At 34.9% G+C, this 59,037-nt stretch overlaps 2 protein-coding genes across 2 annotated transcripts; one reads left to right on the plus strand and one right to left on the minus strand.

Moving 5' to 3' along the window:
- The first annotated feature begins 18,623 nt into the window (after positions 1-18,623).
- LOC109814294 (LRR receptor-like serine/threonine-protein kinase ERECTA) lies at positions 18,624-27,502 on the plus strand. Its single transcript, XM_020378684.3, has 27 exons — positions 18,624-19,408; positions 20,105-20,243; positions 20,351-20,422; positions 20,518-20,589; positions 20,680-20,751; positions 20,854-20,925; positions 21,026-21,097; positions 21,220-21,291; positions 21,385-21,456; positions 21,542-21,610; positions 21,718-21,789; positions 21,906-21,977; positions 22,104-22,175; positions 22,460-22,531; positions 22,610-22,681; positions 22,765-22,836; positions 23,045-23,116; positions 23,193-23,264; positions 23,339-23,410; positions 23,514-23,585; positions 24,008-24,076; positions 24,177-24,248; positions 24,333-24,406; positions 24,973-25,101; positions 25,454-25,801; positions 26,002-26,372; positions 26,629-27,502. Exons 1-27 carry the CDS (start codon positions 19,333-19,335, stop codon positions 26,995-26,997), a joined length of 2,940 nt encoding a protein of 979 aa, XP_020234273.1. The 5' UTR covers positions 18,624-19,332; the 3' UTR covers positions 26,998-27,502.
- On the minus strand, positions 26,875-32,361 carry LOC109809130 (FT-interacting protein 7). Its single transcript, XM_083064357.1, has 2 exons — positions 31,309-32,361; positions 26,875-31,262 (listed from the first exon to the last, which is right to left on the minus strand). Exons 1-2 carry the CDS (start codon positions 31,996-31,998, stop codon positions 29,721-29,723), a joined length of 2,232 nt encoding a protein of 743 aa, XP_082920483.1. The 5' UTR covers positions 31,999-32,361; the 3' UTR covers positions 26,875-29,720.
- Positions 32,362-59,037: the final 26,676 nt, after the last annotated feature.

Raw genomic sequence — 59,037 nt, forward strand, 5'->3', positions numbered from 1 at the left:
AAAAATGGTACTACCTCTAATCTTAATTATAAGTAATACAAAATAAAATATCAATACCAAACAACGTAATTAATATGATTATTTTTAATTAGTTTTATCATAAATTTAAATTTTATTTCAAACATATCCTTTACTAGTTGTTATATTTATCATTAATTATATAAACATATAAGAAATAGAACTAATAATAAATAATAAATGGAGGAGTTACAAATTTTTTAATCCTAATTAACTTTAAAGACTACTAATCAATTTTTATAATTAGAATTAAAGAAAAAAAAAGTAATTTATTTATTACAATCATAACCGGAGGTTGTAATAATACATTTCTGAATTAAATTTGATAATGTAGTTTTGAAAGTTTTTAATGGACATGCAAACATATATTATATGGTTAAGAATCTAAAAACAAATTTCATTATTTTTTTTATGCAAGTGGTTTAATTAGAGTAGGGAGGGTATGAAGGTAAGGGTTAGTGTGGGGTCTACTTTGATACAAATCTTTTGTGGGTGGCTCACAATTGAAAGTGAGAAGTGAGAAGTGAGAAGTGAGAAGTGAGAAGTGAGAAGTGAGAGTGAGAAGCATGTCCTTAATTTCTCTCTCCAAATTGGAACCACAATTAGGAATCAACAAGATGAGGAAGGTCAATATCAATATTAGTGTTCTGTTATTTAATAGTTGAATGTCACTGTTCAGATAATTGCTTGATGGGGACTTGTAGTGGTAATTTTTCTTACCATTACCTTGCCAATGTCGACCAACACAGACTCCTTTTTAGGAAGAAGAAAATGCCCTAGTCAGATTAATTATTTTGTTGGGAAAATAAAAATCAATTAGTCTTCTATCAAATGGTACTTATTTTTTAAAATTTATTTTGCTAAATATAGTACTATTTCTATTTTGCTTCTTATAAAAAATATTTTGTAAAATGGTTTTTGTATTTTTATTTTATTTTAATTCTTATAATGTATCTATTTTTTCATTTTTAGCTCTTATAATTTTAAGTACATACTTTTTTATCATGGGGACTTAAACATGGTTTCACTTTTTTTTTTATTAAATTTAGTTTTAGTTTTTTGCAATTGTTAAATATAATTTTATCATTATTTAATAAAAACGAAATATATTTAGAGGTATTACATTTGTATATATCTCAACAATTAGGTTAATGTTATACGTCTATATGCGTGTTATATCATTAATAAATAGTGATAAGAATTAATTTTTTAGAAATTCTAACTTTATAAAAAAATTTAAATAATATTTTGGTTAAATAATATTTTTAGTCTCTTTATTTTTGTATTTACTCTATTTTTAAATAAAGATATTCAATCTCTTATTTTTTAAAAATATGAAATTTTGATCCTACCATCAATTTGATGTTCATTTATCGTTAAATTTTGACAATGTTTGATCTATCATCACTTATGTAATATGATATATAATATATAAGATAAAAATTAAAATATAAAATAAAAAAATATTTGTTTGTATTTATTTTAACGATCAATTGATATTTAGTTTGTTAATAAATCTTATTTATATATATATTTTTTAATTTTTAAATATCATGTTACTAAATGTCACATTACTTAAGTATGAATATATACTAAGACTTATTAATTATTAATAGATGTCAATTTGATGAGTTAACTAAAATTTCGTATTTTTAAAATTAGAAGGACTAAAAGTTTTTGTTTTTAAATAGAATGATCAAATTTAAAAATATAAAAACTAAAAGTACATTTTAATATAATATTTTTAAAATTAAAATTAATTTATTATATGCATTAAAATTAAATATATATTTTTTATATATAAAAAGCCAAAGTAGGTGTAGATAAAATTAGGCATAAAATTTATTAAATCGAATCTTTTAAGTAAGAATATAATGTCATCGAACCTCAATCTATTTGAACAAACTATAATAAAATTTAACTATTTTTAAAATATATTAAATTAGAAAAAATTATTGTTAAAATTTATATTAAATATATTATTCCTTGTAGTTATTTTTAAATTTCAAACCCAATTAACTAATATACAAGGATTGAAAAAGAAGAAGAAAAAGGTTAATAAGTTATCCTAAACTTTATTTTTTTTTCAAATAATATTTAATATTAATGAGACATATTTTTATTCATTTTTTAATTTATATCATCAATAATCAATAATGTATTTATTGCTTTAATTTTTATTAGATATGAAAATTATCAAAATGTCAAAGAATGGTTTCCAAATTATCCTTAAACAAAGCAAAGTTAGACTTTCAATGAGCTTAAAAAATTAATGAGTTGTACCTACTATTTATTAAACATCATAAATTTGAAGAAAGGAAAAATACTAAAAAAAGATATTTTTTTTTTATTTCGTGAGAAAATTAAACAGAGCGAAAAAAAAAACAAAAAAAAAACAAGGAAAAAAGAAATTACATAGGGGAATAGGTGTCCTCCCCTACTACTTGTAAAACAAAATCTGGATGACTCCTCCATGTTACATTAATCGGCGAGTGTTTTGCTCCCCAACTAGCCAAAGCGTGAGCTACTGAGTTAATCTCCCGAGGGATGTTGACGATCTCAACGCTCCAATCCCTAGCCACCAAGTCCTTAACTGCACCAATGATGTCACGTCACTATGCTTGTGAATATTATCTCTATCGAGGTGGGTCCCTGTACTGCTTTCACCGCCCCTATGCAGTCTGATTCACAGATTATATACCGAAATCCTGCATTCCAACAAAAAGACAGCCCTTCCGCTAATGCAAGGATCTCTACTCTGAGAGAATCACCATCCTCAAAAGAACGAGCAAATCCTCCCTTCCAACGTCCAACCGCATCACGCACTACACCTCCTACTCCCATGATCCTCGATTGACCAAGCCAGCTACCATCCACATTCACTTTAATACAAGGATATTCAGGAGGAGACCACTTTACATTCTCTTTCCATAACTCATGCTTCTCTAGATATATGTTGTTTTGTGCAATAGATAAAGCAATCATTCGTGTCACATACTGCACTGACCAGTTATTTCCATGAAAGACCATGTTGTTTCGTAGTAGCCATATCCACCAAATAACTATTGCTAGTTTCTTAGCAGCCGAATTAGTTATAACTCCCTTAAACCATGTGAAGCAATCCATCAGCGAAAAAATCTGGGAGGGGGTATTACCAACCTGCAGCCATACTTCCCGAGAGTGTGGACAATCTCGAATGGCATGGAGAGTGGTTTCTTGTGGATAGGAACAGCGAGGGAAACTACCCACAGAATCTAAATGACGAAGAGAACGAAAGTGGTTTGTCGGTATGGATGAGTGTAAGCCTTGCCATAAAAGGAACTTAATTTTTTTTGGGACAGGCAGCTTCCAAACACGCTTCCATATAGGGTCCACAAGCCCATGATCGGGTGAAAGAAGAAACCTAAAGCTGGAAGCTGCTGTATAGCATCCGGAAGAGTCACCTGCCCAAGAGAACATGTCAGCGCCTGCCGGGGAGGAAGGGATGGGGACTTGTTGAATACGGTTAGCCAACTCCATAGGGAGACGAGTAAAGAGTGAATCAAAATTCCAAGCACCCTGTTGCCAGCATTGTGCAACTGTTCTATCTGTATCACTGATATGTACATATGGTACTTCCCTGCAAAGAGGCCCTGAGCCTAACCAATCTTCATACCAAAGGGACGAGTTACCTGCACCAAGCTTTGGATAGAAGCCCTGTCGCAAAAAGGGAAGGGCTTTGACAATGCTGTTCCACACTTGAGATGCATCGTTGTTCTTCGCATGCAATACGGATTCCCCATGCAAGTATTTTGCTTGCAGAATCTTAACCCAAGGTTTCTGCGGTGAATGAAGAACGTCCCATATCAACTTACCAATAAGGGAGATGTTGACCTGTCGAGACTCTCTGATACCCAGCCCTCCGAACTCTTTCGGTCGAGTGACAATATTCCAGCCTACTAAAGACCAATATCGTGATGAATAGTGTTTATAAAAAAATTAATATTTTTTTAAAACAGCGAAGTAATTATGTAAGTTCAAAAAAGTGCATACGAAGTAAAGCAAAAAACATAATGCATTTTATGTTGATTTGTTCTAACCATCGAGACTATACCTAATTTTTTATCAACTTAATTTGTAATGATTCACTATAGTCCTTATACATGAGGGAATCACCTACTAACAACAAAAAACAACTACCATTACCTAAGATTAAAACATATTTTGAAATCACAACAAAATTATATATAAATATATGCAGACACTATACAACTATATATGTGTACAATGATCCAAAACTAAAAAGGTAACCTTAGATTATCAATCAAGTAACATTTATAACAAAAAGTACAATAGTAGTCAAGGGCTACACTAACAAAAACATGGCCCACCAAAGCTTCAATTTCCTCTAACTAACCATGTCCTACTCTCATGTAAATATGATCATCACAGTAACCACTAATAAACATGCAAGGCTTAGCTAGATATTCAAAGGAATCAACATAGTGCAAATATAGAAGTATAATCAATATACAACTATCAACCATGTGTAAACCAACAATAAAACACCTTTTGGTTCACACCATATCATCACAACAAAAATACCTCAACATGGCATCAATAAGTAAACAACTCAAGCATATTCAGCTTATACCACAACCATGCCATTTGTGACACCCTTACTACCCCAACACATATATTGTAATAATGAAAACTTACAAACAAATTTTTCAATTTCGGTAAAAGGGTTCACATGAGAATCTTCCAAAATTATTCAATAACCACAATAATAAAAAAATGAAATGCAAGAGTTTACAAATTGTTTTCAAAAATAACATTTACAATTCCAAATTCATATAAAAACATATGTTCTAAAAATCCTCTGCCCCGATGTCACAATATCAAAGCATCCCCACAATTCAACCGTTGGCATTCTAGATGACACTCGTAGCCAGATCTTCCTCACCTAAAACATCCACAATTTGTACGGTGAGAAAAGAAAACATTTATATATAAAGCACACAAGGAAATCCACAACATCATCTCGTCGTAACTTGAAATGTTAATTACAAGCATTTCTATAGATATATCATTATTCTATCAATCATTCATCATCTTCACATCACAATTCATAATCAAACTCATTCATCTCAAATCTTGTAATTAAAATTATCATTTTCACATTCATAATTCACACAATCTTATAATTAACACTATGCCAAGGCCACGCCACAACTGACATAAGTGATACGGGCTAATTGTCTCACTCATCCCACACCATGCCAGGGTCACGCCCTCCCTGTAGCATCACTTACCCAGGGGCCGTGCCATCCCTAGTCATTGATGTGAGGAACCACAATCACATGACAATCCACACAATCTCTTACAATTAACCCTATGTCAGGGCTGCCATATTCGACATAAGTGATACATGTTAATTGTCTTACTCATCCCACACCATGCTAGGGTCACGCCCTCCCTGTAGCATCACTTACCCAGGGGCCGTGCCATCCCTAGTTATTAGTGTGAGGAACCTCAATCATAATCATATTCACATTCATCACATCTCATCTTATAACTCAATATCATACACACAACGGATAAGTCCAACAAAATAAGGGTTTCATACACCTCAAGCAATTCACATCTAAATCATCAATTTTTATCAAGTGATATAACAATAACATTCATAAATTAATAAAATAATCAATAGAATTATCAATTTAATATAATTTTAACATAAACAGTAAAACCCCCAATTATTCCAAAACTTAACTCACAGACACTTTTCTATAGTTTCGTTCTACCTCTCAGATCAACATTTTTACAAATTTAATATATATTTCTAATCCTCAACACATGCAGAATCTAATGGGATCATCAATTTCTCAAACAGAAATAATCTAATTTTTCCCAAAACCTAACTTACAAGAACTTTTCTATGATTTCGTTCTCTCTCCCAGAGCATCATTTTTACAAACAAATCATATATTCGTAGTCCTAGTTATATACAGAATCACACACAAGAGAATTAATTCTCCAAACAAAAATAATTATAAAATTACTCATAACCCTAAGGACTCTTCCTCTACCCAATTCTCTCATGTAACTCTACATATAAATAATCCCCTTTTCCCCTGTACCTGGATATGTAAAAGCTGAATTTATACGAGATCTAGTTGGTCTCCCTCGTTGGGTTCCCCTCGGTCTGAAGCAGAAAGTAGAGGGAAAAGAAGAGAGCAGAAGAGAAGAAATCAGAAAATGAGAGGTGTGCTTTTTCAAAGTGGCAGAGAGCTCAATTTATAGGCCTCAGACTTTGCCAGAACGGCCTGTTCCAAATTCGGAACGGCCCGTTCTGGACCATAAAAACATGGGTAAAAATCACACCCAAAACGGCCCGTTCCCAAACCAGAACGGCCCGTTCTGGTGTGCATTTATTACTCAACTGCCATAGCCCATTCCAAACCTGTTCCCACTTAGAGTTTAACGTAGTTTTTAATAGTCCAGAACGGCTCGTTCCAACTTGAGAATGGCCCGTTCTAGGCTATGAACTAACATACATTTTGGTAGTTTGGAACGGCCCGTTCCAATTCCGGAACAGCCCGTTCCAAGCTACTAAATCACATACATTTTGGTAGTTTGGAACGGCCCGTTCCAATTCCGGAACAGCCCGTTCCAAGCTACTAAATCACCCCTATACCTTTATAAAATTACCAAAATACCCTCCATTAAAGTAAATAAAAAGTGAAATAAAAATTGGGGTGTTACACCATTCAATAGTATAATAAACAAGCATATGAATAACAACAAATCACACCACATCATATGCATATATTTTAACTAATGTGTCGCCATGCATTCACCTACAAAAATCTCCTACAACACTTGAGCAGTCTAAGTGACTTGATCCTACCGAACCAATTAATCATTTTCATATATTAGATGTCTGTTAGATCGACAACTAAATTGAGATATCAATCCCTACCACATGATTTCTTGGGTTTTGTTAGTTAAACTAAGAAAATTTAATATTACCGTCAAGTATAATACACATTGGGTGTAAACCTACCACGCATTGACATGCATTAATCAAGTCACTTGTGAAATTAACTCGTTAACCATCCTCACAATATCACACACCTCTATAGTAATCAATTAAAGGCAGTAGCCATTAATTTCATACCTTATTCCAACATTAGCTAAAAACCTGGAGGAGACTTAACAATTTACTCAAAGAGTTATCATCTACTCAATGATGATTTTTCAACAATTGACCTCTTAGAGTGTCATACCAACATCCATATAATGGGATATTCGACTTTCACAAATACCCTCCTTTAATCCTAAGTCAATCAATATGATTTAATACCCATAACATTCTCAACATCAACACTTCAACAATCATCATCTATGTGCATTACCTCATATCAATGGATATAAAAGATATAACAACATTATTAAATTACAACACACTAGTCTTTCTCAACAATTTCTACCATACAACCATTTATACATATCATCCCAAATCAATATACATAGAACAACATCACCAATTAACATACAACATGTAATATATTTGTCTAACCTATCAATGTTCACTATTTTGTCATACAAATAACACATTTTCACAAGACAATTCACGTTTGATGCTATCCAACTTGTGCTTGGCACCATTGTGACAAGGAGCTTCCTGTCCTGCCCATGTTTGATGTTGTGAGACCCACGACTCCTTCACCTCCTCATTTTCCTTGCATTCTATTCTTTTCTTCCTCATTCACTCTTTCTTTTGAAACTCAAGTATTGTACCCTTTCTCCTCCATTGATTTTCTTGAAAGTTGCTGAAGATAGAAAAGTAAGGAAGCTTAAAGCCCCAACCTTGTCTCCATTCTTCCTCTTCTTTTTCTTCCCTGTATACTCAAAGCTCAGATTCTCTTTTCAATTTGAGGTAAAGGAAGCTAGAAATTTTATATTTTTATGATTTGTGGGATTGTTGATTCTGCAAATCTGAACTAGGAAAAAGGAAATTGAAGTTATTTGCTTGCGAAAGTTGAAACTTTGTTGTTCTTAATGATCTCCTTGAAAACTTGATGCATGCATGTTGTGGCTCTTGAAGTTTTTGTGTTGCATGTGGTTGGTATTGTTGTATTTGCATTGTAGCATAGATTGGGTCTCCTTGGATTGCAAGTTTATGAACGTTTGAGTGAAAAATGATGTGGAATTCCATGAAATTGCAGAAAATTATGAGATCTGCAGCCATGACCGTGGGGTAAAATCAAAGTGACAGGGACTTGTAGCCATGTCCGTGGGGAAAAAATGTGGTGGCAAAAACCTACAGCCATGGCCGTGGAAAGGAAACTAAGCTGGCAAAAATCCAACGCTAAACCGCTGATTTGACTGCTGCATAGGTGAGGGTGGATGACCGAATTTGGTCTTGAAGTCTTCATAAAAGTTGTATCCTTGGATGTTAGCTTTCCAATGGAACCAGAATCAAGCAAAAAGGATGTCTAGAACTCTAGTTATGATCTTTTTAGTAAGCAAAGGTCAAGCTGTCAGGATTTAGGCTAATTGTTGCGGTTTTTACAATTTTTAGCAAGGTAGATGATAGAATTAGGACTCGATGTCTTCATGATAGTTGTAGGAAATCTTCTTATCTTTCATTTGAGCTAAGTATGAGAATGATAGGAGTATTATAATTTCATTTATTCTATTTTAGTTGAAGGTTGCCATTTCACATTAAGTGATTTGGTTAAGTTGAAGGTTGTTTTGGGTGCTTAGGTTGATGTATGTTGTTTATATGTGTAAGTTGGCTTGATAAATGAGTTATAAATATGTAGTATGAGTTGTATTATATGCTGAAAATGTTGTGTGCTAATATATATGATAAAATGTTGAAAATGATGAATGTTGTAGTATGATGAGAAAACGTAGTTGTGAGTTGAGAGTTGCATGTTAAACCCTAGTTGTGTAGTTGCGTAGAGATATTATATGAGTTGAATGATTTATTGTGTTGATAAACTGTGTTGATTGTGTTGTGATGATGAGTTGTTGATCACAAAGACTAGAGGAGATATTTTCGAAGTTGCTCATCTCATTGTGTGGATTGAGATAGTTGTGGTGCTCTAAGAGCCCAATTTGTTGAAAAACCCTCCTTGGGAAGTTTCCCATTTAAGTGGGTGATTTGTTGTTTTCCTCTAAGACTTAGTTGGTCCCGTATGTGGGCAAGGTCGAGACACACGTGTATGAAGCGACCATGGTATAGGGGCCAGGTCGAGCTATACCAATTACAAGCGGCCAATTCGAGTAAAGTACGAAGTCGTGAACTTAGTTCCTAACTGAGTATCGGAGGATTATAGTATTTGAAGGATAGTCAGTAGACTAATTCCATATGTGGCTTAGTTGAGCTAGTTAATGTCGTGGTAGGCCTAGACCCAACTATCCTATCCTTACATAGTACTATACTTCCTTGTTTAAGTGGCAAAGTCTAAGAAACCGTTATCGTGTTGTGGATTTTTATCCAAATTTGTTGTTTACCTACCAGGCCCAAAAAGGTTTTGTGTTGTCAGTTCGGTAGGACCTAGTCACTTAAACTGTTCATCCTGTGTTGTAGGAGATCTCCGAGTTGAAATGCGTGACGACGCATATGTGTTGATGAGTTGATATTTTGATGATATGAGTTGTATGTGTTGATGTGTTGCGAAAGTGATGTTGAGATGTCTGTTGTTTATGTGTTGTGTGTTGTATGTTGATCTAGTTAATGATGATATTGATGTTAAATTACTAGTGTTGTAAGTTGTTTTCCTATATATGTGTTATTTATTTTAACTAGCTTACCCTTGCATGTTTCCATGTGGTTTCGACAACAATGATCATATGATGTATGGGAGCAGAGCAGGGATAGGCTAGGAGATAATTGTTTGAGGCCACTTGGTGGCAAGAGCTAGAGAGTTATATTTTGTTGACTACCCCTAGCAATATAGTTTATTTTGTAGACCCTTGTTTACATTGTGGCATGTTAGGCCACCTTTTGTGCACAATGGTGTATATATATTATATATTCATGTCATACCATTTTAGTATACATTACTAGTTGTTCAGTTGTGTTGTTTTGTAGTGTTACAGTCATGGCGGATCGTTACAGATGTCATACAACCTACCTGGAGTAGATTAGGTAGAGACCCCTAGGATCTCACATTTAACATGGTAAAGTTCCATGCTCAGCCTCAATCTAACTTGAGATGGTTATTTCTCTTCATGTTCGACGCCACTCTTTTGGCGCCCAACATTAATCTAGACAGAGCCAATTCTTTCATCTCATGTTCGGTACCACTCAAACAACACCGACATAACTAAGTCATAGACTTTCCCCTATCTCACACCCGACATAAATGCGGTAAAAAAGCCTTTAACATGAGTCACGTTCAACACCATGAAGACACGTCTGGTGCAACGACAAGTTATGCACATAACAAACTCACAATTTGGTCCAATTTGGACCTCAAACTCAAGAAATCCTACTAGCATTGCAACCATCCATATATACTCATCGTCAACAACTCACTTTCAGCCAAAATTACAACATGCAACAATCAAATAACTCAAATCATGAAAATCTTCATTCACATGCTTACATGCACCAAAACTTAACAAATATCAATCATTTAATCTAAATCCAACCAATATAAATAACATTTCATTCATGCATAGTAACTCAACACTCAACAACAATCTTGGTTATAATTTCTCTTACCTCTAAAAATCTCTAAACCGAAAAGAAGAGAAAGAAGGAAGAAAATGAATTCTGAGCGAACATTGAAGCTCCACACCGACACAACCTCAATTCTTAGCCTCCAATGCTTTTAAGCACTACTCCAAAGATCAACAAGAATCTCCTAAGCCTTAGGGGTATCTAAAAAGAAGAAATGAAGATTAAAGCTCCTAAGTCCATCTTTCTATGTTTCATCTCGTTATGAATCATAAGAATGAATTTACGAAACTCACTTATAAAAAAAGACCTTATATACTCTTCCCTTCAAGGTCAAACTAGATCTCTACCTAGAGAAATTTTCTAGACACCAAAATCTTTTAAAGAGTTCCTCAACTTCCAGAGTCCCTCAACAACTACTCAAAAACACGTACCACATAATCAACACAATTCACCATTATTGATAAAATACAATAATTGACCAAAATGTACATCGTTACATGATCAAGATTCACCATCTCTTACAATGATACAAGTATTATTTCACAAGTTACTTTTGACTCAATCCAAATGTTCTTTGATTTGACTCTTCAAACAAATAATGCAAGTATTATTTGAACAACAAAGTCTTTCCAGACTTCAATAGCCAATATTCTTCAATTAACAAAGTCTCACAAAGATTTAATATCCAGTATTATTTAAACAATAAAATCTCTCTAGGTTTTAACAACAAACATTCTTTAAACAATAAAATCTTTCTCCAAACTTCAAGCTAAAACACATAATTTAAGCTAGGTAGTAACAAAAAGTTTTGTCTTACACATAAGACGTGATAAAACTTTCAAGTACAAAGATTCATATAGAAAGAATAAATTGAATGAATTAAGTCCTTTATTATTTGTGTGATTCAAACCCTTTTAAATAAGTGAACTTCGTAAATGACTATTGCAAGTCCTTGAGAAGTACTTGTCAACTTTCTTCGTCTTACTATGTCTTGTTTCCTAGTAGAGTTACGTATTATTTGGTGTAATAAATACTTACATTAAATGTATTTTATCAAATAATCACTTTTTTATATTATCAATGAAACTACTTATTACTTTTATGATACAAAAGGCAATGAACCGTTGCATGCATCAATTAAAAATGACATTTTTAGATATAACTTCACATTCTTTGAGATATTTGGTTGTTCTTTTTTTTTTTTCTGACAAAAAGCAAAATATTGTTCCTTTATGTATTACCAGTATCAAAGAAACTTTTATTCCTTTCTTTTGTTAATGAATAACGTGAAATTAGATTATAGAAACATCAGACATATTAAATATGATATTTAAGGCATTTGTCATAGACACATGAAGTGTTCTAAGAGGTTATCACGCATTTTATTATTCAAAATCATCTTTAACCACTATTTATGCTATTGTCTTAGGCATATGATTTTTATAAATTTTTATTTTACAAAAACACGTGAGTTTGTTAATATTAAAACATAACTTTTTTAGGGATCTCATATCATCCTAGGAAAATACTCATAATTAAGAGTTGTTTTTTCTTTTTTAAAAAGGTAAGTAATGCATGAGACATCATAGATTAGTAGATTAATTCTTATAAAGGACGTGTTTGATAAAATTAATAGTTGAAATTTTATAAGCCAAGTGAAAAGTTAAAATTTAGAAGTTCATTAATTGAATCGAAAGTGTTTGTTAAGATTAGATGATTATCTAACTGATAAATAAAAAACAACTAAAATGACATACTCAATTATTTGAGATAAAAATATAATTCCAAATAAAGTAACATGATAAAAATAAAAATATAAAAAATCGTAACTTATAATCTAACATTAAAAATTAAGTTAGTTAAAGTAACTTATAAACAATATTAGAAGATAGGTACTATGTGCCTTTATGAATTTTGTTTAAAAATAATATAAAATAATAGAAATCACAACATATAAGTCAAGTGAGATATGCATAGTTAGTTAATAGTAAAATAGTCTTAAACAAAAAAATAAAGAACAAAGGTTGTTATAAAATAAGTGAGTAGTTATTATCACAATACACAATTATTTTTATATACATTTTTTTTTCTATTTTACCCTTAAGAGATATGTTAGTGAATTTTTTACTCAAATAATATTATTTTAGAAAAAATTTAGCCAAATAGCAACTGTGCAAATTTATTTTCCCAACTAGCACCATTTACTGTTCACGTTCAGAACGAGTCATTCTGATTTCAGAACGGACCGTTCCAGTTTAAAAAATAACACATGACAAATGGATCAGAATGGACCGTTCCGGATTCAAAATTAAAATATAATAAAAAAGTATAAATGTCTAAAAAAAATTAGAGACCAAAAGAAATACCCTTTTTATACATTGTTATAGATAAATTAAAAATTACTAAAATAAACTTATGTACCAAATAACCTTATTTTGTCAAACTAGTTTATAAATCTCCAGAATGTTTTGCTAAACATACTCAAAAAGTACTCAACTAAACTTTTAATTTGATTTTTGTAAAAAAAAAAAGAGAGAGTGTAACATTTTTCAAAATAAGAACATAAATATTAAAATAATTACATACTTATTGTGCGATAAAAGGAATGATTTGTATAAATTTTTATTTTGAAATGGATTTGTATAATTGTTTATATATACTAAATACAAATAAATTCAAGTTGAGAGATTATGATTAATATATTTAAGGAAACTTAATAATATAATAAAGTTAATTAAGGAATCAAAAATAAAATTGAAAAACACACTTAAAAAGGTACCTAGCTAAACATCTAATTTGCTCCTTGTATTATAAAAATATACAAGAGGTTATGATCTTTTTTCAAAATAAGAAGATAAGCATTAAAATCATTTCATATTCATCGAGAGATAAAAGGAATGATTTGCACACATTTTTATTTTAAAAAGGATTTGTAAAATTGTTTATATATACAAAATAAATAAAATCTTAGAATTTAAAATTATGATTTAGCTATTTAAGAAAACTAAATAACATAATCAAGTTATCTAAAGAAACTATAAATAAAATTTATTATAACAATCATTTAATACAATTAAACTATGGTCATGTAATTTGCTCAAACTATTAATAAAATCGACTAAATAAGATTATTTGAGAAAATATTACAAATTAATATATCATATTGATTTACTTAACATTTATTTACTTAACATGATTATGCATAATTTGTCTTATTCTATAAAGATGGTACATCTAGATAATACTTATGTTAAGGAGGGGCAAATCTTATTTAAATCACTCACATTTGTCTTTACAATTTGTTCTATATATAATTAATAACCAATTTTATAAACATCTTATTATATACATTGTTGGTATTAACACATACTTTTCATGTATGAATCGTATGGTGACTTCAAGTTCAAAGACTATACAATATTATTATATTAGGAATCACTTATAACACAAACAAAATTTTATATGTAACATTTTTATAATGAGACATTCAAGTTAATAATTACATTAATCATGTACACATTTAATGAATCAATATGTCATAACTATGACAATCATTAATTTACTCTTACTAACCTTAATATATTATTGACATTAACAATAATATTTGGTTATAGATATTTAAGAATAATATTAATTATATTATTAATGTTTTCATATTTGAATTCACTCATACTAAATTAAATACCGTATTTTATTGAATAAACTAAGAAAGATAAAAATATAAATCACATTGAAATGTATTTTTTTCATATTGACCTATAGAACTTAACTAGTGATATATAATAAATAATATTATTTTATATTTTAAATAGATGATTCTACTAGGCCTATTATTATTTTTTTTAAATCCTAAAGCATTTTCATTTTAACTAAAAAAGTTCTCCAAAAAGTTTAAATCACCCATTGTCATATACAAGGTTGCGGGTCCTTGATAGGTCGTGTGAGTTATTTCCACCTTTAATCACATCCAAGTAATTTGTTATTTAGTATATATTATGTCATCATGGTAATCTTGGAACAAACAAATGAATTTTTTTTGCGAGACTATATATATATATATATTTTAATAAAATGACAATCAAGAAACACAATCAAAATCAATAAAATAAAAATCTCAAATGCGGGAGTCAAGAAACATAATCAAATCAATAAAATAAAATCCTGAAATGTGATTAATCTTGTAAAAAAACAACTCTCAATGCTTAATCACATAAGTAGGAGTTGTGACGTAGTAAGTGGGTTTCAGAGTTTAGTGGATACTAAAGAGAAGAGTATATAAAACTTCCTCTGATAATAGAGCCTTATAAGCTCATTCTGAAAGAAATTCTAGAGAGAAGTTTTAGAGAGTAGGGCTCTGGGTCCATGAGTTCCTTTCTTTCCCAAATTTCTTTGTTTGATTCTTCTTCTCTTCTAGATCACTAATGTCTTCTATCTTTTCTTGGAATTCAGGCTAGGAAGCTTGTTTTTGGTGGATTGAAGTCCGCAGGTTGAGCTTCGGAGGAATTTCTTCTCCTTCTCATTTCTTGGTTGTTCTGAGCCAATCTTCAGGTGAGGGAAGTTAGAATGTAGGTTGATTGGTGCATGAATCTTGAGAATCAATGGTTGAATGGGAGGACTTCTCATTTTTCGAGGTTTTGGGGAAAATGGGATTTTTAGTGATTTTGATGCATCAGATGGGTGCATGTTGAATCTGAGTTTGTTTTAGAGTTGTGTGGAGCCTATGTGTTATGGTTCATGGATTGCATGTGACTAGATTTGTTGATCTTCAGGTTTTGATGGAAATTTTCGATGTTTTGGAGGCTACTGTATGAATTTGCGCCAGGCGCATGTTTTTGGCACCGGACGTGCATTCATCAGGGGGCAACCATTTCTTGATTACGACGGGCACGAGATTAGTCGCGCCAGGCGCGATTGTAAATGGGAGCCTTTGGATGAGTTCACGCCAGGCGTAAGGAGAACCACGCTGGGTGCGATATCAGATAGTGGCCTTGTCTAGTAGGTTATTGATATGGCGTCGGGCGCAGGGTAGGTGCGTCGTGCGTGGAGACCTCTAGAGGTCTCTGTCTAGATGGGGTCGAGCACAGGATGGGTGCGTCGAGCGTGTAGACTCTTATGAGTCTTTATCTTAAGAATGTCGGGCGCGAATTGATTGCGTCGGGCGTGAATGAGCCTTAAAGCTCTCAGGTTGGATGTTAGGCTGGGCGCGAGTTGGCTGTGCCGGGCGTGAGTATGTTTAGTAATGTTGATTTCAAAGGATGCTTATGCATGTTTAAAATTGAAGATTTGATCATGTATGTATGATATATGATGTATGGTGGTGTATGATTCATATGTATGCTTTGTAATGATATGTATGAATGTTTAAATATGATATGAAATGAGTATATGTTCATATGAGGATGATTATTGATCATGATGGTGGATTGGCCATGTATGATGTATTGATGCATTATTACATGCGATGCCTTATGGCATGTGTCTAGCCTAGGACTTGAGGAGAGAGAAATATTTTTGAATTGGAAGAGCTCACATAGAGTTTTTTGAGAATGGTGTTTGGGTAGGCTACTGATATAAATGAGAGTGGTGCTTAGATATGCCACTGATTTTGGGTAAAAGTGGTGCTTAGATAGGTCACTGGTTGCTTAGATATGCCACTGATTTTGGGTAAAAGTGGTGCTTAGATAGGTCACTGGTTTGGGTGAGTCTCCTCTAAGTCCTTAGCTAGTGTTGGAGTGGGGTATGAGGTCGAGGGTTATTCCCTTAATCAAGTACCGGGGAAGGTGCTTGGTTCCTTGCGGATAGTCGGTAGGCGAACTCCACAAGTGACTTGATAATGCATGTCAAGGTCGTGGTAAGCCTGTACTCAGCTGTGTTATACCTGGCAGTGGAACCGGACTTCCAAGTGTTTAAGTGACATCATCCGAGTAAACCAGAGTGATGATTTATATCCTGATTAGTTGTGATCGAGCGGGCGTATTGGGGGTGAAAATGGTTGGGGTGGTTTCGATAGGATTTGGATGTCACTTATACTGCTCTAATATTAGGGAGATCTCCTAGGTGTATGTGTGACGACGCATTACATGATTAATATGCATTGATATCTGTCATGAGCTACCATTATTACATGATTTCTAGTATGATGAAGTGTGTGGTGTTGACTTCATGTTTGATGAATTGATGATTGATTGAGATGGGAGTCCCGTTGGGACTTGATTGGATGAATGTGTAGTATAGATTTTTATTTTGTACTTGTATGATTGCTTTTTGGACTCTAACTTAGCCTTCTATTTCCATGTGGATGGACTGCGATGATCATACTGTGTATGGGGAGCAGGTCAGAGTTAGGTTGGAGCTGGTACGATGTCTGCTGCGAGATGGGGAGTTCTGTTCCAGTATTATAATTACCATCTTGGGTAACTGTTTGTTGTGCTTGACCGACACTAGGATAGTATTATTTTGGATGACTGTATATGCATAGTTCTATATTTTGTACATAAATACTTATAACTTCCTTCATATGTATATTCTGTTATCCAGCTTAATATTTTATTTTAGTTCACTAGTTTATTAGTACAATTCTACTAAGTGTAGAGACTATGACAGGTCATTACAAGAACTATTTTCATATTTAACCACTTTGTGAAACTCATTAATAATAATGGTTAGGAAGTTCTATATTGGGTTTCACACAATAAATAGTGAATAAATTATAAAAATAAATTTGACACCATATTATAATTTAAAATCTAAAAATATTAAATAAGTGAATATTTTTAATAAAAAAAATATAAGTAAATATTTTACATTTATATATAATTCAACATAATGAATTCTAATTGATATGATTTCAAAAATAATATCGTTAATAATAAATAAAAAAAAGATAAGTTTAATCAGTAAGGTAAATGAAAAAAAAAAAAACCCTTTTAACTATTTTTCTTTTTTAACATTATCGATGTTTATCAGGATAATAGTAAATAATGTGCACATATACACGAACAAATCTTTAACAATATAGCCATAATAGGTAAATAACTTGATAAATCTATCAAATTAAAGCCACGTGGTATATCCCTTGTATATAGTGAGTAATTTATGCATTTATTTATATACACAAAGCCTAAATTTTTTTTTTTTATAGAAATAAAATAACATGATTGAGTTCTCTAGAAAGCTAAAATAAAATATAAAAAATAAGAAAAACAAGGGAATATAATTAGGAATAATAAGGAAATAGAATCTAAGGGAACATCAACACATTATTCGGCATATTTTAATAATATTAAATTTATTTTTCATCAAAATAAATCTTATACATTAAAACGTTAACTTTAACAGTTATTTTTTTTTTAATTAATTTTGCTATAAAATTTGAACTCAACTTCTTGACATTAGAGAATCAATTGCAATATGAATCAGACTGACTAACATTGCTATTTAAATATTCGTTTGAAGAATAATAGAGACTATATTAATAATTAACACTAGCATGCATAACTACCAAACAAATGCGATAAATAAATGAGACGACGAGAGACAGAGAGAGAGAGAGAGCAACGCGTCAACGAGATAAATAAGAAGAATAATACTAATAATTTTGAAAGAAAAAAAAAAAGGAAAAAAGAAACTCATAATATCACCAACATGAACCGAATGCTCAATACTCAATAGATTGGCAATAAAGAGAAAGAGAAAGAGAAAGACGTCCCTGTCACCTCAATTGGATTGCATTACTCATTGAAAATGACATCATTTGTTTACACTTTTTATATTAATATTAACTAACTCATTAGAAAATGCATATTTTTATTTTATTTTATTAGTACTTAGAACTTAGAAGTAATATAAAGTAATGTAAGTAAGAAATAAAAATGATGAAAAAAATGTATGTGAGTGTCCCCAGTACTTGCATTAGATGACCCATTTCCCTATAAGCTCTTGCAGATAATGCAATAGCAAAACCACACAGAAAGTGACCCCCGGGAATCAAAAGTTAAAACCAATGGCACAGCATAGCACAGTGCACAGTGCACAGTGTTATTTACTACATGGCATAGCACTGGCATAACAGTTTAGGGAGAGAGAGAGAGAAACAAGTGTAAAAAGAGAGAAAGTTAGGGGGAAAGAGATAGAGAGAGGAGAGCGTGTTCAGAGTTTGCAGGTTTGTAGCAGAAATGGTGGCAGATGGTTTTAACTTTATGTGTGAAATAATTTTCTTCTATCTCTCTTCTCTTTTCTGTCTCTATCTCTCTCTCTATCTATCTTCTTTTTTCTTCTTCCTGCATCTTGTTTAGAGAGTGATGTTTGTGATGTGATGGCACAGCCAAAGCTGTGAGCTTGTTCTGTTACATGGAAATCCAACCCTTGTTGTAATCACATGAAAGAGCTAGAGGGTATGAGGAGTACACAGAGGACTAATCTCAAACAAAACTCACTTTACTTAACTTTTATGTGAGGCCATAGTTGAGTGGTGCTCACTGTCACTGATATTGTTAAAGCATAAGACCCTTTTTCTTGTTTAGTTTTGGTTCCTTGTGCATGAGCAAGAGCTTTTGGAAGGAGCTTGGTGGTGGTTGTTGAGTGGTTTCATGGTTAGGTTGATGTGAGGTTGAAGTCCTGCAGTTGCAGCTATGGCATTTCGATTTGGGGTCCTTATTTTGGCTTTGCTGATTTGTTTGAATGTCAATTCTGGGGAATCAGATGATGGTGAGTGTTGTTTGCAGTTTCAAAGTTTTTGTTTGTGTGTTTGGACTTTTTGCAAAGAATTTTGTTAACAAACTTTATGGGGAGGGAGAAGGAGAAGATTAGAATGTTGAAAGTTGAAACATTGGCTTTGTGGTTCTTAACAAAGTGGTATCCGGCTTGTAGCTTGTGGCTGTGGCTATGGCTATGGCTGGCGTTGTTAGAAAGCCAAGTACCCTTCATGTGTTTTTCTTTTGTTTCTTTTTTCTTGGTGAAGGGTGTTTGGAAAAAAAAGTAAAGCTGAATTTTTTTTACTTCTCTCTTTCTTTGCAACCAAACATGGCACTTCCTCTGCTGCTTTTAGTTGGTCCATTTTTGTCTTTGAAAAGTCAGCGCCTTTTTCCCGCTAATGCTGAGTTTGACTTGGTTGTTTTCTGGGATCTTGTGATTTTTCTTTATAATGCAGTTGTCAATTTCCACGTTGTTAGAATGTATTATGTTATTTTTACTACTTATGAATGTTTTATGTATGATTCTCATTATAGAAATGAATTTTTATTAACACGAGGTTTGTATAATATAATATACAAGTCTATATATAATAACATGGTATCAGGACTGTGAATTTTTTTTTATATGATAAGGAAGTACCAGATTTTCTTTGACTTCAAGGTTCTTATTATGTTCTTCATGGTTCATGTTTGAATATTGCCATTGAAGGGGCAACGTTGTTGGAGATAAAGAAGTCATTCAGGGATGTGGATAATGTTCTCTATGATTGGACAGACTCACCATCATCCGATTATTGTGCCTGGAGAGGAATCGCATGTGATAATGTCACCTTTAATATTGTTGCACTGTGAGTTACTGTGTCCTTGGTCATTTTACATAGGCTTCTTGACCTTGTTCCTCGTCAATGAAAAAAAAACAGTTCATATTTTCTCTTACCTTTTTTTTCTTTTGCAGCAATCTTTCAGGGTTGAATCTTGATGGCGAAATTTCACCTGCAATAGGGAACCTTCAGAGTTTGGTCTCTATGTAATTATTACTATCCTTTAGCCAATTTTTGACAGTGATGTAGTTGTGGCATTTGTATTGTCTTGTTTATCCTTTTCTCCACTTGTTTGGTACAGTGACCTCCGAGAAAACAGGTTATCAGGGCAGATACCGGATGAGATTGGTGACTGTTCTTCTTTAAAGAGTTTGTATGTTTCCCCCTAAAAGAACTTAATTCAGTTTATAATTAGAGCACCTTGTGACTTACTTGGAACTTTGATTTTTTGTTGTGTTTTCAGGGACTTGTCATTTAATGAAATTAGAGGGGATATACCATTTTCCATTTCTAAGTTGAAACAACTGGAGAATCTGTGAGTTTTTATTGGCATTTCTCTACAATTGAGAATTTTGATCCTTTCATCAGGTTATAGCCAGGTTCTTTTACTTTGTGTAAGTTTTAATTTGTATCTCAGGATTTTGAAAAATAACCAGTTGATTGGACCAATTCCTTCAACATTGTCTCAGATTCCTAATTTGAAGATTCTGTAAGTCATTCTTGTATTTCTTATTCCCCTTTCCCATCCTCTCAACACTAATTTTAGATTCTACAACTGACATTCTGGACCCGTGGGAACTATTTTCTAGAGACCTGGCTCAAAATAATCTTAGCGGTGAAATACCAAGGCTTATATATTGGAATGAAGTTTTGCAATATCTGTGAGTATAAGCAATATGCAAATGAAATTGTTATTTCTTTGAAGCTTTTAGTTCTGTTTCTATCGGACTAATCATACTTGTGATCTTGTTGAAAATTTCCCCTTTCCCTTTCCATATAATAGGGGCTTGAGAGGGAACAATTTGGTTGGTTCACTATCACCAGACATGTGCCAGTTAACTGGGTTGTGGTATTTGTAAGTTGCATAATCACTCTCTTTTATAATCCAAGACATAAAAATGTACATCTCCTAAGGGAACATGATTGTTTTCCTCCTACTTTTTTGTAGTGATGTGAGAAACAATAGCTTGACAGGAAGTATTCCAGAGAACATAGGCAACTGTACTGCCTTCCAGGTCTTGTATGTAATCCAATTACATGAAAGACTTTGCCATACCTTCGTCTTGTTTCCCTTTTACCTTTCTAATGTCTTCTGTTGATGTCAGGGATTTATCTTACAACCAGCTAACTGGAGAGATACCTTTTAATATTGGATTCTTGCAAGTAGCAACTTTGTATGTGTTGCATGATCCCTTTTTTAAGTTGTTTTAAAATAATGTTATTTGGCCTTTCACTTTCCCTTGTTTAGGAATTTCTTGATTGATTTGCTTGATTTTGGTAGGTCATTGCAAGGCAATAAACTCTCTGGACATATTCCATCGGTGATTGGCCTCATGCAAGCACTTGCTGTCTTGTAAGAATTGTTTGATAGTAATTTCAGAAATGTAATTTGAGAAATTTGGTCATTGACTTTATGTTTTTTCACTGATGTTCTTTTAATGTTGCTTTTGTTCCAAATTTCCAATCCAGAGACTTAAGTTGTAACATGTTGAATGGACCAATCCCTCCTATTTTGGGAAATCTGACCTACACAGAAAAATTGTAAGTATGAGTGGTTTTGCATTTAAATCAATTAGTTTCTTTTCTTGTAAATTCTGCATGTCAACAACTTTTGAGAAAACTTCTAGATTCACTGTGTTTTGAGCATGATTTTTGAAATTTTTGTAGGTACTTGCATGGAAACAAGCTGACTGGCTTCATACCTCCAGAGCTTGGAAATATGACAAAGCTTCACTATTTGTAAGATGCTTGAGCAAGTAGTTTCCTCTAAAATTGTTTATTATTTCATTATGAATTTCACAACCTTCCATGTGGAACCTTTCAATTGTTAGTTGATTTTCTTTGAAGAAAAGCAAATTGCCTTGAGTCATTTCTTAAAGATATAAATTTCCTCCATCTCATGTATACAAGTCATCATCTTGTCTTTAAATCATTTCTAAAGTTAATTAGGGTTCATAAACTTCAGGCTCAACTGGATGGAATTTGGTTCAAAGAATTAACCTTTAATGTTTATCATGCTGCAGGGAACTGAATGATAACCATTTAAGTGGACATATCCCCCCTGAGCTTGGAAAGCTTACTGATCTGTTTGACTTGTAAGAGTGGTTACTTTGAAGTGTCAATTTTTTTTTGGTTTTGTTTTAAGTTTGATGACTCACCCATCATTCTTTCAGAAATGTTGCTAACAACAATCTTGTGGGGCCAATTCCTAGTAATATTAGCTCTTGTAAAAATCTCAACAGCCTGTAAGAAACAAAAATTGTACTATTACTTTTTAACAAGTTATTTTTGGAATACATTATGGTGACACATTTTTCTATCCTTTTAGCAATGTGCATGGGAACAATTTGAATGGAACAATTCCCCCTGCTTTGCAGAGCTTGGAGAGCATGACGTCTTTGTAAGTTTCACCTTGACACATTGGGGACGTTTGTTTGAATATACTTGCAATTCTGTTGTGTTTGGTTCTTTTGCTCTTTCTTTCCCATAAACATGTTGATGCACAAACATATGCCTGCATGCACATCCGGATTTCTGTCATGCTTCAACCAATAACTCTTGTTTAATTGGTTCTTATTGTTTCATGACATTGTGATGGTCCTCCTTAGGAATCTTTCTTCCAACAACCTTCAGGGCGCAATTCCTATTGAACTGTCACGGATTGGAAATTTGGATACATTGTAAGTATGAATTATTTAATTTATCTCCTTGTGTCAACATCTTTAAATTGGTACTAACAGATGATTTCCTACTTAGGGATATTTCAAACAATAATTTAGTTGGTTCCATCCCTTCTTCCCTTGGTGACTTGGAACATCTTCTGAAGTTGTGAGTTATCTGCCTAGCCTTATTTAGAATCTGGATTATTTCTTCTTACTGAGAGCTAATATTCATTTTGTTAGGAATCTGAGCAGAAACAATTTAACAGGAGTTATTCCAGCAGAATTTGGAAATCTTAGAAGTGTTATGGAAATGTAAGTCCATTATTTTTCTTATGTAAACAAATATATATATATATATATATATTATTTATTTATTTAATTTTTCATGATTGTTCTACATGCTTCTGTGTCACAGTGATCTCTCAAATAATCAACTCTCTGGCTTGATTCCTGAAGAGCTTAGTCAGCTTCAGAACATGATATCCTTGTAAGCTTCTTTTGCATCTTTCTTTGTTTTATATTCACTTATGTTTTTGTTAATATTTTATTTATTTTTTATGGTATTTTAATGGCTAGGCAAATCCCATGATGTAATTAGATCTCTTGTATTAAATATTAAGTTCTACACAAAGATGTTTAATGTTGGATGCTGGAATTTACTTCTTTTTTTAATTCACTCTTATCTTTTTGGGTTATAGTGATTAGTTTCTAAAATATGTCCAATAATGAATAGTTATTCATCTTCATCAAACTTCAATATAGACTTCTGTTTTGTTCAATAGGACTTGAATGACTTCAGAAATTAACCATTTTTCTTTCACATGTAAAATATGGTGGATGATTATTGTCTCTGGTAATTATAATATTCCATTGATATTTCTAATTTTCTTGGTTTATAATGATATACAGGAGACTTGAAAGAAACAAACTAACTGGTGATGTGGCATCACTTTCAAATTGCCTTAGTCTCTCTCTGCTGTAAGTTTAGCCTTCAATTTTTTAATGATTTTGTGTGACGTTTCTAATTGACCATGTCACTTTTACCTAATAAGTTGAGTATTTATTGTGATATTTGTAGTAATGTGTCTTATAACAAATTATTTGGTGTTATCCCCACGAGTAACAACTTTACCAGGTTTCCCCCTGACAGGTGAGGGTCATTCCGTTTTGACATTGTCTTTAAGTTCAAAAACAAGTTGTTCTGGATTCATGAGTCCAACCTTTTTCATTGCAGTTTCATTGGAAACCCTGGTCTTTGTGGTAATTGGCTGAATTTGCCGTGTCATGGTTCTCACCCTTCGGAGCGAGGTAAGCTGAATTTTATAGCAGGAATATCCTGTGAGCACCATAAAATCTCTGCCTTCTCAAATGCTATTTATTCCATTGATTCTCTTTGATTACTATACTATGTCGAAGTGGTGAAATGTAACGGGACTGGTTAGTAATTTGGGGTGAGGCTCATGTGATCAATTGTGGCCTTTGTATGTTAATATTGATAGTCCTGTTCCCTTTATATTTATTCATCATTATCCAAGCAGAAGTGTTTCACACCAAATTAATTCCTAGCTCAATATCTATTTGTTCAAACTAATTCCTTTGAATTACATTCTACTCAAGTTATTCTCCACAAGTTACTAAAACATGCTTGTATTATATATTAAAAAAAAAACTAAATACAATATTGGTAAGGATGTCATGTACTCGTGTTCATATTCACATGAATATGGTACTGTTGCTTTTATATTTCAAAATGCTTAATAAGTTGTCTAAAAGAGCTGCTGTGTTCTTCCTATGACATTCTTTTATTCAAAAAAGAAAGGGTGTAGTGTTTCAAGTTCTGCAGAATAAGCTAATATATTTTATTGACTGTGCAGTTACATTATCTAAGGCTGCCATTCTTGGAATTACTCTTGGTGCCCTTGTGATTCTTCTTATGGTATTGCTGGCTGCTTGCCGACCGCACAATCCATCTCCTTTTTCTGATGGATCACTTGACAAACCAGGTACTTATCTTTGTTGCATTCTTACAATTTAAGCTGTAGCTTTCAACTTCCAGAATTGCAAATTAGTAGATAATCAAACCCTAATCATTGCTATTTTTTTTATCTAGCATAGATTCAAAGGGAAAACTGGATTTTTTTGGATTTCAACTGTCTCTAGTGTATGACTTTAAACCAGCAGTGATAGAAAATTAGAAATTGATTGGATTGTGTAACAGTATGCATTAAAGTTTACATGATTGCTTTTGGCTGTATAGGAATTTGTGGAGTTTGATATATTCTTATAATATTTTATTATCATTTTGCTTATTGAAAGTTGACAAGTTACTAACTGCATGAGCTATGGAATTGACAGTTAATTACTCCCCTCCAAAACTTGTGATTCTTAATATGAATATGGCACTTCATGTGTATGAAGATATCATGAGGATGACAGAAAACCTGAGTGAGAAGTATATAATTGGATATGGTGCATCAAGTACAGTTTATAAATGTGTTCTTAAGAATTGCAAGCCAGTGGCTATCAAGAGGATCTATTCTCACTATCCCCAATGCATTAAAGAATTTGAAACTGAACTCAAGACAGTTGGCAGCATTAAGCACCGGAATCTGGTCAGTCTCCAAGGCTACTCGTTGTCTCCATATGGCCACCTTCTGTTTTATGACTACATGGAAAATGGCAGTCTATGGGATCTTCTTCATGGTATGTTCAAGCTATTTTTGACTTTTGTTGATGTGCATGAAACTTGTATGTAGAAGTATGTCGTAATGTCCTCGTCCATAAAAAAATATTTTTAGAAACCGTTAATTCATAAGGTAGCATATAGTACAATCCCACCCCTAACATTTAGAAGCCAACCAATGATTTTATAATGTATGGCTTTCTTGTGCACCTTTTTCCAGGACCTACGAAGAAGAAAAAACTTGACTGGATTCTGCGTCTAAAAATAGCACTTGGAGCAGCACAAGGGCTTGCTTATCTACACCATGATTGCAGTCCTCGAATCATCCACAGGGATGTGAAATCATCTAACATTTTATTAGATGCAGATTTTGAGCCCCATCTCACTGATTTTGGCATTGCCAAAAGTCTCTGCCCCACAAAGTCCCACACTTCTACTTACATAATGGGCACAATTGGCTACATAGACCCTGAGTATGCTAGAACTTCTCGACTCACTGAGAAGTCTGATGTGTACAGTTATGGTATCGTTTTACTTGAGTTGCTAACTGGAAGGAAAGCTGTTGACAATGAATCCAACCTCCACCATCTGGTGAGTTTATTACACATTTCAACACACGCATGCAGACGCAGTAAAAACACAGTTTTCTATGTTTAGCCTTTTTGCTCTATCATTGGTCTAGATATTCTAGGCATGCTAGAATACCTGTTTTGTGAGACTCAAAATTGGATTTGGTTGGCGCTTACGATATAACATTGCAAATCTTATTTGCCAAAACATTACTCAACTTATTGTTAATCCTTAATCTTGTTTATTGTTCACATACTAATGTCTCTTATTTGTGTAGATTTTGTCCAAGGCAGCAACCAATGCTGTAATGGAAACAGTTGATCCAGACATTACTGCTACATGCAAGGACTTAGGAGCTGTGAAAAAGGTTTATCAGCTTGCTCTACTATGCACAAAAAGACAGCCAGCTGATAGGCCTACAATGCATGAAGTGACACGTGTACTCGGAAGCCTCATGCCATCTAGCACCCCACCGAAACAACCAGAAGCACTGCCACCTTCCAATCCATCAGCCAAAGTGCCATGCTACATGGACGAATATGCAAATCTCAAGACTCCACACTTGGTGAACTGCCCCTCAATGAGCACCTCAGATGCACAACTCTTCCTCAAGTTTGGAGAGGTAATCTCTCAAAACAGTGAGTGAGGATTTTGAAAATCAACTCTAGGAATCATGTATATTAAAATCCAAAATGAGCAAAAAAAGAAAAAAAAAATGGATGAGGCAAAACTGGTGGGGGGGTGGGGTTGTAAAAGTTAATGAAAAATGTTGATAAAAGTTTTAGTACTAGTTTTTTAGTGTTGTTTTGAACAGGAAAGATATGTATCACAATTTGAAAGGTGAAGTAAGGCAATTCTTGTACTTGGTTGTTTGGTAGCACACAAGGTTGCAGTAGTAAAAGTTAAGGGTCTGGGGCCAATGTGCAGGGTGGGGTAGCTATGGTCTTAATGGTAGGGGAAAGCAGTTAGCAGTGCATAATGTGTGAGGAGCAATAATGCACTGATTTCTTAGCTGGCCTGGGATCAGAAATCTGTCTGAATGCTGGCATTGTTGTGCAGAGTATCCATTACCTCTTTTACTGCCTCATGCCATTTGCTCAGTAAAGTGCTATGAAATTATGTCATCAAATTTTGGGTCATTTGGACTCACACAGGGAGGTTCTTTCTCATGTTATGTAATTGGTTTCCGCGCCTTGTTGACTCAAAAATGTTTAATGCGTTCAGTGTCATTAATTGAACAATTATGTAACTTCGATATGAAACAACGTAAAAAATAACATTAAATATGTGTAGTTACTGTAAAATGAAATTTGGTTTTTGGGCTTTTTTTTTCTTTTCATAATTCCAATTTCTAAAATTATTGTTTTTGGTCTTAATAAAATGGGTAAGTTTAAATTTTTATGAAAAAAAGTAGAATCTTTGATTTTAATCCATTTTAAATTTGAAATTGCTGATTTTGGTCCTTGAGCATTCTATTTAAGATAAATAAATAATATTAATTTTAGTAAGTGATTATGATATCTTAATAAATAGGTATTTTGGAATAGTTTTTTTAGATCAAAAAAAATGTAAGTAGTTGGTATGTCATCATCGAAGGGATTTGTCTTTTTGGGTTATATAATTACGTGCCTTAAAAGATCTAATATTACAACATCATACCAATCACCTTGTAAATAATACAATGAGACATTTAGAATTAAATATTGACCAAATTAAATCTGCTCTAAAAAAACGAATTACATCTAATGTGGCAAAGTTAAATGCTATTGGTCGTAAAATCAACTATACTAAAATTCTAAAAATACATAGTAATGAAATTTGAACATTTTATTTTTTTCAAGCATCTAAATAATGTTAATTTTTTCTCTTTGCTTTACTCTTATCACATTATATTATCTATTATACTTATATATTTTTTCTTCACTTTTATCTTTCACTATTTTGGATGTTTACAAGTCATTTTTGTTAAATTTATAAGGTTGTTTGGTAGAATTTATGTTAATTTTAAGGATATTCTTTTAATTTTGCACTAGTGTCGTGAAGTTTCATCTTAAACTAATCTGATTCAATTAAGAGATAATTTTCATCAAGATTTGATATTGTCAAAACAATTCGACATTAAGTTTAACACATTAATCACTTGTATCCAATTTCTTGATTTGTTAATTTTAAGGATATAAAAAATATCATACACACCTTGGGTGTAGTATAAACACTTTGACATTATGTTTGGTTGTGAGAAGAGAAATAGCTAAGAAATTAAAGAAAAAGAAATAAGTGAATAGAAATAAGGTAAAAATGAGTTTGTTTGATTTTAAAAAAATAAGTAAGAATAGAATATAAATAATATTATAAAATTATTTTGTTTAAATGGGTAGAGATAAAATAAGTTATAAAAGAAAAATTACAATTTTACCGTTTTAAATTGCCTATCTTTATTTATTTGACTAATTTTTTTATTTAAATAAATCAACCTTATTTATTTGGTTATATTATATCATTTGAATACAACCAAATAAATATTTCACTTGGAATGTTGTTTGTTAGAATAAAGAACATAGCCATTCAAACAAAAATATTAAAGCTCCTCCATATTTGAATACTAGCCCAACAAAAAATGCAAGTTCATTCCAATTGTTATGCGCACCCATTCAATAACTAGCATACCGCATAGACATTCGAATTGTCATGCAAGCCCCTCCAAAAAATTTAAGCCCAATAAATAACTAGCATATCATTTGAATAATAATAAAAAAAATAAAAAATCCACATTCGAATACAAGTATGCGAGGAAATAAAAAACGTGTGGGACTCATTCATTTTTAATTTCTTACCTGACAATCCTATTACAACCAAATCATACATCTTATTTCTCACCTTATTTCTTTATTGTTTTGTTGATACCAAACATGTGAGAGAAATTGAAAAAGAAGAGAGGTAAGTTTTTTATCCATAGAGAGGAGAAATAAGTAATTAATATGATTAGTGATGTGATAAGATAAGAAGAGAGATAGATAAATGTTGGGTGACATGAATAATAAAGCCCTTTTTAGAAGTGCTACATGTAGATATGTGTCAGGTATAAATAGGAGCAAGGCCAAAAATTTGGCTTGAGAAGGCCAAATTTTTTTATTATTAGAGATTTTTTTTTCTCTTAAACTCATTTAAAATAATATTTTTAAACACAAAGCAAATTTTCTATCATCAAAAAAAGAGCTTGTGTACCATCTAGTTCACAGCAGAGAACACATTAAATTTGCTGATACCATACAAATGATTTGAATGAAACAGTAACTTGAAATTTCTTACTATAATCGATTAGCAAAAACGGATATTGAAAAAAGATACAAAATTAACCATGTCATGTGATCATAGTATAGAACCTTGTCCAGAGGGTATTCTCTTGATGAAGTTCACAGAAGCAGAAGGCAAATCACACCCTCGGTATCTAGGATGTCTAAGATAGTATGTGATCCAAATGAAAATGATAACTCTAGCAGGGATAGTAATTGTGACTAGAAAACCAACAACACAGAACATCAAAAATATCATTGTAGCTCTTGGATCCCTCCAAGTGAAAACAGCTAGCACCATCTCTCCAATTGAGGCCAAGTCATTACTCACTCTATGTGCATTAGAGGCAACACTTCTCAATCTATCATACCTCTTTCTTAAACTTACCCCTCCAATTTGAGTAGGAAACCTGTCAAATTCTTCTTCCAAGTCTTCAGGAGTTGCCACATCAGCACCAGACAATGTTGCATCTATGTGACAAGGAAGCCTAGGCCTATTCAAATAACGCTTAAACACAACACACACGAGGCAACAGATCAGCAAGGGCAAAATGCGTTTTGGATAGTAGAAGAGCATAACATAGCACACAAGGATAAAAAGCAATGTAGCATTTGGTCTCTTCCAAGTTCTTATGTCCTGTAACCATTTCCAAGAGGCAACAAAGTCATCAACAAGGCTAACAACCCTGTTAAAATTAGCATCTGTTTTTCTTTTGCTCCACATGTTGGATCTAATATCCAACATGTTGTACACAACCTCTTTCCTTAATGGTGGTTCTGCCTGGCTCAATCTCTCTGCTATAATAAGAACAGGTTGATATCTCAAAATAAGAAGCTGTGAAGAAGACAATGGAAAAACATGGTGGTGTTTGGGAAATAAAGGTGACATATAGGACTCATACTTCTGAAGTTGAGACTTGAATGACCAAGAAAACTTCACTGCCAAGTGAATCTCTCCCATCACCTTCACGCCAGAAGGTTGCAAAACTATAAGTGGATAAGAAAGTGCATACACTTTCCCATCTTCAAGTGTTGACAACCGAATCCTTACCCTTCCCATTGCAGCATCCCTCACTCCTCTAGCTCTACTATTAGCATCTAACTGGTTGTTGTCAAACACACCAATAGTGATCACTGTGGAAGGCTCATACACTTCCCAAGTACATTGCTCATTCCACATTGGTGAGAGGCTACCAATAACTGTCCTTGTACGCACCCATTTAGGCCCATATTTGGCTACACAATAAGCATCAGTTTTAGCTCCACTTTTCATTGCCACAAAATTTGTACCCTTTTGGATCCCTACTTCCAACACCCCAATGCAAGGATTCCAAAGCTTCTTCGCTGAAGGCCTAAAGTCACTGCAACATTCAGCAGGCTCATCCATGACATGATAGCCACCATCTAATGAGATCCTTGCATTGATCTTACCAGCAAACAACAACTCCACTTCCCCTGATGATGAACACATAGCAAGGTTATACCATTTGCTACTCACACGCCCATTATCTAGTCTCTTATCCACATCTTTCAAATTCAGCTCATGCCTTCCCAGGGTCCAGTTTTGATCCAGTGTCCCTTGCTTGACACTGAGAACAAGTGTGTAATCATTAAATGGCTATTGTGCAACAAACACCAAATCCTCATTCCACAACGGATTTTCACTCTTGCAAAGCTTTGTTATCTGGCGTTGGTGCCCCCAAATCAACTTGGACAAAAACATTTGAACTCTCTGGGGGAGCACTGAACAAGTTCAAGTCCTGTGCTTTAACCACATTGACTCTGAGGTACCAAAGTGTTGGTGAGATATACACCTTGGAACGAGTATGACCAACAGCAACAGCATCATTACTTGTGGTTGGTGAACACCAAGCATGAGGAAGACATTCATCTTCCTGAGTTCCAAACCACATAGACAACATGATGTCGCCTTTCACAAGTTGTCTCCCATCCTGACCCTTTAGCCTGTACCATTGGGGTGCCAATGCCAATGAAGATTCCTGTGACATACTCCTTGGAACATCAATGAGACTGAACTGAACACAACCAAAAAATGCATCAAACATTTTCGAAGGTGCCTTCTTGTCCTTCACCGAAACCAACATGTTTGAGACTGAGCCATCGATCGAATCTTTCTCAAAAGCAAACACTTGGTTCCATTCTGGGGGTGTATAGAAACAAGTTGAAGCATGCAAGTCTCCCAGTTTTACTTCCACGTAAGAATCAAGGGTGTATGGTAAGTCTCTGATCTTTGCAACCCTCACAAACAAGAACTCCATTGGATCAACGAGGTCGTGTCTTCTTGGGAGGTTGCCAGCAGTAGCCATGTTAACATATATATGCAGAACCTGCATTAATTTTACGACACAAGTTCAACAAGGTTTAGTTCATTATAGTTCTAGACATGCACGTAAGTTTTATTAATTATTTTTTTAAAACAAAAGTATTTTGTCACATGAAAATGGAAACTATAGGCATGTAAGAGAATATGCAGGGACGTCAAATTTCTTTTTAATGATAAATTTAAATAACTTGTAAATTATAATCGTTAAATGCATCATGTTGTTTATTCAAATTATAAATGTCATTTTTAAAACTATAAAATTCATCAACGTTATAAAATATGTATCAACTTTTAATCAATTTCTCAACATAAAATTAAACTATTAATGAAAATTTTATCTTTTACTTTCTTCTTAAATTTATCTGTTTATCATCTATATAAGTAAAAGTAGTCTATCAATTATAACAATTAAAACAGAAAAAGCCAATTAAATAATAAGTTAAATATTTTCTTAATAGTTACTGTATATATTTAAAATAAGAAGCATAATTTATCATAATACATTTTTCCAAAGATTTTAAGAATGGGAGACAAAAGGGTGGAAGGCACCTCTTTGCACAGCTGGATCCGTCACTAAGAATATGTAATATAGTCACTCCTAAATAAGGCTTTATCAAAATTATTATTCTCTCTGTTTTATAACAAATGTGTCTAAGATTATTTTTTTTACAAAAATAATAATAAATAGATAAAAAATAATAATAATTTTATAAAATTAATCTTCTTTATTAAAAATAATATAATACAATAATTACTTTCCATACAATATTATTAAGAATATAAATAAGAAAGAAGTAATTAATAGTTAACATCACATGTGACATTTTTTTTCTTCTTCTAATATAACACTTAATATGCAGAAAATAATGTATATGACATGAATTATCAAGATTTTAGAATACTAAATTGAATTTTACACTAATTATCATCTAGTCTTAAAAACCTATAGTCCTTTACCATTGAATCAACAATTCAATACTAATTATATATAAAATAGTGCAAGAGAAGATAAAGGGAAAAAAAAAGTTAATGCCATCAAGTAACGTCTATGAACATGAAAGAAGAAAATAAGATTATAAACTTACTTGCACTATGCTTCTCCTGTCTTAATTTTGTAAACAAGTTGTTCTCTTGTAGAGACGTTAATGGCTAAGACTACTGCATGTTCCACTTTCAATATTTTAATTCATTCAAACCTTGAGAAATATCCTATTATAGTGTGTTATTGTGGGTCAATTTATTCACGGTTTGTGATTATATAATATATCAATCATAATTGTGTTACAATGATCAGAATATATAGTCACCTAATTATAAATGATTTTAAGAATCATGCTATTAATTTATATTTTAAGATTTTAATTTAAGATAAATTTGTGCAAAAAAAAAAAAAGTAGAGAGGAGAGAATGTAATGGACAGAAATAAAGAAAAAATAATAAATATGCAAAACTTGTAGAAATTTTTTTCCATAAATACATTATTCTTTTCAAAATATAATTAATTCATTATCACAGAATCATATTTATTAAGATCCTTTAATTGATTTGGATCAAATGTTATGTTTGTCTCAAATTACTACGATTATTTATTTGATTTGAATTTTTTTTATAAAAAAAAAATATTTGTTTTATCCATTAGTTGATTTAGATTAATCAATGTTAATTTTGTCTCAAATTATTACAATTAATTATAAGTTTTTTTTTCTCGCAAATACTCGTTATTAATATGTTTTTATTATTATCAATCATTATTATTTATTTATAGGTTATTGAAACCAATGAATTAAGGATAAAAATAGGTCAAAAATTAAATAATGATTTAAGATTTGGTCTATTCAAACTTTAGTCTATTTATTATATTTAATAAAAAAGTTAAATTTAAATTTTTTTAAAATTATTTATTTAAAAATGTTAAACTCAAACTTATAAAAAAGTTTGTTGAGTTTGAAATATCAATCTATTTATTTATGGTATAATAAAAATTAATATATGACATTTAATTAACAGTATAATTAATAAATAAATAAATTTGTAATACAAAAATTTAAATTATTAATATTTTTTTTTACATTTTTACTGTATTTAAACATTTTACATTCTTTGATTGTGTGAAATCTAAGATATCAAAAATAAAAATTTTATATATCTTCACCTATTTTTTCCTTTCATGTTCATAATTGATTATTTAGGATATTACAAATGTGATATAAAAAATATTTAGAAAGATTTTTTTAATAAGATTATCTTCTTCAATATAACTTATACGTTAATGTATGTTAGTGTACATGGATATGCATGAGTTGTCCCACAATTCGTATTTTATTTTTTATTTAAAAATCTAAAATTTAATAATAATAAAGTAAATTATTTTTTATTATACAAATTAAAAAAGACTTAATATGCAAATTAAACAAAGAATTACACATGTATTTAAAAATATAATTATTAAATTATGTAACATTGTTAATACAAAATAATTTTTTAAATAGACTAATTATAAAATAAGCATCATTCCAAATTTTAATTAAAAAGATTTGTTCAAACTTATAAAAAAATATTGTGATAGACAATAGGTTAAAATTCAGTTTTAATAATTTGATTTATAAATTCGAAATCTAACAACATAACCTATTTTCAACCACATAATAAAAGTCAAATTTACTTACATATTTAACTTTGCACCCAAAATCAATCCCAGAGTAAAACAACAAATTTTGAGTCATGAACTGACAAACCTAGTTGAAAAAAAAAATCAACTCCAGTTCTAGTTATCGAAGCATATAGTAATATGCTCCAAGAACATATTTATAGTAATTAAATAGGCATTATTAGTAACAAATGATCCTTCCTTTGATAATTTGCAGTCACCAACAGTAGATGATATTGACTTGACTTCAGTTTCTGAGGTATATGTCACCTTCATTCTACTTAACGGTGTTATATAGGATGAGTTTGTATTTATTTTGAAACTTGAAAGGAATATATATTTATATATATAGAAGAGGAATATATTTTATTATTTATTTTTATTATCATAATTTTATTTTTAATTATTACTTAAAAGATTTTTTATTAATAAAATATGTATATTTTATAAAAAAAAATTTATTTTTTTTATTTTTATAATATGAAACTTTATTTATATCTCAACAATCATATAATCTATATATTTGCTTGAATAAGAATTAATGATCTATCACATTATAGTTATAATTGAAGTTAATGTCCATAAAATAGCCTAGATTAAGATTGGCGAGTAACTGAGGGTAAAATTAATTAAGTTTAGTAATAACTAATAAGAGAGTTTACTTAAGACTAATTGTTGCATGTGGTGATTATATCGTCCACTTAAATGAAGATGCAATAATAGTAATAATGCCAGTTTAGTTTAGTAAGGTGTCACAGTTGTTATATATTATTTCATTAGTATCCTTATGGCACTATAGCAAAATTAAGAATTATATTATTATATAATTTATATATTAATTTCATAAAGTCATAAAAATCTGATTTGTATTTAATAACAGCACATATAAATAGTATAAAAGTTTTTTAAATAAATGTTAGTATTGTTTTCTGATTAGTAAGTTTCATCCATATAATAAAATATTCTATAAGATGTGAACATGCTCAAAATAAAGTTTCGATTATATTCTAATAAGATAAATTTCATCTTTTTTTGTCATTTTTTTTTCTATCCAAGGACAATTCTTTCAAAATTTCTCTAAATAGACAAGTTTCTAAAAAATTCTTAAAATAGGAAAAGTCGTGTTTGTCATACGGTGTCTATACTTGTTTCGACAACAAGGTCGATCACTTCCTCATTTACTCATTCACGTTGTCCATACTTGTACTAAACATTAGAATGCAAAAATGAAACAAAATAGCATAGTTAATTTTGATGGATAGGCAATTTTGATCTTGAAACTAAATAAAAGTGATGAGTTTCATCTGTTGAAAGGCTAAAAAAAATATTGAATGATGGCCTGAAGAGTGGATATTTGTGTTCCAATATTTATATAAATTGGATTCATGTTTTATTTTAAGCGATTGAAAGTACTTCAACTTTTTTTTTAAGTATATTTTATGCAATATATATATATATATATATATATATGACACACATTTAACAATTAACATGATAATTTAAACACACTAATAAAGATCATTATCGACAAATATTTTCTTTGATTTGATTACATATTTTGTCATCTAAGTTTAATGATTTTATGAATTTTGACACTCAATTTTTGAACTTGCATATTTTTTTAACTGTCAAAATTTTATACATTATGTCATCTTGTTATCCAATGTCGATAATTGATTATAGATGTGATACATTAATCATTGATATAATATTGATCCAACTTTCTTATAAGGTTAATTTTAATGGAAAAATTAGGTGAGCATTGTATGTTAGATTTCAAAAAGTATAATATTAAAATAAGGTTTTATGAAAAATCTGTTAGCAAAAAAACTTTATGTTATTGGACTACGCATTATACAAAAATCTCACAGATTAAGCTTTATTTTTTGTAGTGTGCTTTAAACAATAACCCATGTTTGGATTGGATAACTTTATGAGATTCCACGTTGATCATCATACACCAAAGAGATAATGTTTATAATGTCCCTTATATTCGACATCTCAACTATTGCATGCAATGAAATTTCACTCAGTGGAATTTCACATAACTCTTTATTAGTCATATTCTTCACCAATCAAAATTCTTCATGGATAGTTTTTTCTTTTAAGATGTCTAGTTACTTTTAGGATCAATGACTGCCCCCACAAATGAACAAGAGACTTTTTAGTGTGTGTTTATCATCCTACACACACATTTTGACAAACTTTTAAAAAGGTTTTTATCCTTAAATTGTTCTAAGTCATGCACACTTAATTATGAAATTCTTAAGTAACGAATTATCAAAATATAGATGCATCTTATTAGTATATGTAGTATTAATTGATACATTTAAGTCACACTCAATTGTATAGTCTCACACTTATACAACTTCTAAACTTCTCTCATTTTAGTGTGTCTGGGATGTTATAAGCCCACTAACTTTCACTTGGTTCATCTTTGAACCACATCATATTGAAAGAGATAACCTACTTTGACACCATTTGTAATACTCTTCAAATTCAATGTCGCTATGACTACATTCCATGACACTTCACTTGGTGAAACTTCATTTAATTCCTTGTTTATCAAAATCCTTCAGTAATTAAAACCCTATATGGGTAGCCCTTGTAGCAACAATGGTTTGATGAATTGCAAGATAGATACATATTTAGAAGAAAAGAAAATAGAGCAATAAGGTGGGGGCAATGAGAAGACAAGCCACCAATAGTTGATGTTTCAGTGGTTGGTTGAGTTGTTAATTAAGGCGACCAATTATTCTAACATGCTTGCCATGAGGGTTATCATAGATTATTGTATAGCATCTTGAATATGTTGTTGATTTTCTATTTGTGTATAATGATAAGTGTTGATTAAAAAATCAATGATTGAGAATCTTGATCAAATCAAATACATATATAGTAAAATATAAAATTAATTACAATATTTACCACCAATATTTTAATTAAATAGTTAATATCGCACTTTATTCTCTAATATAATTTTTTTCACTTTAAATAAGTCAAATCCAAAAAGAATATCATTGTTTGTGTTGGGTCGGAGAGTTTTACATCGGGGAGCACTTTATCCATGGGTAGTGACTATACCACACAAGTGAACTTGACACCGCATTATAACCCTAAACCTCAATATATTAGGTAGGTGAGTCTTTCTCACATATACATTACTATGCCTAACTATGTTAGACTCACTTCACACTTGAACTTCAACACTCTCCCCCATGTGTGAGTCTCGTCCATATAGTCACACTCTCCTCCAAGCAAAAGTCTTATGAGTCCATGAGTATTCAATGGTTGTTTACTTACATTGCTATTGCATATCAAGGGGACATGTCATCCATATCTGTAACGACCCGCCACGGTCTCTACACTTAGTGGAATCGCACTACAACTAGTTAACTAAGAGAATATTAAACTGGATAACACATACATACATGCATAAATATAAAGATCAAAATAATTAAGTTTCTGTATATAAAATATAGCACCATATATGTACAGTCATCCCCAAAATATTCCTTAGTGCCGGTCAAGCACTGACAAAAAGAATGTTACCCAAAATGGTAACTCAAAACACGAGACTCAGCTCCTCGTCTCGCAACGATCACCTCTACTCCCAAGCTATCCCTGACCTGCTCCCATACCAAGTATGATCATCGCAGTTCCACCACATGGAAAACAAAAGGGTAAGCTAGAATTCAAAAATCAATAATACAAGTACAGAATAAAAATCTATACTACACATGCATCCCAAATCCTGTTCTTAAGGAACCTTCCATCTCAATCAATCATTCATTCATCAAACATGAAGTCAAACACCCCACTTCATCATGTCAATAATCATGCAGTAAATGCATCTCATGACAGATATCAATGCATATCAATCATCAAATGCGTCGTCACGCATACACCTAGGAGATCTCCATAACAATAGAGCTGTATAAGTGACATTCCATCCTACCGAAACCACCCCAACCGTTTTCACGCCCAAAGCGCCCGCTCGGTCACAGCTAAACAGGATATAATCCTCCCTCGGGTTTACTCGGATGATGTCACTTACACACTTGGAAGTCCAGATCCACCGTCATGTATAGCACAGCTGGGTACGGGCTTACCACGACCTTGGCATGCATTAACCAAGTCAATTGTGGAGTTCGCCCACCGACTATCCGCAAGGATCCACGCACCTTCCCGAGTACTTGGTTAAGGGAATAACCCTCGACCTCATACCCCGCTCCAACACTAGCTAAGGACTTAGAGGAGACTCACCCAACCCAGTGGCCTATCTGAGCACCACTCTCCCAAATCCAGTGGCCTCCCAGAGCACCACTCTCATATATCAGTGGCCTATCCAAGCACCACTCTCAAGAGACTCTATGTGAGCTCTTCCAGTTCGAAAATATTTTTCCTCTCCTCAAGTCCTAGGCTAGACTCATGCCATAGGCATCACATGCAATCATGCATCATACATCATAATGGTCTGCCCACCATCATGATCAACAATCATACACATGTCATAAGACATCACATGCAATAATGCATCATTCATCATAAATGATCTATCCATCATTATGATCAATAAACATATTCATATTCAAACATTCATACGTATCATTACAAACATACATATGAATCATGTCGCACCATACATACATATATGATCTAAAACTTTAACTTTAAACATGCCTAAGCATCAATTTAAAACAATTATTTATAAATATAATTACACTTGGCGTAGTCAGCTCACACCTAGCCTAACACCAACCCAAGAGCTCTGAGCTCTTCCACGCCTGGCACACTCAACCTGCGCCCGGCCTAATCCCATTGAGTTTGTAAACTCACATACATCCTAAATAACAAACATTCTAGCTTCCCTTACCTGAAGATTGGCTCAGATAGCCAAAGACTGAACAAAAGTAGAATTTCTCCTCGAGGCTTAACTCGAAACTTCAGTCCTCCCAAAACAAGCTTTCTAATCTGAATTTCAAGAAAAGACAGAAGGAGTTATTGATCTAGAGGAGAAAAGGAGTTAAACAGAGAAATTTGGGAGAGAAAGGAGCTCACTGACCCAAAGACCTTCTCTCTAAAACTTCTCTCTAGAATCAGAACTCCTCACGGCCCCCCCTCACCCCTATTTATAGGCAATCTGGAGAGGCCAGAACGGCCCGTACCGAGTTCGGAACGGCCCGTTCCGAACTCCCAATTCACACACAAAATCCACACCCAGAACGGCCCGTTCTGAAAACAAAACGGCCCGTTCCGGGACTCATCTGGAACGGCCCGTTCTCCCTCCGGAACGGCCCGTTCCCAACCACGAATTTCAGTTTAATTTAATAGCTTGGAACGGCCCGTTCTAGATTGGGAACGGCCCGTTCCGGGCTACTAAATCAGCCACCATTTTTTTTTTTAAAACTACGTTACAATACTCCCCAACAAACAGGAATTTTCGTCCCCGAAAATAGGTCTACCTGAAGAGAGGAATGGATACTGTTCCTTGAACTGACTCTCCACCTCCCAGGTAACCTCACCAGTAGCTGCATCCCAAACAATTCTCACCAAGCCGATGGATTTGCCACAAAGCTTCTTCAACTTGTGATTAACCACAGCTACCGATCTCTTCTCATAGGTCAAGTTCTCTCTAACTTGCACCTCATCCATCTCTACTACTTGACTCAGGTCTCTGATGTAGTTCCTTATGTAACGTTAAAAAAAAAATCAGTAGCCAGAACGGGTCATTCCCAAATTGGAACGGGCCGTTCCAAACTACTGATTTGGCCTTTCAAAAATGAAGGAGAACGGGCCGTTCCGGAAGGAGAACGGGCCGTTCTGGAAAGGAGAACGGGCCGTTCCGGAGGGAGAACGGGCCGTTCCGGATGAGTCCCGGAACGCGCCATTCTGATTTCAGAACGGGCCGTTCTGATTTCAGAACGGGCCGTTCTGATTTCAGAACGGGCCGTTCTGGGCGTAGTTTTTGTGCGTGATTTGGGAGTTCGGAACGGGCCGTTCCGAACTCGGTACGGGCCGTTCTGGGCCAATCCGAAAGTCTATAAATAGGGGTTGGGGGCCTTCAAGGAAATGAGAGTTTTTAGAGAGAAGGTCTCTGGGTCAGTGAGCTCCTTTCTCTCCCAAATTTCTCTGTTTAACTCCTTTTCTCCTCTAGATCAATAACTCATTCTGTCTTTTCTTGAAATTCAGATTAGAAAGCTTGTTTTGGGAGGACTGAAGTTCCGAGTTGAGCCTCGAGGGGAAATTCTACTTTTGTTCAGTCTTTGGCTATCTGAGTCAATCTTCAGGTAAGGGAAGCTAGAACGGTTGTTGTGTAGGTTGCATGTGAATTTAGAAACTCAATAGGTGCGTGAATGTTGAGAATCCATAAATGATTGAAGAAAATCTCATCTTTTGGGGTTTTGAGAGGATTTTGATGATTTTGATGCATAGGTTGGATGCATGTGAGATTTGAGTTTATTTTGAGTTGTATGGAGCCTATGTGTTGTGTTTTGTGTTTGCATGTGGCTGGATTTGTTGGTTTGGATGAGAGTTTCTGAACTCTCTGACTGGGATTAGGCTAGGCGCAGGTTGAGTGCGCCAGGCATGGAAGAGCTTAGGGCTTTCAGGTTGGGATTAGGCTGGGCGAGCTCAGGCTACGCCGAGCGTAAATATGTTAAAAGTTAAAATGTTAGATCATATATGTGTGATATATGATGTATGATGCATTATTGCATGTGATGTCTTATGACATGTGTATGATTGTTGATCATGATGGTGGGCAGACCATTATGATGTATGATGCATTATTGCATGTGATGTCTTATGACATGTGTATGATTGTTGATCATGATGGTGGGCAGACCATTATGATGTATGATGCATGATTGCATGTGATGCCTATGGCATGAGTCTAGCCTAGGACTTGAGGAGAGGAAAAATATTTTCGAACTGGAAGAGCTCACATAGAGTCTCTTGAGAGTGGTGCTTGGATAGGCCACTAATATATGAGAGTGGTGCTCTGGGAGGCCACTGGATTTGGGAGAGTGGTGCTCAGATAGGCCACTGGGTTGGGTGAGTCTCCTCTAAGTCCTTAGCTAGTGTTGGAGCGGGGTATGAGGTCGAGGGTTATTCCCTTAACCAAGTACTCGGGAAGGTGCGTGGATCCTTGCGGATAGTCGGTGGGTGAACTCCACAATTGACTTGGTTAATGCATGCCAAGGTCGTGGTAAGCCCGTACCCAGTTGTGCTATACCTGACGGTGGATCTGGACTTCCAAGTGTGTAAGTGACATCATCCGAGTAAACCCGAGGGAGGATTATATCCTGTTTAGCTGTGACCGAGCGGGCGCTTTGGGCGTGAAAACGGTTGGGGTGGTTTCGGTAGGATGGAATGTCACTTATACAGCTCTATTGTTATGGAGATCTCCTAGGTGTATGCGTGACGACGCATTAGATGATTGATATGCATTGATATCTGTCGTGAGATGCATTTACTGCATGATTATTAATATGATGAAGTGTGGTGTTTGACTTCATGATTGGTGCATTGTATGTTATGCATGAGTAGTATTGGATAAAGTGTATGGTGAGACTCTATGAATATGATTAATGGTTGGATGATTGTGTAATATAGATTATAGTTCTATACTTGTATGATTGATTTGTGAATTCTAGCTTACCCTTCTGTTTTCCATGTGGTGGAACTGCGATGATCATACTTGGTATGGGAACAGGGCAGGGCTAGCTTGGAGTTGAGGTGTCCGCTGTGAGACGGGGAGCTTTGATCCTCGTGTTAGGGTTACCATTTTAGGTAACGATTTTGTCTGTGTTTGACCGGCACTAGGAAATATTATTTTTGGGATGACTGTACATATATGGCGTATTATTTTGTATTTAAGAAATTTAGTTATTTTTATTCCTATATATATACCATATGTATGAGTTATCCAACTTAATATTTTCTTAGTTCACTAGTAGTAGTGCGATTCCATTAAGGGTAGAGACATGGCGGGTCGTTACACTTTTATGGTATCAGAGCCGGTCAAGTCTTTTAGGATACTCTGTGGGGAGTGATCCTTCTAGGTTTCTGTTGTGTCATATCTCTGATATTTGTTAGTATTGGTGAGTTGTAGTGGTGAAGTGTTAGTAAAAGAATGTTTGAATTCTTTTAGTATGGTGAGGTCTCAGTTTGATCATATCACTAGGGCTATGGAGATGATGGCCATGGTGATGCGATAACAAAGTGCTCACTTTGCTTAGATGGAGGCGGGTAGAGTTGCGGTTGAGGCAACTAGACCGGTGGTCTCTCAAGATGGGAGAGATTTAGTAGAGTTCAGGAGATGTTAGTCTCATCAGTTCAAGGGGGGATTCAAATCCCGATGTGATATATTTGTGGTTGTGTGAGATGAGAAGATTTTCAGTGTTTTGGGATTTTTTGAGGAGAGGAAGTTGGCCTATGCAGTATACATGCTGGTGGCGAGATTGTGTACTGGTGGAGAGACACCAGGTAGATGATAGAGAACAAAGGTGTGGTTATAGATAGAGATGGCAAAGTGGGCCATGGCCCGCGGGCCGGCCCGTTGGCCCGCCAAAAATTGGCGGGCCGGGCCAAGCATTTCAACCCGCCAACCCGCCAAGCCCGCCCCGCCAAGCCCGCCAACCCGCCGGGCCAAATAGCGGGCCGGCCCGCATATATATATATATTTTTTAATTTAATTATTTTTATGTTTATTTTATTTTGATGTAGAAGATGAGGATGAAGATGATTAAGAAAAAAAGTAGAGACATCTTCTTTCAAGAGAGCTTCTAATATTCTTAGAATAAAAATTTAAAGTTAATTAATTGTATTTAAACTTGTTTGTGGACTATCAAAAAATTTAGTGTATAAATAATTTGTAAGTTTATAATTTAGTTTTGATTTTGGTGTAAATGGACTAATTTCTATTTGATTTTGTTTTAAGTTTATAATTTGTTTTTGTTGAACATATATTAAGTACAATATGTATGCATTTTTAATTTCATATGATTATATTTATTTATTTGTAGCAAAAAAAAATTTATTTAACCATAAAATAATTTTTTTTTTCCATTTTTTTTTATTTTTTATTTTTGTAAGCGGGCTGGCCAACCCACCCTTAGGCGGGGCGGGCCAGCATCTCTAGCCCGTTTTACATTGGCGGGCCGGGCCGGCCCGCCCCGTTTTTGGCGGGCCAATGGCGGGCCGGGCCAAAACGGGCCGGGCTGGCCTGTTTTGCCATCCCTAGTTATAGATTGGGATTGCTTCAAGATAATTTTATTGGAGAAGTATTTCTCGGACAGCGTTAGATATGCTAAGGAAGCTGAGTTCATGAAACTGCAACAGGGGAGCATGTCTGTTCCAGATTATGCTTCGAGGTTTGAGCATTTGGCTTGTTTCTACTCTCAGGCCGTATCTGAGGCTTGGAGATGTAGGAAGTTGCGGAGGGGTTGAGGCATGAGCTGAAGAGAGTCATAGTCCCTATGTCCATAGTGGAGTTTCCTGCCTTGGTTGAGAAGGCAAAGACTGTTGAGAGATTGAAAGGTGGTGGTAGCAGTGGTAAGGCTGCTAGAGTTCAGGAGAGGAGGCCAGCAGAGGGGACCCTATGACAGACCTGTACAGTCTCAGAGAGTAGCTGTTAGTAGGAGACCTCGTCCTGCTACTCCTCAGGGTGAAGCACAGTCGGTGCGGTGCTACAGATGTGGAAGAGCACATGTGGTTAGAGATTGTCCTCATCCGGGGAATGTTTGCTTCAGATGTGGTAGGTCAGGCCACATCTCTAGAGATTGTCAGACACCGTCGACTTTATCTGGAAGTGTCCCGGGGCCATCCAGGCCTACAACTGTAGGGAAAGTGCTTGCATTGTCAAGTGTAGAGACTTCCACTTCATCAGATTTGGTGAAGAGGAAGGGGAAAGCAGCAGGTGAGGATGTTTTATTTTTGTTCGATTCTGGTGCCACGCATTCTTTCATTTCTGTTGATTGTGTGGAGAGATTAGATTGTCGGTGTCTGCATGGCACGTTGATTTGTATGTATCTATTATGACTTCAATTTTTTTTGGTGACATCGGAGATACATGTGAGATGCCCGATAGAGGTGTTTGGTAGGAGGTTCTGAGTGAACCTGATTGTGTTGTTCATGGTAGATGTTGACATAATCTTAGGGATGGATTGGTTATCTGCCTATCACATCCTTATAGATTGTGCTCGAAGAGAGTTGGTATTTCCTCAGTTAGAGGATGAGGTGTTGTTGTCAGCGGGTCAGGCTGAGTAGTTGATGAGAGATGGAGCTGAGTGCTTCATGTTGTTTGTCGTTTTGAATGATTGAGATGATGAGGGCCATCACTGGGATTGAGATTGTCAGTGAGTTTCCTGAGGTGTTCCCAGATGATGTGCCGGGATTGTCAGCTATGCGTGATGTTGTATTTACCATTGACCTGGTATTGGTGCAAGATCAGTATCAGTGGCTTTTTATAGGATGGTTCAAGCTGAGTTGGTAAAGCTGAAGAAACAGATTGAGGATTTGTTGGAGAAACAGTAGTGAGGTCCAATGTTTCTCCTTGGGGTGCCCTGGTACTGTTAGTAGAGAAAGGTGGTGGGGCCGTTTGTGTGATTATCGGCAACTGAATAAGTTGACAATAAGGAATGAGTATCCGCTTTTGAGAATTGATGATTTGATGGATTAGCTGGGGGGAGCTTCGATGTTTTGATGATTGATTTAAGATTCAGATGCCATCAGATCAGGGTAAAGGAGAGTGACATATCGAAGACTATTTTTCAGGACTAGGTATGGTCATTATGAGTGCGTAATGATGTATTTCGGTGTCACTAATGTTCCAATAGTGTTCATGGATTACATGAACAGGATCTTTAGACCGTTCTTGGACAGATTTGTGGTGGTCTTCATTGATGATATATTAGTGTATTCTAGATCTTTGGAGGATCACCGTGAGCATCTGAGGTTGATTTTAGAGGTGTTGAGGGAGAGGTAGTTGTATGCCAAGCTGTCCAAGTGTGAGTTTTGGTTGTCTGAGGTGAGATTTGGGGCATGTGATATCGATAGAGGGGATTGTAGGGGATCCAGCCAAGGTGAAGGCTGTGATCTAGTGGGAGCGTCAGAGGACTGTTACGGGGATTAGGAGTTTTGTTGGGTTAATGGGTAACTATCAGAGATTCATGAAGAGTTTCTCTCGAATAGTAATGCCTTTGACTTAACTGACTTGGAAAGATCAGCTTTTAGTTTGGATGGACGCTTGTGAGCAGAGTTTTCAGGAATTGAAGGGGTGATTGACTACTTCTCCAGCTTTGGTGTTACCTGACACTGGTGAGTATTTTGATGTGTGCTGTAATGCTTCTCACCAGGGGTTGGGCTGTATGTTGATGCAGGAAGGGAGAGTATTAGCGTATGCTTCGAGGCAACTTAAGACTCATGAGAGGAATTATCCTACTCATGATTTGGGAGTTGCAGCTGCGGTGTTTGCCTTGAAGTCATGGAGGCACTATCTGTATGGTACGAGATTCAGGGTATTTAGTGATCAGAAGGAGTTGAATATGAGGCAGAGAAGGTGGATGGAATTCCTAAAGGACTTTGATTTTAAGTTGATGTATCATCCTGGGAAGGTGAGTGTGGTAGCGGATGTATTGAGTAGGAAATCCATTCATGTGTCAGCTATGTTGATTAAGGAGTTGGAGCTGATTGAGTAGTTTAGAGATTTGAGACTAGAAGTGGAGGTTGTCCAAGATCACATTAGTTGCGGTATGATCACCATAACTAATGAGTTCTTGAGACAGGTGGGAACTAAGCAATTACAAGATCTAGAATTGTTGAAGATTTTGGGATTGCTTGGTATTAAGAGGGCAGCTGGGTTTGAGCTTAGTGCTTTGAGCTTAGTGCTGATGGAGATTTTCGAGTGGAAGTGTGATAATGTCACTAAGGACTTTGTGGTTTGGTTGCCTAGGACAGCTAGGAACAATGACTCTATCTAAGTGATTGTTGATAGGTTGACAAAGTGTGCGCACTTTCTTCCTATCAAGAGGTGGTCCTTGGAGAGGCTTGCACAGTTGTATATCAGAGAGATAGTACGGTTGCATGGAGTGTCTTACAGTATTATCTCTGACAGAGATCCAAGGTTTACTTTCCGGTTGGCAGACTCTGCATCAGGCTTTGGGAACAAGGTTGAGGTTGAGCTCTGTTTATCATCCACAGATAGATGGTCAGTCGGAGAGGACAATTCAGTCAATGGAGGATCTCTTGAGAGCTTATGTGTTGGATCATCTGGGTAGCTGGGAAGAGGGGTTACCATTGGTAAAGTTTATTTATAATAACAGTTATCACTTGATTATTGGCATGACATCTTTTAAGGCTTTGTATGGTAAGAGGTGTAGAACTCCATTATGTTGGTATCAGGAGGGTGAGTCAGTAGTGGTTGGTCTAGAGTTAGTTCTTCAGACTACTGAGATGGTGAGATAGATTCAGGAAAGGTTGAGGGCTACCCAGAGTTGATGAAAGTCCTATGCTGATAGGAGGAGGAGACCTCTAGAATTTGAAGAGGGAGAGCATGTGTTTCACATTTCACAGTTGAGGAACTACATCAGAGACCTGAGTCAAGTGGTAGAGCTGGATGAGGTGCAAGTTAGAGAGAACTTGACCTATGAGAAGAGATTGGTAGTTGTGGTTGATCACAATTTGTAGAAGCTTTGTGGCAATTCCATCAGCTTGGTGAGAATTGTTTGGGATGCAGCTACTTGTGAGGTTACCTGCGAGGTGGAGAGTCAGTTCACGGAACAATATTCATTCCTCTTTTCAGGTAGACCTATTTTCGAGGACGAAAATTCCTGTTGTTGGGGAGTATTGTAACGTTAAAAAAAAATCAGTAGCCAGAACGGGCCGTTCCCAAATTGGAACGGGCCGTTCCAAACTACTGATTTGGCCTTTCAAAAATGAAGGAGAACGGGCCGTTCTGGAAAGGAGAACGGGCCGTTCCGGAGGGAGAACGGGCCGTTCTGATTTCAGAACGGGCCGTTCTGGGCGTAGTTTTTGTGCGTGATTTGGGAGTTCGGAACGGGCCGTTCTGAACTCGGTACGGGCCGTTCTGGGCCAATCCGAAAGTCTATAAATAGGGGTTGGGGGCCTTCAGGGAAATGAGAGTTTTTAGAGAGAAGTTTTAGAGAGAAGGTCTCTAGGTCAGTGAGCTCCTTTCTCTCCCAAATTTCTCTGTTTAACTCCTTTTCTCCTCTAGATCAATAACTCCTTCTGTCTTTTCTTGAAATTCATATTAGAAAGCTTGTTTTGGGAGGACTGAAGTTTCGAGTTGAGCCTCGAGGGGAAATTCTACTTTTGTTCAGTCTTTGGCTATCTGAGTCAATCTTCAGGTAAGGGAAGCTAGAATGGTTGTTGTGTAGGTTGCATGTGAGTTTAGAAACTCAATAGGTGCGTGAATGTTGAGAATCCATAGATAATTGAAGAAAATCTCGTCTTTTGGGGTTTTGAGAGGATTTTGATGATTTTGATGCATAGGTTGGATGCATGTGAGATTTGAGTTTATTTTGAGTTGTATGGAGCCTATGTATTGTGTTTTGTGTTTGCATGTGGTTGGATTTGTTGGTTTGGATGAGAGTTTCTGAACTCTCTGACTGGGATTAGGCTAGGCGCAGGTTGAGTGCGCCAGGCATGGAAGAGCTTAGGGCTTTCAGGTTGGGATTAGGCTGGGCGAGCTCAGGCTACGCCGAGCGTAAATATGTTAAAAGTTAAAATGTTAGATCATATATGTGTGATATATGATGTATGATGCATTATTGCATGTGATGTCTTATGACATGTGTATGATTGTTGATCATGATGGTGGGCAGACCATTATGATGTATGATGCATTATTGCATGTGATGTCTTATGACATGTGTATGATTTTTGATCATGATGGTGGGCAGACCATTATGATGTATGATGCATGATTGCATGTGATGCCTATGGCATGAGTCTAGCCTAGGACTTGAGGAGAGGAAAAATATTTTCGAACTGGAAGAGCTCACATAGAGTCTCTTGAGAGTGGTGCTTGGATAGGCCACTGATATATGAGAGTGGTGCTCTGGGAGGCCACTGGATTTGGGAGAGTGGTGCTCAGATAGGCCACTGGGTTGGGTGAGTCTCCTCTAAGTCCTTAGCTAGTGTTGGAGCGGGGTATGAGGTCGAGGGTTATTCCCTTAACCAAGTACTCGGGAAGGTGCGTGGATCCTTGCGGATAGTCGGTGGGTGAACTCCACAATTGACTTGGTTAATGCATGCCAAGGTCGTGGTAAGCCCGTACCCAGTTGTGCTATACCTGACGGTGGATCTGGACTTCCAAGTGTGTAAGTGACATCATCCGAGTAAACCCGAGGGAGGATTATATCCTGTTTAGCTGTGATCGAGCGGGCGCTTTGGGCGTGAAAACGGTTGGGGTGGTTTCGGTAGGATGGAATGTCACTTATACAGCTCTATTGTTATGGAGATCTCCTAGGTGTATGTGTGACGACGCATTAGATGATTGATATGCATTGATATCTGTCATGAGATGCATTTACTGCATGATTATTAATATGATGAAGTGTGGTGTTTGACTTCATGATTGGTGCATTATATGTTATGCATGAGTAGTATTGGATAGAGTGTATGGTGAGACTCTATGAATATGATTAATGGTTGGATGATTGTGTAATATAGATTATAGTTCTATACTTGTATGATTGATTTGTGAATTCTAGCTTACCCTTCTGTTTTCCATGTGGTGGAACTGCGATGATCATACTTGGTATGGGAGCAGGTCAGGGCTAGCTTGGAATTGAGGTGTCCGCTGTGAGACGGGGAGCTTTGATCCTCGTGTTAGGGTTACCATTTTAGGTAACGATTTTGTCTGTGTTTGACCGGCACTAGGGAATATTATTTTTGGGATGACTGTACATATATTGCGTATTATTTTGTATTTAAGAAATTTAGTTATTTTTATTCCTATATATATACCATATGTATGAGTTATCCAACTTAATATTTTCTTAGTTCACTAGTAGTAGTGCGATTCCATTAAGTGTAGAGACATGGCGGGTCGTTACACCTTAACTGTGAAATGTGAAACACATGCTCTCCCTCTTCAAATTCTAGAGGTCTCCTCCTCCTATCAGCATAGGACTTTCATCAACTCTGGGTAACCCTCAACCTTTCCTGAATCTATCTCACCATCTCAGTAGTCTGAAGAACTAACTCTAGACCAACCACTACTGACTCACCCTTCTGATACCAACATAATGGAGTTCTAAACCTCCTACCATACAAAGCCTTAAAAGGTGTCATGCCAATAATCAAGTGATAACTGTTATTATAAATAAACTTTACCAATGGTAACACCTCTTCCCAGCTACCCAGATGATCCAACACATAAGCTCTCAAGAGATTCTCCATTGACTGAATTGTCCTCTCTGACTGACCATTTTTCTGTGGATGATAAACAGAGCTCAACCTCAACCTTGTTCCCAAAGCCTGATGTAGAGTCTGCCAACCTGAAAGTAAACCTTGGATCTCTGTCAGAGATAATACTGGAAGGCACTCCATGCAACCGTACTATCTCCCTGATATACAACTATGCAAGCCTCTCCAAGGACCACCTCTTGATAGGAAGAAAGTGCGCACACTTTTTCAACCTATCAACAATCACTCAGATAGAGTCATTGTTCCTAGCTGTCCTAGGCAACCAAACCACAAAGTCCTTAGTGACATTATCACACTTCCACTCGAAAATCTCCATCAGCACTAAGCTCAAAGCACTAAGCTCAAACCCAGCTGCCCTCTTAATACCAAGCAATCCCAAAATCCTCAACAATTCTAGATCTTGTAATTGCTTAGTTCCCACCTGTCTAAAGAACTCATTAGTTATGGTGATCATACCATAACTAATATGATCATGAACAACCACCATCTCTAGTCTCAAATCTCTAAACTACTCAATCAGCTCCAACTCCTTAATCAACATAACTGACACATGAATGGATTTCCTACTCAATACATTCGCTACCACACTCGCCTTCCCAGGATGATACATCAACTTAAAATCAAAGTCCTTTAGGAATTCCATTCACCTTCTCTGCCTCATATTCAACTCCTTCTGATCATTAAATACCCTGAATCTCATACCATATAGATAGTGCCTCCATGACTTCAAGGCAAACACCACAGATGCAAGCTCCAAATCATGAGTAGGATAATTTCTTTCATGAGTCTTAAGTTGCCTCGAAGCATACGCTACTACTCTCCCTTCTTGCATCAACATACAGCCCAACCCCTGGTGAGAAGCATCACAGCACACATCAAAATACTCACCAGTGTCAGGTAACACCAAAGCTAGAGAAATAGTCAATCACCCCTTCAATTCTTGAAAACTCTACTCACAAGCGTCCATCCAAACTAAAAGCTGATCTTTCCGAGTCAGTTAAGTCAAAGGCATTACTATTCGAGAGAAACTCTTCATGAATCTCTTATAGTAACCCGTTAACCCAACAAAACTCCTAATCTCTGTAGCAATCATCGGACGCTCTCACTGAATCACAACCTCCACCTTGGCTGGATCTACTGCAATCCCCTCTGCCGGTATCACATGCCCCAAAAATTTCACCTCGGACAACCAAAACTCACACTTGGACAGTTTAGCATACAACTGTCTCTCCCTCAACACCTCCAAAACCGACCTCAAATGCTCACGGTGATCCTCCAATGATCTAGAATACACCAAAATATCATCAATGAAGACCACCACAAATCCGTCCAAGAACGGTCTAAAGATCCTGTTCATGTAATCCATGAACATTGCTGGAGCATTAGTGACACCAAAAGGCATCACCACATACTCATAGTGGCCATACCTAGTCCTGAAAGCAGTCTTCGGTATGTCACTCTCCTTCATCCTGATCTGATGGTATCCAGATCTAAAATCAATCTTTGAAAACACTGAAGCTCCCCTCAGCTGATCCATCAAATCATCAATCCTCGGAAGTGGATACTTATTCTTTATCGTTAATTTATTCAGCTACCGATAATCAACACACAAACGGGCCCTACCATCTTTCTTCTTCACTAACAGTACCGGGGCACCCCAAAGAGAAACACTGGGCCTCACCATCTGTTTCTCCAACAAATCCTCAATCTGTTTCTTCAGCTCTACCAACTCAGCTGGAGCCATCCTATAAGGAGCCACTGATACCGGTCCTGCACCTGGTACCAAATCAATGGTAAACTCAACATCACGCTTGGGTGGCAGTCCTGGCACATCATCTGGAAATACCTCAGGAAATTCACTGACAATCTCGATCCCTGCGATAGCTCTCTCTGTCTCAATACTCAAAGCTGCAAACAACATGAAGCACTCAGCCCCATCCCTCATCAACTGCTCAGCCTGACCTGCTGATACTAACACCTCATCCTCTAACTGAGGAAACACCAACTCTCTCCGAGCACAATCTATAAGGATGTGATGGGCAGATAATCAATCCATCCCTAAGATTATGTCGATATCCACCATGGGCAACACAATCAGGTTCACTCGGAACCTCCTACCAGACACCTCTATCGAGCATCTCACACACATCTCTGACGTCACCACAGAAACTGAAGCCGGAGTAGACACAGAAAAAAATCAACATGCAAGGAAAATACTGACAAATCCAATCTCTTTACACAATCAACAGAAATTAAAGAATGCGTGGCACCAGAATCGAACAAAAATAAAACATCCTCACCTGCTGCCTTCCCCTTTCCCTTCACCAAGTCTGATGAAGTGGAAGCCTCTGCACCTGACAATGCAAACACTCTCCCCGCAGCTGTAGGTCTGGGTGGCCTCGGGGCACTCCCAGATGAAGTCGGCGGTGTCTGACAATCTCTAGAGATGTGGCCTGGCCTACCACATCTAAAGCAAACATTCCCCGGAAGGGAACAATCTCTCACCATATGTGCTCCTCCACATCGATAGCACCGCACCGACTGTGCTCCGCCCTGAGGAGTAACAGGTCGAGGTCCCCTACTAACAGCTCCTCTCTGAAACTGTACAGGTCTGTCATAGGGTCCCCTCTGCTGGCCTCCCCTCCTGGACCCAGATGATCCCTCCTGAACTCTAGCAGCCTTATCGCTGCTACCACCACCCTCCAAACTCTCAACAGTCTTTGTCTTCTCAACCAAGGCAGGAAACTCCACTATGAACATGGGGACTATGACCCTCTTCAACTCGTGTCTCAAACCCTCTGCAAACTTTCTACATCTCCAAGCCTCAGATATGGCCTGAGAGTAGAAACGAGCTAAATGCTCAAACCTCATAGCATACTCAGAAACAGACAAGCTCCCCTGATGTAATCTCATGAACTCTGCCTCCTTAGCGTATCTAACGCTATCCGGGAAATATTTCTCCAAAAAGACCCTCCTAAAGCAATCTCAGTCAACAATCACACCCCTGCTCTCTAACATCTGCCTGGTGCCTCTCCACCAATACTCAGCCTCGCCCCCCAACATGTAAACTGCATAAGCCAACTTTCTCTCATCAGAAGATCCTAAAACACTGAAAATCTTCTCCATGTCCCTCAACCACTGATCTGCCACATCAGGATCTGAATCCCCTCGAAACTGAGGAGGTTGACATCCCCTGAACTCTGCTAAATCTCTCCCCTCCTGAGAGACCACCGGTCTAGCTGCCTCAGCCGCAGCTCTAGCTGCCTCCATATGAGCAAAGTGAGCACTTTGTTGCTGCATCGCCATGGCTATCATCTCCATGGCCCTAGCAATCTGGTCATACTGGGGTCTCACCATACTACAAGAATTCAAACATCCTATTTAGTAACATAATACCCCCACAATTCACCAAAGGCTAGCACATATCAGAGATATGACACAACAGAAACCTAGAAGAATCACTCCCCACAGAGTATCCTAAAAGACTCGACCGGCTCTGATACCATAAAAGTGTAACGACCTGCCACGGTCTCTACACTTAGTGGAATCGCACTAGAACTAGTTAAATAAGAGAATATTAAACTGGATAACACATACATACATGCATAAATATAAAGATCAAAATAATTAAGTTTCTGTATATAAAATATAGCACCATATATGTACAGTCATCCCCAAAATATTCCTTAGTGTCGGTCAAGCACTGACAAAAAGAATGTTACCCAAAATGGTAACTCAAAACACGAGACTCAGCTCCTCGTCTCGCAACGATCACCTCTACTCCCAAGCTATCCCTGACCTGCTCCCATACCAAGTATGATTATCGCAGTTCCACCACATGGAAAACAAAAGGGTAAGCTAGAATTCAAAAATCAATAATACAAGTACATAATAAAAATCTATACTACACATGCATCCCAAATCCTGTTCTTAAGGAACCTTTCATCTCAATCAATCATTCATTCATCAAACATGAAGTCAAACACCCCACTTCATCATGTCAATAATCATACAGTAAATGCATCTCATGACAGATATCAATGCATATCAATCATCAAATGCGTCGTCACGCATACACCTAGGAGATCTCCATAACAATAGAGTTGTATAAGTGACATTCCATCCTACCGAAACCACCCCAACCGTTTTCACGCCCAAAGCGCCCGCTCGGTCACAGCTAAACAGGATATAATCCTCCCTCGGGTTTACTCGGATGATGTCACTTACACACTTGGAAGTCCAGATCCACCGTCAGGTATAGCACAACTGGGTACGGGCTTACCACGACCTTGACATGCATTAACCAAGTCAATTGTGGAGTTCGCCCACCGACTATCCGCAAGGATCCACACACCTTCCCGAGTACTTGGTTAAGGGAATAACCCTCGACCTCATACCCCGCTCCAACACTAGCTAAGGACTTAGAGGAGACTCACCCAACCTAGTGGCCTATCTGAGCACCACTCTCTGAAATCCAGTGGCCTCCCAGAGCATCACTCTCATATATCAGTGGCCTATCCAAGCACCACTCTCAAGAGACTCTATGTGAGCTCTTCCAGTTCGAAAATATTTTTCCTCTGCTCAAGTCCTAGGCTAGACTCATGTCATAGGCATCACATGCAATCATGCATCATACATCATAATGGTCTGCCCACCATCATGATCAACAATCATACACATGTCATAAGACATCACATGCAATAATGCATCATTCATCATAAATGATCTATCCATCATTATGATCAATAAACATATTCATATTCAAACATTCATACGTATCATTACAAACATACATATGAATCATGTCGCACCATACATACATATATGATCTAAAACTTTAACTTTAAACATGCCTAAGCATCAATTTAAAACAATTATTTATAAATATAATTACGCTTGGCGCAGTCAGCTCGCACCTAGCCTAACACCAACCCAAGAGCTCTGAGCTCTTCCACGCCTGGCACACTCAACCTGCGCCCGGCCTAATCCCATTGAGTTTGTAAACTCACATACATCCTAAATAACAAACATTCTAGCTTCCCTTACCTGAAGATTGGCTCAGATAGCCAAAGACTGAACAAAAGTAGAATTTCCCCTCGAGGCTTAACTCGAAACTTCAGTCCTCCCAAAACAAGCTTTCTAATCTGAATTTCAAGAAAAGACAGAAGGTGTTATTGATCTAGAGGAGAAAAGGAGTTAAACAGAGAAATTTGGGAGAGAAAGGAGCTCACTGACCCAGAAACCTTCTCTCTAAAACTTCTCTCTAGAATCAGAACTCCTCACGGCCCCCCCCCCCCCTCACCCCTATTTATAGGCAATCCGGAGAGGCTAGAACGGCCCGTACCGAGTTCGGAACGGCCCGTTCCGAACTCCCAATTCACACACAAAATCCACGCCCAGAACGGCCCATTCTGAAAACAAAACGGCTCGTTCCGGGACTCATCTGGAACAGCCCGTTCTCCCTCCGGAACGGCCCATTCTCCTTCCGGAACGGCCCGTTCTCCAACCAGAACGGCCCGTTCTGGAATTTGGAACGGCCCGTTCTCCCTCCGGAACGGCCCGTTCCCAACCACGAATTTCAGTTTAATTTAATAGCTTGGAACGGCCCGTTCTAGATTGGGAACGGCCCGTTCCGGGCTACTAAATCAGCCACCATTTTTTTTTTTAAACTACGTTACAATATCTCTTAGGAAACTTTTTCGATACAAGGATGATCCCACTATTAAATCCTATGACAATTAACTCTTGGTGTGGACAATCAATTATATTGCTCAATACTCATTTAAGTTAGCTACCAATCACTTACTCGAACCATCGACTTTAATATCTGTTGGGTTGGAAAGTTTAAACATCAGAACACAATGAGTAGTGAATAAATTACATAAGTGAGTTTAACACTACATTATAATTCAAAACTTCAAGACATTAGGTAGGACAATCCTCCTCACTTTTATATTATTTAATATACCCAATGCTAACTAATTAATGAGAGACCCACTTTATACTTAAATTACAACAGTTTGGTGTCTAATCTTTGTAAGACATATATGTCTCTATTTTATATTTTAATATTTTTTCACGGATATATTTTTAAGGATAAGATATAAAAAATGTAAATATATAATAAATTAATTAGCCATTTCATGAAAGCAAACTATCAACTTATTTTGTTAATAGAAGTATGAAAAGTATTTTTTTATTAATAAATAATAAATACATCTTCTAGTCCTTATTATAAAATATAATTCTAAAAAAATATTTTTGGTATATATTTTATAATTTTTTATAAAATATTAATCTTTTTTTATTTTTTTATCTCTAATAAAAAGTGTAAAAATATGTTATTTTTGAATAATAAGAAAATATTGTAATAAATAAAATTTTTATCTTTTATCTCTTAAACCTCTAATTCTGATTTATTAATTTTATTAGTATTGATATATAAAGTATGTATGAAATAATATCTTGTCTAATATCATTTGGTGTGATTCAATTAGAAAACTCTTCCAAAAAATAAGAAGAAGAATCAAAGAGACCCACGAAAGAGAAGGGCACCATTCTCACCGAGCTGCAATGACTGAAAGCAAAATCATCAACCATGTTCTCTCCTATCCAACCCAACTAGGAGCTTGGGGGACCTCACCTCACTACAAAGATGACAGTATGAAATGTCAGGGGTTCTGACAACTTTGTAAAAATAATATATAGCATTATTGTTATAAGATATGAGTTAAAAAGAGACGCTCCATTGTAATAAAATAAAAAAAATATTAAATAAAAATGTGTTTAATTAACTTTTAAAATGAGATAGTTGAACAATTAATTAAAAAAGTACAAAAGATATAAAAAAAATGTAGACATACATTATAACCAATCGATGATAGTCCAGTTAATAAAAAAACACTCATATCTAAAAAGACTTGAGAATATGTAAGTACAGTGTCTTAATTCTGATGTGTTCAGAGACTCAATTCATCTATTTTTTTTAAGAAAAAAATATAGATTATAAATAATATAATAAGCATATTAAAAATGATATATTTTTATTAATTAAAATGTAAAAATACTTGTTTTTTTTTTACTAGTGTAGAATCCGTACCATGTACGGGGAGAATATTTTTAAAAATTAATGTTATATAAAATTGATTTTTTATTTAAATGTTAAATTAAAAAATATGACAAACTGTTAAAAACATTGTATAAATATTTTGAATTTAAAAACATAAAGATAAAATTGAAACCATGAACCGATAAAATAATTTTGGTTTAACGCTTTGGTTGCAAATAAAATACAATATTATACGTTGATAATTTATGAAACAAAAACACCTTTAAAAGATTTAACTAAAAAATTAGGTAAAGATAGATTTCATTCTTCACACTGATGAATAAAGAAAATAATCATAATCACTGATAATATTATTTTAAATAAGTTTTTATGATTAAAATAATAATACCAGTTCAAAGTAATTATTTATGAAATATATTACGAACTGAATTCACAAATCAATTAATATTTTTTAATAAATAGAACATAACACACGTATATAGTATTTTTTAAAATTAAAAACATGCAATTCTTATAAAAAATATTAAATAATATTTTAAAAATTAAATTAAAAAATATATTTTATATTTTTATTTAAATTTAAATACTTTTAAAAGACATTAAAAAATAAAATGAAAAAAAGTTGACATTAATCTTCAATCAGTTCAAAAATAAAAATAGAAATATATTTTATTTAGAATGGATAAATAAAATACTATTTATTATTTATTAAAATAATTCAAAACTATAATTTTGATTATTTAACAATAAAATTAATGAAATAAACATAATTTGATTTGAATTGATTATTTTTTTAAGTATATTTTATAATTAATTAAAAAAATCAAATTATGCTTATTTCATTAATCTTATTCTTAAATATTTAAAACTATAATTTTGAATTATTTTAATAAATAATAAATTACATTTAATTTATTCATTGTAAATAAATAAATATATATATATATATAATTAAATTAAAGATTAATGACAATTTTTTTAACGTAAAATATTTCAATAATAATATAAAGCATATTTTAATTAATTTAATTAAAGAAGGTAAGTGCATGACCAAATTTACTATCTCGTTGAATGATGCGTGCTGTTGTGGATTTAATTTACATTCAGCGGTGGTTGTTTTTGTTGTTGAATGCTGATGATTCGAGTTTGCGGTGGCGCAGGTTCATACTTCGTGGGGGAAGTTGCTTCCCAGTGGGGATCCCAACGGAACGGAGCGGGCACGGGTTTCATGATATCTGTTCCATCTTTGTACCCGTATCCGTCGGGTATATGATTTTTATTCTCATTCCCATTCTCGTCGAGTATTAGATATACTTGTACTCGTATCAATACCTGTCAATTTTTTTTTTAAAATATGATATTTTTAAATTATCCTTTTATTATATTATAATTATAATTAGATTATTTCTCAATCTCATATTATAATAAATAATCACACATAAAAAATATTAAATTTTTTTAATATAATTAAATTGAAAGTATGTATTAAATTAAAAATAGAAATAAGGAAGGGTACGTGTACGGGGCGAGTAAGTACATATCTGTACCCAAACCCGTACCTGATTTAATATATCAGATTTTACTCGTACCCAGCTAAACCAGATATTTCCTGTCAAAATTAGAATGGATTCAAGTATTACTTACATATACGAGTATATTTATCATCCCTACTTATAAGGGAAGCGGATGAAGAGGAGTCGGGAGTGTTGTTCAATCTTTGGAGGAGATACGTGCTGAATAAATATGTGAGTGTTGATAGATTGGTTCGAGTTGGTTGCTGGATGTTCAATTGCGGTTGAGTGTGGGTTTAGGATTTGACTGTTATCAATGTACATGGATAAATGAAGTTCTTTTTTGAAACTATTGCTTTTAGTTTT

This window comes from Cajanus cajan, chromosome 9 (assembly GCF_000230855.2).
Source record: "Cajanus cajan strain Asha chromosome 9, NIPB_CcT2T_4, whole genome shotgun sequence".
NCBI classification, from domain to species: Eukaryota; Viridiplantae; Streptophyta; class Magnoliopsida; order Fabales; family Fabaceae; genus Cajanus; species Cajanus cajan.

Coding starts and splice junctions, on each gene's coding strand:
- LOC109814294 (XM_020378684.3), top strand. CDS start 19,333: ATGGCATTTCGATTTGGGGTCCTTATTTTGGCTTTGCTGATTTGTTTG. Junction 22,532..22,609: donor CTTACTGATCTGTTTGACTT/GTAAGAGTGGTT, acceptor TCATTCTTTCAG/AAATGTTGCTAACAACAATC. Junction 25,102..25,453: donor TGGATCACTTGACAAACCAG/GTACTTATCTTT, acceptor TGGAATTGACAG/TTAATTACTCCCCTCCAAAA.
- LOC109809130 (XM_083064357.1), bottom strand. CDS start 31,998: ATGCAGGTTCTGCATATATATGTTAACATGGCTACTGCTGGCAACCTC. Junction 31,263..31,308: donor ATAACAAAGCTTTGCAAGAG/TGAAAATCCGTT, acceptor GTTGCACAATAG/CCATTTAATGATTACACACT.